The sequence below is a fragment of the Scomber scombrus genome, chromosome 11, assembly GCF_963691925.1.
Source record: "Scomber scombrus chromosome 11, fScoSco1.1, whole genome shotgun sequence".
NCBI lineage: Eukaryota > Metazoa > Chordata > Actinopteri > Scombriformes > Scombridae > Scomber > Scomber scombrus.
In genome coordinates this window covers 16,632,817-16,693,764 of record NC_084980.1, presented here as the reverse complement: position 1 = coordinate 16,693,764, position 60,948 = coordinate 16,632,817, and the positions used below count along the sequence as shown (strand labels likewise).

General features: G+C 38.2%; 2 protein-coding genes across 4 annotated transcripts; one reads left to right on the top strand and one right to left on the bottom strand.

The window, feature by feature from the left end:
• Positions 1-1,523: 1,523 nt before the first annotated feature.
• LOC133990653 (desmoglein-2-like protein) lies at positions 1,524-11,826 on the bottom strand. 2 transcript variants are annotated; one of them, XM_062429037.1, is made up of 15 exons: positions 11,700-11,826; positions 10,243-10,365; positions 8,600-8,755; positions 8,348-8,489; positions 8,091-8,254; positions 7,629-7,763; positions 7,330-7,515; positions 6,946-7,223; positions 6,650-6,792; positions 6,332-6,553; positions 5,672-5,902; positions 5,051-5,178; positions 4,580-4,921; positions 1,836-4,412; positions 1,524-1,805 (listed from the first exon to the last, which is right to left on the bottom strand). In XM_062429037.1, the coding sequence occupies exons 1-14, from the start codon at positions 11,751-11,753 to the stop codon at positions 3,321-3,323; spliced, it is 3,396 nt and encodes a 1,131-aa protein (XP_062285021.1). In that variant the 5' UTR covers positions 11,754-11,826; the 3' UTR covers positions 1,524-1,805; positions 1,836-3,320. The 2 variants fall into 2 exon arrangements, with proteins under 2 accessions (XP_062285021.1, XP_062285022.1); XM_062429038.1 differs by having other exon boundaries at positions 1,842-4,412.
• Positions 11,827-15,437: 3,611 nt separating this feature from the next.
• On the top strand, positions 15,438-23,075 carry dsc2l (desmocollin 2 like). Of its 2 annotated transcripts, none has more exons than XM_062429028.1 (16): positions 15,438-15,748; positions 15,935-16,025; positions 16,155-16,369; positions 16,474-16,578; positions 16,878-17,033; positions 17,334-17,478; positions 17,573-17,721; positions 17,869-18,003; positions 18,236-18,421; positions 18,524-18,771; positions 18,919-19,061; positions 19,677-19,898; positions 20,765-20,986; positions 21,276-21,391; positions 21,543-21,878; positions 22,408-23,075. In XM_062429028.1, the coding sequence occupies exons 1-16, from the start codon at positions 15,710-15,712 to the stop codon at positions 22,603-22,605; spliced, it is 2,706 nt and encodes a 901-aa protein (XP_062285012.1). In that variant the 5' UTR covers positions 15,438-15,709; the 3' UTR covers positions 22,606-23,075. The 2 variants fall into 2 exon arrangements, with proteins under 2 accessions (XP_062285012.1, XP_062285011.1); XM_062429027.1 differs by having other exon boundaries at positions 15,439-15,748; positions 17,567-17,721.
• Positions 23,076-60,948: the final 37,873 nt, after the last annotated feature.

Below are 60,948 nucleotides of genomic sequence, written 5' to 3'. Positions count from 1 at the left end.
ACCTAAGTACAGTGAGATCACAAACTACCGTCTTTAATAAATGTCTATGTATCGGGGCAGCCTCTGTGACAAAGATTTACTCTCAAGTATTCACACGTTCATTCCAACAATAGTAATTTTCTTAATGCAGACATTAAATGCATCAAATTCTTCACATCCAGAAGAATCTACTGAAAAAAACTTGAAGTGGACATACAAGTTCTAAAGGTTTTCTTTACATACAACACAAATGAACTGTGCAATGTTAAATCATCACCTTACCCTTATCTGTTCACTGCATGACCAGTTTTCTGTCATCTGAGAGAGCGGTTGAACATGTTTATGACTTCTGTGCCTCTATCTTCTGCAGCAAATCTCATAACTCTGTGCTCATGAGCTTGTATTCTTGAAAGCAGAAAATGTGTGCCGAAGAGCATCTGTAAGTCTCAGTTCTGAGTAGGTAGTTAACTAGACTTTTTTCCCAGCCACATTTCATTTACAATGATTCTTTGGCTCTTTTTTGGACTTTGTTTACTTTACATAGGGCCCATATACACCTCTGTGTGGGAAACCCAATTTTCTAGTTTCTCTCTTTTGTTTAAGAGAAGCAGTTGTATCCAGTCCACACTGGCATACCACTGTCTACTTGAAAAAGCTGAGAGTGAAATCCTTTTGACATTTTAACCTCACTGAATGGAGCATGCTTTAACTGACAAAGAAATATGCTGTAAATCTGTGGGTCAAGAATGGACGTCATGTTTTTAACCTGGCAAACTCCACAGTCAGTGTGTGTTTGAAACAGTTTAAGTACTGTTTATGCATTTGACAGGGCTTCACACAAAAGCAAACTTTAAAATTAAATAAATTAAAATGCTATCACTCAAAACAAAACAAAAAAACAACCACTGAGCAGTAATTCATATCAATAATAATTTAAAATAATATATAAGATTAATACTTGTATGCAAATACTTTACAGAATTTACATACCAGGATGTAATTACTGTTTTATTCAAGTCTGTAATTTCATTTAAAATAGCAAAGTTTACATTGCATTACTTCCAGCCATAGAATTTTAAAACACCATAATATTGTTCTTTGGACAGAGGAATAATGTAGGAATAATTTGCACCTGATTTGCAGTGCAAACAAATTCATGGTTTATTTGAATGATGCCCTTCCTGATGCAAGCTAGAGGACTGAAACATTGCATTAGTAAAACACTCTTTTTAAATTGACACTATGGAGTTAGTCATTTAATCACTGATGACTCTACCCATCCCACACACGTTGTGACGCAAGTGTGCACAGTAATTGTATATTATGTTTTTCATGAAGTGAAGTGAGTGAACTTAAATCTGGAGTACATCTAATGAATCTCAACAGTGAAATAACTGTTGAGGTCAAATGCATCTTCAGGAAGGTGTTAAGCATTTGATTTCAGAGACACAACATTTAACAGTATTTGTACTGTAGTATAGCATGTTTCTAATGTATTAAATAGCAAAGTAGTGCAAAACTAGAAAAAGGACAATACAACAGCCTGCTTTTAATTATTTTTATTATGAGAGATGTAAAACTTGAAAAATAAAAACATTAGCATTATTATGTCTGCTACTTTTGCTTATACTCTACTGTTCTTAAGCAACACATTCTATATACATACAAAATAATAGAAACTAAAGCTCGCAGATGAGATGAAAAATACACACACATCAATAGCAAGAGCAGCAATATTGTCAGTAAGTCACTTTATCAAATATTCTCAGTGCTTGGCAAGCCGATCCTTGATTAATCTGCCCATTAACATACCCAAATCATGATATCTTTACACACACACACACACACACACACACACACACACACACACACACACACACACACACACACACACACACACACACTAACACACAATGAAAACAACATATTAAAAGTTCATGGGAATTATGGCACAATATACATTTTTAAAAAGTAGTGTCATAATGCTGTTATGCTGGCACCAAAGGTCTTTTGGAATTAGTACTGGATTTACATAGAAACACACACATATTCCATAGAAATAATAAGAGGAGTGCAACAGTAAAACACAGAATTTGTGTAGAATTCTCTTTGGTTTTATAGTTTGTAACGGCATCATTTACTGAATAGACAGTTCATTTACTTGGTGCCCTAAATAGTTTAAACACTCATTGATTCTTCTGCAATTTTTTCGGTGCTTTCAACGGTTATACAGTGCAAGTTTCCAAGGAAGCAGTGGCCACCCATACAGCAGTTCCTCATTAGTTACAGTTTATCTAAGTTCAACAATCTAAATGTCAGCAGGAGAGCTTCTGGCATGGCAAAAGTTAAAACATTACAAATTGAAACCCAAGCATTAATAGAAAAACACAACACTGCTATAAGTCAGTTTTCAGCGTTGAATTTTGTGTGCAAAGCCAAAATGGATAAAGGCAAAATGATACTAACTACAGAAACTTTGTTCTACTTCTGCTCTAGTCACTCTCAAAATGATAGTGTGCTTCTCAAGAGGGTTGATTTACAGTATAATTACAGTAATTTTCAATGGGAACTTGGATGAGGGACAATCAGGATTATTTGAACTCAGATCATTTCATGAGAAAACTGGTTCTGAAAATAATCCTATACAGTTGTGTCCTGTGTTGTTCTCATCAGGAAGAGCACTGGGTAGGCTTTGTGAATTTACTTTGCTTTTCCTGTGTTGAGAGTTTCGGTTAAATGTTGGTAATTTTAGTTTGGTGGGTAAATATACACTATAGGTCAGACTGGTCGTGCTTTGTTAACTTTGGCTGTTCCCACCCTGAAGCCATACTACTTTTGTACCTGAAATACATAATTTTCTTAGAGAGGGAAGTCACATTTCATATTTTGCCAAGGGTTCCCTCAACTGGGGAAGTCATGTAATGCCTTTTAAATTGGTTGTTTACTTCCAATTTGCACCAATACTGTAAAATATATACTTTCAACTAATTTTGACAAAGCCACATTCTGGCAGGTAGCTTTCAAAAAGTGAATGCACTTTCAGGTATCAATATATGTCAAAGTAATTTGACTAAATAGTATTAGTATGCCTTTTATGGCCATGATAGACATGTAGTCAATACTGTACCATTTAGTTTGAGTAGTTTTATTACTAGATGAGGACATACAGTATTACGCTTTTCATCAAGCAAACAAAACTATCCTTTTAGAAGTTAACAATTTAACAAACTATCAATTGTATGAACAAATATCTATGATTATACTGCTGAATATTTTAGTAAACTGAAATATACTTCAGTATATATCAACGCAAGTGTGAAATTTTATGCAAATGAGATGCTTTATGCTCTGGAACTAGATTCAATATTTCTCTCAGTGACTGAAACCTTCTTATGTTGCACAACTACTCTCTGGCTCCCTTGCAGACTGGGTGTGGCTGTCAGGACAAAGTCTTCATCTGACCCTGTAAAACCATGTAACCCCGGTGTAAAACTCTGAGTTTTCATTTGCATGCCTTGACCTTTGACCGCCAAGCCCTGCTCTGTAGATCCCTGCCCTGTTTGAACAAATGTCTGCACTAAGTGTGCACCTTGCCCTCCACCTGAAGACCCGTTCTCCACCACCAACATTTGTGTGGGCCTGGAGAGGGTTCCTAAAGAGAGGCCTTGTGCATCCTGCCTGGAGAGGGTTCCTAAAGACAGGCCTTGTGCATCCTGCCTGGAGAGGGTTCCTAATGAGAGTCCTTGTGCAGCCTGCCCTGTCACTCCACCCATTCCTACTTGCCTTTCTACAAGTACTGCACCCTGAGTACCTTGCAGGCCTCCAACTTGCATTAGGCCTTGACTTAGCCCGACCTGAGCTACTTGACTCACTGCCTGCTGGGCACCCCCTGCCACAAGCATTACTTGGGGATTGGAGTCAACTACATACATGGGGGTGGCAGCGTAGTACATAGCTGGCTGTTGTATGAGCAGTGTCTGACTGGGAATCACAACATTGTCCTGGACATGTACCTTGGGAACAGTGGCTAAACCATGGGTTCTCTCAGTGAGTTGCTGCTCTTGAAAAATGGTGGACGATCCAGACGCTACATTGGAGGTGTTGAGGGTGTTGAGGTTGACACGGTCCCTGTCCCTGATTGTTTCTGTGTGTGTATGGATGTGTGTGTGGGTGGAGGGCCTGATGGGAGACACTGGTCTGGGTGGAGACATAGAAACCTCTGCACCCACAGACTCCATCACAAAGGTAGATCCCTTACAAATTTCAGCCAGGGTTTTGAATTTAGGCCCAAGATCATTCAGGAACGCAAGGCCATCATCATTCTCAAGAAGGCTGCAGCAGCCAACAGAACCTGCCAGTGACTCCTGACCCTCATAGTCATATATCAGAAGACTATCCTTCTGCTGGGATTGCTGTGTAGCATGGTCCGATTTCTGCAAAAAACCCAAAACAGAATCATAATGTAATGTAATTATATATTATTGACTCGTCACTGAGCCATTATAAAAACAAACCCACCATTGAAATTCTGAGATTGAGTTAAAAAAAAAATTGGACTTGGATTACACTAGGGTTTTCAATAATATTTCAAGATACTCACACTTAAATAATACTCTCCCAGGAAGTGATCAGATAGAGCCATCCCATCAAAGGCCCCAGCTCTGTATTGGGAGTAGTGGTGTTCTTGTCCTGTCATCATCCCAGCATCCACGTTCATGTGCCCAGTGGAGTGCTTATATTGGTTGTACAGGTGCATGTTCTCAGCTGTCAAGGTGGAAGTGTTAAAGGCACCACCTAAGGCTGCTCCGCCTGCTGCCCCGCCTGCTGCTCCTCCAAATTCAGTCAGTCCTCCTAGGTACCCCTGTCCATTATAGGTGTTGATGTTCTGGGCATTCATTACTCCACAATCGACTTCAACTGGGACATGTAGGAGAGGAATTTCCTGTGAGAGAAGACACCGTCAGAGATGCAGCATTTTAAGGAAGTGAAACTTCGATTAACACATTTTCAAAACTAAAAGTATCTAAGTATAGTACAATGTACATTCATAACACAACACCAAAGGAAGTACCTTGTCTTCTCCCTGTCCTTCAGTGTGATATGAGATAAGCTGTTGTTTAGTATCAAATGGAATGGCCTTGAAGTTTCCCATAGCTGCTGCACCTCCACACAAGCAGAACATCAGCAGAAGAGGCACCACTGAAAAATACACACATTTCACACTCCTTCAGAAAGCATTCTTAAAAACAGTATAGTGGTCAGGTCAAATCAAGTCAATTCAATTCAATTCAATTCAATTAATGGATTATTCAACTAAGGGATATACCTCAAAAGGGCAAAGTACCAAATATGTGTGTAATGCATGCTAGAGCCAAGATATGCAGACATCCCAACTCTCCCGGAAGTTCCGGGAGTCTCCCGCATATTGATAGCGGCTCCCTGACGGCCGCAAGTGAGACACAATCTCCCGGAATCTGGAGTGAGCGAGCAGAGCGCGCACTAGAGAGTGTCTAGGATGTCTAGACTGGGATGTATGGATATGCCTCTTCAAAAAAATGCCTATGACACACCCTTTTTTTAACAATAAATCTCGCAGGCACGTTACAACATGTCTGGTAATCTTGCCGGCGAAAGGGGTTTTCGTATCAAAATAACCAATATAAAAAGGAGAAAAGAGAACAACCCTACTCACGTAGAAGCAGCAGCAGTCCCAGCAGCAATAGTAGAACACCTGCAGCTCCAAAACCTGCAGTCACTGTTCTACGAGACATACAAGTTTTGGTGTTTTCATCGCAAGTGCACACAGTTATGTCCATCATCTGAACAGCAGCGCATGACTTTCCCTGCTGATCTTTGACCTCCACTGCCACTTTGTATATGCCTGGCCACAGGTTGGCTTGATCTCGCAGAATGGCGGTGGTTTCTGAAGAAAGATAAGACCCAAATTATAAAAACTGCTGTACAGATTATTAAACTTTGTTTTGTTTGTCATACAAGGAAAAGCACAGATGAAGTGGATGACATTAATAATGGTTCAGTTCCTTTTAAGACTTGCAGCCTATTATAAAGTGTTTTCTAAGAAATTTGAAAAAAAATTTGACAAGTGAAATTATTTTCTTAGGAAAATGTCTTTTTGCTAGGCTAAACTGTTTGGTTGCTAGATGTAGCTTCACATTTACTGTAATACCAATCTTTCTATCTACCTTTTGTCAAAAAAACAAAGTACTGCATTTTCCAAATGTCAAATTATTTCTTTAACATAAACTTAAAAGAACATGTAGGGTGAATGACCATCAAACACTGATTCATCAGAAATCTGCCAAATGTTAATTGTCCTCCTCACACAATTTACCATTAAGATGCTCCACTGTCCATTTCCCTTTGCTGCTCCCTGGAATCACAGTAAACTCAAATGGTGCTGAATTAGGGAACTCATCTTCATCTATGGCTGTTGCGTAGATCACATTATGCTCAATGCACATGGTATGACTTGTAGCAGTCAGTTTCGGACAGTGATCATTAAAGTCCTCGACCTGAATGGCTATGGTCCCTGTGGCAGTTTTTGAGGGAGTATCTGAAAGCCAATCAAAACAGAGATTAATATTAAATAGTTGCACACTATATGTGTGCACTGGAGACAAATGGTCAAACAGGTATGTACAGATCTCACCATTGGTGATACATATTATTTTGGCATAATATGTTCCATTGACCAAGTACTTGGACTCTCTGTCAGGCAGTTTATTCAGTCTGATATCTGCTGTTTTCTCATCAATAATCAACCAGTTGTCATCATCACGGATTTTAGCATACCTGAAAGAATGAACAACCATGCATGTGAGGACAAAACAATAAGCCATTCATATAAAGTGCATCAATTCAGCGAGACAAAGGGACACATCTATACAGCTGCTATTAAGTTTGGAAAGGCAGATGTATAAATGGACGTTAGAAATGCGGCCATACCTAACATTGGTGGCGGTCTTTAACGTGTCACTGTCAATAGCAGCATAGGTGGCAATGACTTTGTTTAAGGAAACGGAAGTATGGTCCTCAGAGATGGACACCACTTTGACAGTTGGTTGGAAACGGGGGCCTTCCTTCTGATTGATCACATTGATTTTAATGGGGTAGGATTTTGAGATTGTGGCGCCTGTCATGCTTCCACTGCCAAAATTATATACTGCTTTGTTGGAAACAGCCACTTCCAAGTGGAGCTCCTTCATTTCCTCATAGTCCAGAGCCTGCAGATTTAAGGAGAAAGCATAGAACATGCAGTTCAAATTAGGTTTTGTAGCGGAACCAAATTCTTCATCTATAGTCCATCAAAATGAGACCGCACTCCTTTACCTTGTGAATCATGATAATTCCCTCGTTGGTCTTAGAATCAGTAGTGATGCTGAAATAGCCAGCCTCATTCCCACTAACTATTTCGAAGACTGCCAGCCAGTTGTCAGTGTGAATCAAATCCATGTCAACAGCTTTGATCCTCGTCACTTCCACATTGATAGTATTCTCCTCCACACTCCCCTCATACTGCAAAACACACACCAACAGATGCTTTAGAACTATGGTTACTGTCACACATGATTAAAGAAGCCAATTAAATAAGAATAGAACGTGTTGTTGTTGGTAAATGACACACATACCGATTCCTTTTCCAGGGTGGGAATATTGTCATTTATGTCCAGAATTTTTATCTCAATTTCTCCGGTTCCTTTGTTTCCTCCCACTTGTCCATTTAGGTCAGAGGCTTCTATAGTCAACTTATATGTATCTTTTGTCTTAAAAACACAGCAGAGATACAATTTACTGATTAACACATGGTAGTTTCAGATTCAAGAAAAAAAAGATAACTGACATAAATATGATTCAATATTAATATTTGGTTAAATATTGCAATAAAAATTACAAAATGACTGCGGCTCAACAAGCAGTAAGAACTAATGATGAAGAGGAAAACATGTTTACATAATGTGGTGATGCTTATCTCATCATCCACAATAAAATAACAACATAACTGTGATGAGAAAAAAATGTTTACAATAAATAGAATGTGTTGTAATTACTGTATATGACAAGAAATGCAATGGCTCAATATAGTGTCTCACCTCTCTATCAAGATTGTTCCGCTTAACTATGACTTCTCCGGTCTGGGAGTTGATGCTGAACATCCCACCTACATTACTCTTTTCCACAATGCGGTAGTAGATCATGGAGTGGGGCGTGTTCTCTTGATCCGCGTCAGTAGCTATCACTTTCATGACAACAGTACCTAGAAATCACCAAGGAGAATGAAATAATATATCTGCTGATAGTGGTTAAGTAAAAGTGAAAACCACACTGTAGATGTCTTACTGTAAAATACCTGCTGCACTAGATTCATTGACAGATCCAACTTGCTGCACTTTAATGATTGGTAGACAGTCATTCTCATCCATAACAGTAATTCTAAGGTCAATATCATTTTCTGCAGGGGTCCCGTTCTGGTATCTTGCCATACCTTTTAGCTACAAAAAGAGAGATATCAGAACTGCTTTTAACATTTCTTACTGTACAACTTGCAGATGTGGCTCTAAATGCTTTTTATTTGAAGAACATGATTTTTATGTGCTCTTACATGATAGAAGGGGATCGCCTCACGGTCCAAAATGGAGAAGATTTTCACAAAACCATTTTGATGGTTGACACCAAATACACCAGTAGGGGGCTGGTCAACACCAGGCCCTGTTAGTGAATAGATTATCTGTGTATAATTCTCTTTATCTGAACGAATCTGAAACACAAATACACAAACACAAAATGAATTAAATGTTAGAGTATTCAATAACAAAGGAAGATGTAGTAATTTGTTGTTTTTTTTAAATCACAAAGTAATATATTGTATTGCATTTCAAAAGAAGACCATTCAGACCACATAAATACAAGAAGGTGACATAGTATGTGAAGTAATCAAAAGTCATTTATTTTATACTTAATGTTTGCTCTGATTAAAACAAACACAAAGTCAAGCTGCAACAGATTGTAACTCACTTAAGCAGCCAACAATTACAGCATGTAAAACCTTTCAAAAAATACCTGGCTGAAATGTGAATCTAGATAAGCTTTAGAGCAAACACTGTATGTGTGAGTCCAAACATCTGACAAAAGCTCTATTCATTGTCTTGTACTGAGTATGAATTGACTCAGTATCAATATGGAAGTTTGCCACTGTCTGGAGAGACATTCTCATGCATTCTCAGTCTAGTATAGGTGCTTTAAAAACAAAGGTGGCCTCAGGGCAGTGGTGGAAGAAGTTTAAAAAAAAAAAATTATATACTTAAGTTACAGTACCATTAAAACAATGTAAAAAATATTTCATTACAAATAAGTCCTCATGAAAAGTACAACTTAAGTAAAAAGTACATAAGTATTAGCAGAAATATGTAGTTAAAGTATTGCATCAAAATTAGTGGTTTGGTCCCTCTGACTGACATGTTATTAAATATGACATCATTAGATGATAAATACTAAAGCATCAGTGAGTACGCAGCATGTGGCTGTTGTAGCTACGGGGGTGGAACTAGTTTGAACTACTTTCTAGTTCAGTCATCTAGTTTAGTCCAGTGATTCCCAGCCTAGGGGCAGGCTCCTAAAAAGGTTCCCTAGATAAATCTGAGGTTTTGAGATGATTAATGGGAGAGGAAAGAAGAAAAAATGAACTTCTAATACATAAATCTGTATTCAGTTTTTGGACTTTTACTCTAATTTTGGATTTTTGGTGAAATATTGGATCATTTGAACATTAATTGATTGCTTTTTGGAAGATGTCAAAAGCCAAAAAGTTGGAAACCACTGGTTTCATCTTAAACAATGTGTTGTATTTTAAAAGCTTGTTATATTATCCATTGTGTCAATAACTAAAGCTGTCAAATGAATGTAGTGGGGTAGAAAGTACAATATTTCTCCCCATAAATGTCGGGGAGATGCGTTATAAAGTAGCATCAAATGAAAATACTCAAGTAAAGTACAAGTACCTCAAAATTGTACTTGTGTGCAGTACTTGAGTACATTACTTAATTACTTTCCACCATTAACTGAGGATTTAACCATTTTACTCATTTTACAATGATGTAATTATTTTAAGGAATGAACTGTTGCTATCCCAAATTAAATATCTGCATGACTGACTATATGTTTAGCTTAGTTTAGTTTAAAATAATTTTGCTCTATTCAGTTTTAATAGAACTTTTTAGAAAACAAATTGGAACAAAAACTACACACTCTAGCAATACTCTCCAAGCCGGTGTAATCGCGGTTCTCCTTAAGCTGTCTGGGAGCAATGATCCATTCTCTCTTCTGTCTCTGTAACACTGGCCCATTTCCTTTTGCCCCCACAGAAACAAGCTGCAGGTAAAGAAAGAGACGGGAAAAAGACAGTCATTGTTAACATTTAATAATCACAAAATTGTATGGTATTGGCATCTCTGACTAACACTCAAATGGCATTGGTTTACTCATAAAGTCTATATTTATGATCAAGTTAAGACTAGTTGGGAATTTCTTGGAGTTGTGTGTGTTCATAAATTTCAAACTTCCATTGCAAAACCAAACTCTGCTCTCAAAACCATGATACCTTACACCTAAACCAAACACAAAAGCCAGAAAATACACAAACACTACAAAACAGTCATTACCTACTGGTAAGATCATAACATTATTAGAAAAACCTGTTCCTGCAATGACTGATGGCATTTATGGTTTCCCCCTATTTTTACACCACATACTGTGGTAAATTAAACTAAAACAGAGTGAGAAAGTGAATGTATTGTAAACATATGCAACTGATAAAGAACACAGAATACAGTCATTTCCATATATTTGCAATTATGAAACAATGAAAAAAGTTTGTACATAAAGAAAGAAATCCCATTTATTCTACCTCAGGTATTGATGAGCTGACCTATACTCTTTGATCCATCTGTCTTGAGGTCCTGATTAGTGTGTTAACAATTTGATTCTTCATGTTTCCACCTGTAGAATTGTGTGTCAACTGGGTTTCAGTTGTGATGACTTGTCTTAATAATATGGAATGAAGAATAGTCTTTGTAGTTTTGAGAAATGCGTCTGTTTTTTGGTAGATGATGTCATGGTTTGAGATGTTAAGTTAATTGACCCAGTCATAGTGTGTAAGTGATCAAGAAAAACTGTAAAAGGAGGATTATTCAATACTGTTCTCTGTACTGTTGCCATCCTCCCTGTTAGGTGTGTGTGTGTGGGGGGGGGGGGGGGGAATCAATAATCAGTTGGCCTATATAACATACTTAATACAACTTAAAAACCGTCATTACTTAAAACTCTACATCTCAGTAGCCTTAAAGCCTTAAACAGTTTTTTTCTGGTGACATCAACATGTGTTAATGACATCCACACGATAGTTAGACTTGATCAAAAACTATGAACTCCTAAGGTTTTTTTGTTTTTTTTAACAGATTTAGTATCAAGGAAGGAAAAACCTGCAATATAGAGCCGATTCATGACCTTCAAACCCAATATGCGAGTGTAGTGTAAACATGGCGATTGCGCATTTACTTTTTCTTTCGTATCTTTTGCTACGTTTACTCGATCGTTTAACTTTTCCTAACATCCGTGTAAAACACCAGAGAAGAGCCACACCTGTTTAAAGACCCGTTGGTCTACCGAGAAACCCCCCACCAACACACATTGGATTGTTTACTTACCTCTAAGTTGAACGCAAACAGGATAAAAAGACTGCATTTCAGCAGTGGAGCCATCTTCTTGTATACTCGTTAATCCTGTTGCTGAAGTGAATTCGCGACTCTGTCTGAGTGTATTGTTGGCTTCGTACAAACTTTGACCCTTTCCAGGGGAGGAAGAACTTTTACTGCAACATAGGCGGTTCCTATCTGGGATTGCTCACAAGCTGCTCCTGATAACAGGCGGAGAGGGAGGAGGTGACTGTGTCTAGTGGAAGCATAGTTGTAATATTTGTGTGCAACCTATTGTCTTTGGAAGAGAGAGGAGGGGGGAAAGGCTGGACTTAGAGGAAACCAGTCCAGGATGAGATAAACCAAGTGCTAAACCAAACCAAATGTAAATGAATCTGGAGTGAAAGTGTCTGAAATAAATGTCTGTGTTTGAGAACATTGCTTGATAATAAGGTTAGATGGCCAGGTTTATCTGCAGTAATTTATAATTGCAATTTATTTACTATTTATCTAATATTATTTTGATATCCAGTTAAAAAGAAAACATATTGGACTCTCTTTAGACCAATGCTTTATCACTCATCTGTAAAACATTACATGTGCCTGTGAAATTCTCCAGAAGCACACCTCTGTTTATGGGTTCTCCACTCATACTGAGCTGCACACTGGATTTTGTGTGTGTGTGTGTGTGTGTGTGTGTGTGTGTGTGTGTGTGTGTGTGTGTGTGTGTGTGTGTGTGTCGTGAGGGCGGGGGGGGTGTTTGTTTTACAGAGAGAAAGATAAAAAAAAGAGATACAACAAAGGTGGACATTGGCTCAGAGTTTGCGTTGCTAAGATACAAATAACTTGTAGTCCTCATGGTCAAAGGTGTGTGTGAGAGAGGGAATACAGTATCAGCTTTATCTTGCCTGATTACAGCATTAGTTTGTTCAAAGGAATTATGGCATATTCCTCTGATAATATATATAACAATATATCACTGGAATACAGAACCCCCTGTGTTATCACAGTGAGAGTGATTGCTTTTTTTCTTTAGCAATTATTTATCTTTCATCAGCTTTCGTAGTCAGCGTCCAAAAGCAGTATGAGCACAAAGGGGGAAGGCTGGTACCAATTGATGCCTGACAGAAACTACCAACTCTGTGAGCAGTGGTGTCAGAGTCATTATATTACAGTGAAGACCACGAAAAAATCATGACCATCTGTGTGAGCACACACTACCTGAACATGCAGCAAGGTGAGACATTCTTGACATTATGTCATGACCTGGGCGTGTCAGACTGCATATATCTGTCCAGTTTTAGTGACCAAACCACTTTTGGAGAATGTATGTTGTGTCAGCATTTCAGTGGCCTTATAAACAAACATCATGGCCTCAGAATCCACCATACTACTGATGTGTATGTAACAGTTGCCAGACCAAATGTAGGATGTATGTGCACTATATTAGTGGGGCAGTTATTTTAAGCATTAATTGCATTAATGCAGTAAAGTATAACTACTTTAAGTATATTTTCTTGGGAGCTGATTTTGGCATATAAATGTATTTCTACATTATTTATTTTGCTCTCAGTTGCCAGTTTATTTTATACACATAGCAAAAACTAACAATAATCCTACCTTTATGAAGATAAGAATGTTAAGGTTTGTTTTAACAGTTTGAGAGATGGTTGATTTTACACTTGCAACTATTAGTCAATTGACAGAAAATGTATTGCCAACTATTTTGGTGATTGATTAATCATTCTTCAGTCTTTTTTATAAGAAAAGGTCAAAATTCTCTGGTTCCAGCTTCTTACATGAGGGTATTTTCTGGTTTCTTTAGTTTTCTGTCATAATCAAAAGATTCAACAATAATGAAAATAATCATTAGTTTGCAGCCCTAGTTGATGTAACTCTGTGGTTATTTTTAGGGCTGTAGATTGAAGAGTTGTTGAATTGTGTTTGTCTGCCCCATTTAACGATAGACTAAACATTAAACATTTCTCAGTATAACACAATAGAATTCAACTGCATAAATGACCACGAAGTTGAATTAACACCTGTCTAAAGCAGTTTCAACTAAAACTGAATATGATCACCTTCCTGAAGGAAGGATTCATTGAAGGCCTGTTGTATTACACAGCAGTAGATTCAGTGACATATAGCCTGTTTACAGAGTGATTATTGTCTACTGTTCGATTGCATTATAATGAGATAATTATTAGTCACAGTGTCTTCCATAAAACACTACCAAGCAACTTGTCTCACCCAAATACTAACCCCTAACCCATGACGTGAATGCTCCACCCTGCATTTTGTTGGCACTCACCCAAAGGGCGTAGAGAGAAGGGTGGAGTTATTGCCTAAGGCGCACTCTGAAAACCTCCTTACCTCAGGGATATATGCCAGTGTGATTAATTAAATTGGATTCATATTCACTTTTACACCTTTTAAATGTGTTATCTTAAACATCTGCTACTAGGTGTTTACCACAATTAGTCATTTGCCACAAGCTAGATTTCACGATATCACATCAAGACATTGGCACAGTGTTGTACTGTATTGTTACTTGGAAAGTGACAATACTAAACCAGAAGTTGTGGTATAATGATGTAAAGACATATTGTGTAAAACTTTTTTAAAATTTAAAAAGAATTATCCTGAGAAATGAATCACTTTTGGCTGACTTTAAACTGTACTACTCAGCAGAAAAGTAATGCTTTGGTTATTAAAAAAAGTGATTTATTTCAAAACATTTCCCAATGAGTGGACAGAGTGGGAGGGTGAGGTCAGACAGCGTCAACAAGAGAAGCAGAAACATAACAGATTTAACTGTCTAAGCATACTTTTACTGTCTACTCTGCACACATATTGAAGCCTGAATATGATGTAGTTTTCATTTAAGTTTGGGAGTGACCCAGGAGGATATTTTGCTGAGTCTGTTTTGAATTTTCAGTCAAGACTTCCCGCACTGAGCCCTTTCATTGTGTCCAAGCCAATGACTCACAGTCTTCCTGACATTTTTCTCACCTTTCCTGTACGTGCAGCCCCATGTAGTGTGATTTCCCCATGCACTTTTAAACAAGGCCTAGCTACTCTTTTATTTTATTTTACAGTGGATCCAAATACGACAGGTCAAATAACAAAGGCCCAGTGTTGCTGGCACTGAGCACTCAAACATTTATCAGCAGTTTATAGAGATAGTGAGAACCTTGCTGTGGGAGCGGAGCCTCTCCCCCCTCCATTCAGCTCACATTCCTGTGGTGTTAACCGAGGAGCCCAGTTCTGTTCTTCCTACCAGAATGCTTCAGTGGAGAGAGACAAGAGACATGCAGGGGTCAATCTCAATGGACCTGGGAGAGGTTTCTCAGACCTGATACTCTTGAAAAACAAGATGATTAATTATTGTCCAAAGGGTAAACATGCACAAAAAAGTGGATTTTTAAAACGTTGATACTGTGTTTGCCCTGTGTTCCACAATTGCAAGAGCACCCTATCAGCTTAAATAGAAATACATATCAAATTACTTCACAGTGCTTTATGATGTTTGTATCCCATATGGTGCAAACACTTCCATGAGAAATGATATATGGTCTCTAGCTTTATTTTGATGTTAAACTTCACTATTACTTTATCTGGCAGAAGATTTGGTAAATGTTTCCCCCTGCTGGCAGGAAGGAAGGAAGAAAAACATGTTTGCAAAGTGTAAGGGGGTTTACGTGTTCAGCACAACATCACACAACACTGCGCTCAGCTCAAAGGTGCTTCGCTTGCTGCTCTTGTAGGGAGGATTAGAGTTTGGGTGGGGCTGCTGAGGTGTGTCCGACTATTGACTCACTCACTGACTGACAGACAGACAGACACCTCCGCTCAGAGCAAAGTCTGCCTGGGGTTTCTGAGAGGACAAGTGTAGGAATAGACGGGTGTCTCGGTTTGAGTTTATAACTCACCGTCGCAAATCTATCAGGCTATTCGCCACTCTCCGGAAGATCGGAGGCGGAGAGCAGTTTTCTCCCACTGGACCTGGAAAAAGTTCAAAAATGGCGAATGTTTTAATTTTCGACATCTGTCTGATGTTGGTATGTACTTCCAGCTTTCTTGTTTTGTTTTTTGAATTTATTCCCACTAAACTAATGTTCTTTATATTTGTAAATGTAAGAACTATTGTAAATATTCAGCAGAGAGAAAGTTACAATGTATCAATCCAGCTAACTGTGTGGGAAACTGAACAAACGTATTGATTGAATTCCTGTTTTAAACTTCAGCTCCTGTCCCGCGTTGAGTCGTGTTTAATCCCTGGTTCTCTGTACGTAATTGTTCCACAAACGATTCCGGTTGGATACCAAATCACTAAAGGTCATTTTAACTTATTATCTGCTCATTAACTATTTATCTAACACCCTGAAATCTATTAGAGTCCGTAAACTGGCTTTTGGCGTTTGTTTTAAAGCCCCTTTCGCCCTTTCCTTTCTCTGTTTCTTACAGTTGCGGCGGCCAACTGCGACACCAAATCATTGCACTTTATTTCAAGAGACCCAAGTTTTACTGTCAGTGGTGATGGTGCAGTAGTAGCTGTGAGTCCAGTGTCAGTAGCTGCAAGAGGGCGGACATTTTCTGTGTGGGCTCAGGACAACAGTGGACCGGAAAGTGAGATGGAAGTCCACCTTGTTCACACTACAGTGCATGAGAGAGTGAGAGAGGTGAGGTTGTCTTGTGGTTGGTTTATGGTTGATGTATGTAAGTCAAAATGATGATGGGCCTTTAAAAAAAATAAAAACAATTCTGATCTGTTTGCATCTCACAGCAAACGGGCAAAGGCTTCCTGAAGAGATCCAAAAGGCGCTGGAGTCCTCCTCCCTTCAACATAGTAGAGAATGATAAGGGGCCTTATCCAAAAGACATTGAGAAGGTAATCTTATTATAATTGACAATACAAATCCATGCACTCTCTTACTTTCCCTCTTGGTGCACACACCTTTCTTTCCTCCTGTGTTCTTTTCCCCCGGATTATCTGATTAACACACCCAGACACACCTATTAATTACACGACTTTCTTCTGACTGATTCTTATGATGCTTTTATTCCTGCACATGATCATTTCAAAGTATTGTATGCGGAACGAGAGTTGCCTGCATGATAGATGACTTATGTATAACAGAATCATTGTTTGCGTTTTTTCACCTTTTATGTGTTTGCTGTCTGGTTCAGATTGTATCGGATTCAGAAGCCAAATACTCTGTGTACTACACTCTCAGTGGCCCTGGTTACGATCAGGAACCAGCGGGAGTGTTCAGTTTCAACAGTGAATCTGGGATGTTGTCTGTGCTCAAGGAGGTTGACCGTGAGGCGTACCCATTTTTTATTGTGAGTGTGAAATAAAGTTGCAACTAAGAATTATTTTTCTTATCAATGAATCTGCTTAAGCATCTTTGAGTATCTAGAGAATCACTCTATAAATAAAATGTCTCATTATTATTATTATTATTATTAAGCCACAAGTCACTAGAGATGGATCTTTATTATCACTGTTATAACAAAATTATGTTAAAACACAAGATGTACTACAAAGAAAATAGATGAAACCACATGATATGCTTTACACTTCATATAGTTTGAGTATTTCTGAGTGTGCTGCCCTTCTAAAATTGACTGTTTCCTTTGTAGTTAACTGCCAAAGTTTTCGACAAAAGCACTAGAGTGGAGACAGATTTACCTTTGGACATCCGAATAGATGTAGATGACGAGAATGACAATTATCCACAGTTCAAAAATCAACTGGAGTATACTGTTTTTGAGCAATGCAAACCAGGTGAGGAACATAAAATATGCATCATATTTGAAAGTCTGACTTTTTGTGTTGGTAATAATAAACTCAATGACTATGTTTTTCACCACAGGGACAGTGGTGGGGAAGGTGGACGCTACAGACAGAGACAAACCAGGAACTCTCCATGTCAAGATCAGGTATACTCTCTTGACTGGATTAGACCTGTTTGCCATCCACCCAACCACAGGTGTCATCAGCACAGTAACTAACACTCTGGACAGAGAGGTGAGCACCAGCATTATTGGGTTAATAATTTACTCACAATGGTGACATAGAGATTAAATGATACAAATGCTTTACCTGCCTCTAGTTCCTCCATCATGACATAATATTCACATTTTTCTTGCATTTTTTGTCACACTTCTTCTTTAGGTGAAAGACAAACATATGGTGGTAGTACAAATCAAAGATTGGGATGGTGCAGTAAAGGGTCTCGCCACCACTGGCACAGCAACCATAAGTCTGGCTGATATCAACGATAACCCACCAACCTTCAAAAAAACATCTGTAAGTGTTTAGCAGTTAGTAAAAAAAGGATATAAAATAAGATCTTGATTACAGGCACATTTAGACATTATGTGGTAATGTTTGGCATTGTTTTGTAACAATAACAGGTTTATTTTAAGCATTCCATAACATTTTCTTATCACTGTCTTACATGTTAAAGCAGTGTGTTTTGGACTTGTTTTGCCAAAAGATTGTTTGTTTGATGTTACCAACAATATTTTCTTTTCTTTAGTATGAAGTCAATGTCAAGGAAAATGAAAATGAAAAACTTGTCCTCCGAATTCCTGTTGATGATAAGGATCTAATAAACACACCAAACTGGATTGCCAAATTCCTCGTCACCAAAGGAAATGAAAATGGAAATTTCCGAATCGATACAGACCCCCAAACTAATGAGGGGCTTCTGTACATCTCAAAGGTGTGTAGAGTTTTATATTGCAGCTGTATGTTGTTACTATAATTATTTTTGTGGCAGTAATATTTAATATAACATAGGGACTTACATGTTCTGTTGTTCTAGCCCTTAGATCATGAGAAGGCCAAAAATGTAAAGCTTGAAATTATGGCACGTAATGAAGCTGACCTGAATGGCACCGTGGCCCAGTGGCTGTCCATCCCTGTGGATGTGACTGTTGGCGATATTGATGAAGGGCCAGAATTCACAGCACCTACTGTCCGCTTCACCGTCAAGGAGAACACACCGAATGGCACACTGATAGGAAGTTACACAGCTGTAGATCCTGAGACCAAGAGCAGCAACGGCATAAAGTAAGCAACATCACTTTATTTACTACTTAAATAAGGGCCCCATTATCACTTTATGTTACCTCTGTTGAACACTTGAGGGCAGACTTCCACTGCTGAACTAGAGAATGTACTCTTGACAAACAAGTCCTTTTCCCCGTTGTCTATCAGGTATTATAAGGTCACAGACCCAGGCTCCTGGATCAGTGTTGACAGAAATACCGGTGAACTGAGGGTTGCAAACACAATTGACAGAGAATCGGAGTTAGTCAACAATGGAATTTACAACATCACCATGAAGGCTGTGGATGCAAGTAGGTTGCTTTTAATGCTGTACACTTTATTACTCATGACTTCTGTGAACAATGGAAACCATACAGAATTGAGATATTAGCATAAGCTCAAGTTTATCTTCTGTTCCTCCATGCTTGTTTCTGCCTAAGCTTATCAGCACTAGATTACGTAGAAAGTAACTGTTGATCTGTTACTCATATTTTTATTTCCACCTTATCCAAAATGTGCTGCCTCCATTGGGTTTGGTGTCAAGCCACATCTTGCCACATATGACATGATGGTATCATCATGGCTTTGGTAGTATTGTAATACCAGCTGTAGGTTATTAGCATCCCCAGCTCCACCCTTTTCAGTATCTGTCTATAAAAAAATGCCTTGGCACTGTCTCACCTGAAAACACCTGCTGACATTGTTTGATGTGACTAGTCTTTAAAAATGACTCACAGTTTTCTGGTGTTACAGTAAAAACTGGGCTCCTCCTTCAGATGTTTGTCAAAATTAAAAATGTTCAGATTTTTTCACCCGGGTGATGTCAGAATCCAGCCAGTGATTTCCAGGTAGTTTGTATTTGTTACCGACATGCCCTTTTTTCCCCCGTCTAATATGAATACTGATGGAATACTCATGAATTTCAGGCGCCAAGACAGGCACAGGAACAGTCATCATTCAGGTGGAAGATGACAATGACAACAAGCCAATGCTCCCCACCAGTGAAATGGTGCTGTGTGAGAAGGAAGGAGAACTTAGGTCTTTGGTGGTTGTAGCTGAAGACTTAGACCAATCTCCATATTCCAGCCCTTTCACGTTTACTTTGCTAGACGATCCCGATGGCAAATGGTCTGTGAAAAAATATAATGGTAGGTATTCTTACCCATTTGATTTACGTCTGTCAGAGAGTGTCTTTTTTACAAAATATGAAAACTACAATACTTTATTTTTCAGATAAGCAGTCTAATCGGACAGTTAATAAATACAATAATAAATACTTTTGTTCTACATCAGTTACACAATGTAGCCTGGAATGTTGACTGGAGTCATGTTGAACAGCAAAACAATATCAAAACTTGTGTAAAAACTCAAAAAGCAGTTCCACGTAATATGACTCAAATATATGATTCACTCAAGTGTTCATTATCTTTGTATTAGTTCATTTTAGAGGTTGGCCAATACTGGATTTTTGGAACTGATACTGATTTCAATATTTAAAAGTTTTTGTAAACTCTGATAATATGTTGGCTGATGTCCATTGTTCCCTCCTTAAGTATGTTTTTTAGTCATTATCAAGATATGCACTTAGTGAGACATTTTACAGTTAAAAAATAGACTCGCTGATGCTCTCTGGTGGCTTAACTGTGTAATAGTGACAGTTTCCAAAATCTCCTAAATACTTATATTAATTGAGCTTTAGATTTACAGGTTGGGCTCTAGTATGTGTTCAGGACGTACAGGGTATAAAATGCTGTATGTTTTAATATTGTATTGCTGTTGTTTAAGTGCGTCTACAAAAAATGTAATACTATTAGTGATGGCAACTGCTTCCGTGAGCTCTGATGGACACTCAAGATTATGGAATAAGTTGATACATAAACATGTCATGGTATAAAAAAGCAAACATTTGAATTAACAGTATTGTGGTCTGTTATTAAGTTTTCTGCACAGCATTGTGACTATTTTTTTTTTTTTTTTTTTAGGCTGTTTAACATTTTACACATTTCCTCCTTAGACACAGCAGCTACGTTGCAGCAAATAAAAGAGCTTCCTACAGGAGTACACAAAGTTACCTTGGATGTTAAAGATCTGCAGGGCATTGGTGAAAAACAGACGGTGAGAGTGAGGATCTGCCAATGCAGGAATGGAGCCTGCTTGACCAAGCCAAGCTCTGTGTCATTAGGGCCACTGGCTTTATTGGCTATGCTGTTGCCTCTGGCCCTGCTCTTGCTGCTAGGTGAGTGAGTCCCCCACTCTTACTATTCTCTCACGAGCAGGATTGTGCAGGCTGTACGTGTAGATAATGAAACAGGACTTTTGTGCTCATGCATGTGTTAATGTGCAGGAAGAAAAAAATGTTCTGGTTCTGTCATTATATATTGGGAACCAAGCAATGATATGTGATGCAATTATACAGTCTATAATGCCGTTATTCTTGTGAGATCTGCCACATATGGCATGTTGTTTAATATAAAAAAAGCCCTTCTTGCGCACTTATTTCTAATATACTTTCTGTGTTTTTGCAGGCATATTACTCGCCCTTTTCTGTGTGACAAAGAAAGACAAGCTGGCTGTTGACGATACAGAAGGCAGTGGTGGAATCCTGCTCCCATCAAACACTGAAGCCCCAGGAGAAGAAGTGGTGAGGACAGAATAATGAAACCATTGTCAAGGCTTATGTTATTGTAAAGGAAGCTTATTTTTATCTTGAGCTTTTTCTTTTTTTTTTCTTTTAATTTTATTTTGCTTTGCTTCCTTGATGTAATTCTTCTTTTTGTTTTGTTGGTTTGCAGGATTCAAGTCTGATCATCGTCCCCAAAACTGGTTTTGAACAAGCAGTGAAGGGCTCAGCTAAGGGTACTTTGCTTAATGCGGGATGGATGGGGAACAAGAGCTCCAGCACAATTGGAGCCCAAAGCACACACGAGAATGGGCTGTATAAATCCGGTGCTGTTACGAGCGGTATGCAAGATTTCTATTCTTCTGGCCAGTATGATAGCCAGTATGCTACTCAACAGTTCAATGGAACTCACCTCGTTGGTAGTGGCGTGGGCTTTGACAACAGACACCTCATCCAGGACTCAGCATTTCTCCACACCTGGCAAACAAATGGCTGCTATATAGACCAGGTAATGTTGTTTTATAATTTTTGCACACACACACACACACACACACACACACACACACACACACACACACACACACACACACACACACACACACACACACACACACACATACATACATACATACATACATATGTATATAAATATAATTTCATAAAAAATATCCATAAAGCATGGAAGTTGGCACAAAGTAAAAGTGGCAAAATTAAATGTGTCTAGATGTGTTTGCCTTTCATTCCCTGAGGTTTAATAACTTCTTTTCTTATCTATAAGAGCTCAGGTAACCCTCATGTGTAATATATAATCTTGTTCTCTAAGCCTTGATAGTATTCTGTGTAAACTTTAATATTTCTCAACTTCTTGGTGAGAAATATTATTTCTCTAACTTGCTGGTGGGTTGTTTGTTTGCTGTGTAATATCTGGACTGCCAGTCATATCCTGAGCATGGTGTAGTATCTCCTCTCCCATCATCCAGGCTTAGTCCATATGAAGTTATAAAATGCTTCCTCTCCCTTCCACATTTGTCTTTTAGAAAATGGCCTATCTTGGAACAGAAGAGGACGGTCGGTACGCTGACGACATCATCCACTCCTACGGGTTTGAGGGGGTGGGCTCTGCGGCCGGCTCTGTGGGATGCTGCAGTGATGTCGGCGACAACGATAACCTTGACTTTCTAAACACACTCGGACCAAAGTTCAAAACTCTAGCGGGCATCTGCACAAAGACATGAGCAACGCAGCTGAAAATAATGGTGTTTACTCTTCATTGTACAGGATGTTGAGAGGCCTGGGATCTTAATGCTTGGTTTGCCCCTGATCATGAATGTAATGAGAAAAAAGAACAAAGTCAGTGTGAGCTGGGTGTTGCTTTTGTTGTTTTCTTTCCTTTGCTGCTTTTTTTTGGTAAAAGTCTTTTGCACTGAAAACTATGCAAATGCAGTCAGTTGTACATTAATTGCTTTGTGTGTTTGTGTTATTCAAACTGTTGCAGGTTAATATTAGTTGATGTGTTGATATATGCAGTAAAGGGCTGCAAGGGTTTTTATCAAGTAGTAACAACTTTGGGTGTTTTGGGTATTACTAAAAATCTGTGTTCACAGTGAATGATACAGTTTTGTATATGTCTACTTGTTTTAAAAATATTCCCCAAATTTGAATAGTTTTGATATTTTTTCTAAGAAATAAATGCTTAAATAATTAATTGCCTTGGTAATATTTTACTTCAAAATGCTCCATTTTGTGCTTGGAAGTATTTATATGTAAAAAAAGTATGTATACGTTATGACTTCCACTGGTTTCTCACAGCATACAGTAATAATCTGTACTCGCATGTTCCAGCACGGCTCTTGTCCATCAGTTGGGTGTCACTGAGGTTATTGCAACATTCTGACAGTAATCCTGTGAAAGTCAGCACAAGGGCGTGAACGCCAGGATTGAGGTGTTAACCGGCACCACCTGCAACTGTCTCAATACAAGACTGACCAGAGATTAGACATACCAAATGATTCAGAGAAGAAAAATATCACTGAAACCGCACAGAAATCTGACAATTCCCTTATCTTTTATAAAATTGTCTAGGTTGTACAGTAATTTTTTTTGCATGGTCATTAAAGAATATCAGTGAATTTGTGTTTTGTAGCAGAGGTAGTTTTATATAAGTGTCCGGCTCTATTGAATGCAAACAATTTAAAATTAGGTTTACAAAATAATACAGTTAACATGCTTTAAGCATTTTAAAGTTAACTGTAACTGTGCTTGCAGTTTGGATCTCATGTTACAGTATGTTTTTGTTGTTTTTAATAAAAATGAAAAGAAAGTCTTGTACTATTTTGATAGTTCTTTGGCTCTGAGACTGAACCGAATATTAGACCATAAACAGTTGCTCATTGTGCTCTCTCTGTTTACTCACTGGTGAATGATTAACTGGGTGTGGCAGTCTGAGCTTGCACAATTTGAAGGGTGCAATGAGTACCTTCTGCCAAACTCCCAACCCACTTGCTAATCTTTACCTCAGATTTACAGTTCAAGTTTAAGCACATATTGTACTGACTGTGAATTAGGATACAAAAAAGGTACATTCCGCTAAAGTTAAAAAAGACGTAATCTGATTACAGGTAAATTTAGTAAAAATGGGGATTATTTAGCAGGATTACAATTTTAAAAACACATTTTCTATAAATAACTTTATTAACATGCACTGTAAAAGTCCCAAACGTGAGCAGAGCAAAAGCGAGACGGGAAATTATCTCTGATCCACGATGGTCTGAGTAAAGGATGATACGGACTTTGGCAGTCCCAAAGACTACACAAAACAAATAAATTAAAAGGGAGATTGAATTGATAACAGTTTGATGACAGCTTGTAGCGCACATTACTGATCTCATACAGCCAGTGTGCCAGGTGGTGTTTCATCAGAAGCTTTACCTGAGAATGTTATAGCACCGTGAATTGCGCAGATCTGCACCGGCTATCTGCTCCGTTTTATGGGCCTACCCACAAAAGATTTTGAGCTAATCTGCAGCTGAGAGTATCACAACCGGCTGCAGCCCTTCACAGCAGCTGAAACGATAAGTGCGTCTCCAAACTGAGAAAAGGGCTGTGCGCATTTACGCACGCGGTACAGCAGCAGTAACTTCATTAACACCAGATCGATCCGGATCTGACGGCAATTAATGTTCTGTTGCACATTTACACGTCAGCTGTTACACATAGACTCAGGTGTATACATGCGATTGTTTGTAATAAAGCAGAATGTATGGATGAACCCCGAGCTCCATCTGAACTGTCAGGACATTTTCATTTTTAGGTATTATTTTAAGTAGCCCATTGTCTGACTGAAGATTTCGCCCTTAGTCTGAACACATTTGGGCTGGTCTTTGTCAATTAGATGGTTTTTATTTTTAACGGAAAGTAATTACATTACTTTAATATCGTGGTACTTATATTACATTAATGACTACATTTTTTAAGAGGGAATTAGTAACTGTATCGGAATACCATTTTAAAGTATAATAAATGTATTGAAATCAAAATAATTGAAATTATAATATATAGATAATATGACAAGAAGCAATGGCGCTTGTAAACAGTTCACCAACTTTTGTTTAGATGACATGCAGATCATGATGTGTCAATGTGATTAATTACAAATCTGAAGCTGGGAATGTAATTATAGGGTCCAGAAAGGGCCATCAGTCATGTGATTGTGGGGACGAGTATCAAAGATGACAGCAGAGATTAGGAAAAAGGGAGGGTGGGTATTAAATCTTGGAATGAAACTGGTCTCTTTCTATGATCAAACACTGTTAAAACACTGTTCTTGTTAAAAAATACAACAATATTATGTGCAGAGATTATACTGTCAGTCTGTCAGAATTGTGGGATGTAGGATGTGAACATCAAGGGGTTTTTGCTCAAAATCCCACAGGGGCCAATTAAGGGCATCTTGAAAAGTCACTTAACATGAAGTAATGATACTAAGCAGTTAACCTAAATATGAATATAAATAGGCACTTGGAGCACAAACAGCAGCTCTACTACCCATATTTTTTTTCTTAAATAATTACTACTCTCCACTGAAATACTGTAAATGCTTTGTTTGTGACTGGTAATCATCTGTTTTAGAGACACCCATACATTTCTGAAGAATTACATACATATTTACTGTGGGTCAGATATTTAACATGTGAGTGTTATGTAGTTAGGAATTTCTGACAAACAAACTGCTCACAGTGATGACCTAGAATTAAGACCTGGGAGTGAATGAATGATACTTGCTCAGCAAAAATCATTTGTGTCAAGGTTTATTTATAGGATCTTACCAAGTGTGAAATGTATCACCTAAGTTCAAACTAAAAATCGTGTAGGAGTTTGATGAAGATTGTAGCAGATCTTTTACAAGATGCCTCATTCATCCTCACTCTTCCACTACGCTGACATGCATTTTTACACAGTTTCATTCAAAAACACAGCTAGAGTATAAAAGGAACATTCCTGTAAAGGCTTACTGCAAGACACAACATGCTCAGCAGCATTAACATATGGCATACACCATGGGAGCTGCACGACCAAAATACCGTAGCAGCAATTAAAACGACAAGAAAGACACATTTTAGATCATTTCTTTAAGGATTATCAAGTGCGTCCCTATGTAAGGCAATGGTACTGATAAGCCACATAATTCAATAGACCACTTTGTGTGTCCACCCTTATCAGAGCGGCTTGAGCCATCACTTCCAGTCACTTCTGTAAAGATGCAATTAATTCTAAAGCAGTAGCGTGAAATTAATTTATTGCTTGTAATTAGTTTTCGGCATAATGTGAAAACATTCTCTTCAGATAGGGTGTTTTTACCCTCCACCACAGTCTGACAACACTTGGCTCCATCTGAGCTCAATGCAGAGTGGTGCCTTAAGCTGCCAAGAACGTTGAGCGGAGAAACTTCTTGACCCCCTGTTGACTTTGGCCCCAGGATTGATAGTTTTAAATGATGTGTGCAAGATATTTTAGTTGCCATCAATGCACATGACAAAGTAATTTCTCCATGGCGTGCCTTGGGAAATTACAAACCAGGTCATGTATATATGGAATTTAGGTTGGTTTGTGAATAATTTAATCACTGAATCTGCATGCAACAGGCCACATTCAAAATGAGTCTGATGTATTCATGAAAGAGAAATGCAATTATGCATTGTTTCAAATGATTTCAGATGATTCACCTGTCACTAATCATGTATGATTCATTTCCACTTTACTCATGCAAGGTCTGTCACAAATACAAGCTGTTATGACTAATAGTGCCACTAGGTGTCACACTTACCTCTCATCTGAGTTGAGTGCTGGCTGTGGAGGTTGGCTGGGGGGAACATTTATAGAAGGTGGCTGATTTCAATCAAGGCACTTTCTCTGTCTATCATATGTGTAACCAAACACCTGAAATCACTTCAATTAAGCTGCGAAGTGACGACAGCACAGTGAAAATGAAGTGATGTGACAAGTTGTGGCAGGAGCCTCGTCATGCTTTGATGTGGCATATGCCAGATTGTACAGTTATCACATGCTCTTTGTCCCTTCCAATGATATTCTGTGTCACTTATCTAACAAGATCAGGCTCCCCATTGCATGCATACTTCACCTGCTCACTCATTAGAGCTAAAGTGAGATTGGTGCTGACCACCAACTCCCTGTAGAATGGTGTGCCTACATTGGTTGAAACTGCCAAGAGCAATTAAACTTACACTTGTAATGATTCGAATATTTCTACGACATACGTTGCCCAACAATTTAGTTAAAACAAATGCGATGAGCGTTCAGTTAAGGATTATGTTATAGTTTTGTCATTTAAATGGAACAGTGTTTTATTTACAGTAACCAAGCACTATACATCGAATAGTAAAATCTAATTTCGAAGGTTTTAGAGGATTATATGGAATTTCTGGTAACTCTAGACGCTATTACAGTACTATAGATAGAGTTTAATTAAGAGGGGAAAACTCAGGCAAATTTAACAAATTCATACTGTCACTGTTATTATAACACTCACTGCTACAGTACCTTTTGACACCACATGATGTAAAGTATTCTCAAACTTCTTGTTCATTAATATGCATAAGACCTTCAATTACTTGTTCTTACATCGTTTGTTAGAGGGTTCTTCCTGGAGTTGCCGTCCATATAATTCACACTCAATTGAAATGTGCAGCTTATGTATTAATTAGATAAATCTGTTTAGCAGCGGAAAGCCTCTGTGAGACATATGGGTCTTAATTAGTCAAAAAGGATTCAGTCTAAAGGATATGGGTATAAATAACTAAATTGATTCATTAAATTCAACCCATGATTATTGACATTAGAATACCTATATGGTCTAAATGTGCATCTCATTTATATTCTTTGTATTTGATGTGCGAGATACAGTTCAAATTTTTATTATCACTGCTAATCCAATTAACTGCTTTCGAAAGTCACAAATCTACAGCTGTGCAGACATGGTTACTTTTTCTGAATGATCGTTATCTCATAGATCTCCAAAAAGACTAGTGAGTGGACTGACCCTGTCTGAACGGTTTATGTCTCTGGATTGATATGATTATTTCATGTAAATATTATGAAACAGAGGCCACACTTGTAGTAGTTTGGAGTAGGGCCTGACAAAATACTTCATTTTGGGGTTATTATTAGGGAGCAAAACATTTCTGATATTGATATAGCCTACTGTCTGATGATCTTTACAGAATATATACAGTACCAGTCGAAAGTTTGGACACCTTAAATCATTGAAGTGAATGGGAAAGTGTCTCCAAACTTTTGACTTTTGACTGGTACTGTACTCACATTTTTTGCAAAGATCCCTCAAATGTGGTCATTAAAAAATGACATCATAGACACCAATATCGATATCTGTGATATTTAGTTTGAGGCACATGATTCAAGCATTGACAGGAAAATAAGAGATAAACTTTCTGGTGAATTGTTTTGAAATTAATTTTATTATTTTTGTCTTGACCTCTTTTCTCTCCAATCACTTAATGGCAAAATACCCCAAACAAATATAGCAAGATGAAAGCTTGACTTTCATGTTTTTTCTCCTAATAAGAATGTAACATGGAGGACCAAGTCGCTACATTTATCTAATGTGTGCCTCACCATCAAGTGTATCTATCACAGTAACAGCTGAGTGAAGAAAAGGCCTCAGACTCATTACTGTATAGAATGAATGGCTGAGGTTGACCAGAACTGTGGCCATTCATCTCCAAAGTTACAACCCCGGAACCACATCAAAAGACTGTTGAGGTGTGTTGTCGAGATATCTGCTTGCATTTGTCTTTGGTGAACAGAACTATTGAAATGCAATAAACTACAGGTCGAGGTGCAGCAGGGGACATAGCACACAAAGAAATAAGAAAGTGCAGTTCCTGTTCATTATTGTTCAACCAGCTGAGGCTTATACTACAGATCACACGCTGGGTTTTGGGTGGTGAGGCTTTGAACAATGTTCTGGGAGATGTTCACAGCTTGTCTTGGCCTAGCATGGTGTGAGGTTGAAAGGTAGATCACTTTTGCAACTTCTGCGCATCAAAATACAGTACCACATAAGCTGTCTAATGAATAAACTGATCTAAAAAAAAGGGGGAAAAAAGAAACTGCTGCAAAAAAAAAGATTACAGACAGCAGCAAGCTCAGAAGTTGCCGGAAAGCCTTCAGAGAAGTTACGAGTAGCTGTGCAACTAAGAGCTTCAGTGTGACATTGTTGTTCATCAGAAGCACCACATATTAGCACAGTGACCCTGTTATATTCATCTGACAGAAATGGGATAAGGGACCTGACAACACGTTTTCTTCTATAGTCATCCTAATCAAAGTGAGCCCTCTGCAAAGTCTTACTGTCATGTTTCACCAATTGCTAGAATTTAACAGCCAAACTGCTAGGATTTAACAGCTCAACACGCAAGGATCAGCAGAGTGTGAGTTGCATGAATAGAAAATGTTTTTTTATAGAGGGTTAGACAGGCTGAAGAGGGGAGGGGGAGGGTAAACAGGTAGATTAAGAGTGTAAAGAAGAGAGGCACACAGCTTGACATACACACAGGAAGAGGTGAGACAATTTTCACTTACTTGTGAGTTGATTTTGGGGACTGATGTTGGGCATTAAGTCAGCGCAAAGACAGAGACTCACTGTGGATCTCTTAGTGTGTAACCCCTGCAGTGAAGATCTATAGGCGTGATTAGACCACCTTCTGTGCAAGCTGCTGATTTCACCTCACTGCCAGGCTCTTGGCAGGGAGTAGAGAGAGACTTCGGTAGACTACAAAACACAGTCTCATACAGGGGTTATGCCCTGATAACCACACAGTCTTAGTGTGAAATTTAATTGGCCCACTGCACATTTGACTTCAGGGAATGTTTTGACACTGTAGGTGTCAAAACAAGTAGAGCTAAAGGTTGAAACTGTAGATACACAGCATGTAACCAAATCTTGCCCCCCTTAGTCCTCTGAGCTTGATGGCCATATCAAAACCATTTGCATATTGATGTGGGTATTTGGTAAGTTTTTAAACCATAAATAACCATTGAAATAAAAAGGATGTAGGATTGTTGAACTAAATGTAAACATAATCACTTATAGGAAAACATGATTTTCTGCTTTCTTTTTGTACAAAGGTGTCCTTATTCCGTACATGCTGCAAAGACAGAAAAGCAGAGTTGTGTATCAGTCAGTGAGGATCTGTACCAGGAGGTCCCAGTGGGACACAGTATGTAAAAAAATGCACACATTGCATGTGTAGGAGTGCACATAAAAATATAACCTCATTATCTTTGAATAAATGTATCCACGGCAGTAGCAAAAATCCAATACTGCACAGCAGTAAATCTCTTACTAAGCCCTGTGACCACTTTGTTGTTTATTTAATACCAAAGTCTGGAGAAAGTTAAAGCACACCGACGCCCTTTACGTGTTGATCCCTTTCATGTTCTGAGACTGAGCTCAAAAGACATTTTTTATATCCACCAACACCGATTCTGGGGGAATACAATTTATTGATTTGCTGTCAGGCTCGGATCAACATAGTCCTATCAGGAGGCTCACTACATAACAACACAGCCAGTGGACACCAAGCAGAGCACAAATAGACCAGCAAATGATGATGTGTACTGTGGAAAACAGAGGAGTTGACTCTGTATCTTATGCAGCTGGCTCAAAGGAAGGAGAATCACACAAATCTGATGTGCTCCATTGAGTTCACTTGGATTGCATTTCCAAAATATTGGCAGCCAAGTGATAGATGTCAGCGAAGACTTGATTCAATTGCATTATTAAGTTGGATAATCAATACAAAAAATGAATCACAGCAGCACAAGGCACTCTTACAGATCTATCTTGTGTTCCATGTTGAAAGATGGAACAGGTGAGTATTTTATATCATTTCAAAATGGAGGAAAAAAAAGGATTTAGACTATGTTGACAGTGACCTGCATAAATCTGAAAACACTGTTTAGGCATGAAAAAGATTGGAGTCCATAATGACACTTTCAGGATGTGTTTGTTAAGACCTCCATTGATTTTTAAATAAAAGTACGGCAGAGAAATTGCTTAATCTAGGTTGGTGTTATAAGGATACGTAGTGTGGACACTAGTAATGGTAAAAGATAAAGTTGAATCCATGAGGTCTAAATAAGTAATTTTATCTGTTGCAACTGTTACATGAGTGTGTGCTTGAACATATTTAATTGGACAATGCAGGTCATTGCTGAAAGGATTTTTTGCACTGTGTTGTGGCAATGGTTGAGCCAGGTTTGACTTTTTTGCTGGTGACCCTGTGTTTTTTTTTTTGTCATAGCCCTCCATCTATTCTGTGGTTTTGATAGAAATGAATGAAAAGGCTCTACGTTTTGTTGCAGTGTTATTGTTAATCTGAACATAGGCCTTCTTACACCTGCTTAGAACACACACCTCATTCAGCAAACGGGCAACCTTGACCCATTTGCTTTACATGCAGGATCACCTGTTTCCCTTCTGTTTCCCCGGCTTGCTGTGTGCAATATTCAGAAAAAGGTAAGGTTCCACAGAGGTACCTCTTCCGCTTTTCTTATTGATTGCCACCCCAACACCCCAGAAATCACTCCATCTATTGTGAGTGGCAGGTAAAGGAATGACAGAGGAGCAGAAATCAATGCAAGTACATTTGGTAGTCATTCCTTTCCCCTGACCTTTCATCCTCTCCACCAAGAGGTCAAATCAAAGCCACATCATCACTGTGGAATACATTCTTGCATGTTTTTACAACCCTAGTCAATAGTATGAAATGTGTCTAGACAATATGCAAGACCTGTACATGTGACCTTGTGTAGAGTTTTTGTTTTAGGAGGCACTAACAGTATTTCCACTGATCTTTCAGCAGTGTGATGTGGAATAATTCCCGTCAGTAAATTGCTATTGTAAAATTATTTTTAAGGTACATTAAAACACATTTAAATTCAATCTCGGCAGTGACTCATTTATTATGTGCATAGTGATTAACTGGTATTGACTAGAGGACCATGCACCTTGCAAATACAGGTCTCCAAGAATGACCAACACTTGGGGAGTTTGACCTTTCAAGGGGCACTATCCTGCACGATGAATCCCTTTTAGATTAATGTATTACCGGATGCCTATGATTAATTACTATCAGGGCCTACAGCAAATTGCTGCCACAGATGACAGCTTGTGTGATAACATTTCTTATCAGTGACCTCCATCATACCCCTTCCATAACTCACACAGCCCCTATGCCCAAATGATTGAATCGATGAGAAAATTGCAATATTTATTTTCAATGCACAGTAAACAGTGTTATAGGATAGAGGCTGTGGATGGATGAATCTTAAAAATATAAACAAAACAAATGTAACAAATGTAAAATGTAAACATAGTATATGCTACATACTAGCTATTTGCTAGATACAGGGGTTTACAGAGTCCTGATTTTCTTCTTAAATAGTCCCTTAAGTCACACAAAAGAACATTTTATTTAAAATAATATAACATGCCTCGTTTTCATGGCTGCATCATTACATCAATTAAATAAAAGGTCTTCCTTATGACTGAGCAGTGAGGTTATTAGAGCATTTAAAACAACTCAACATTTTATTGATCTTAAGTATGATGAGGTTTAGAAAAAATATACTACTTGTTTAAGATTTAGAAAAGATTTTTGTCATTACTAAATATCATTATGGTAGAACTGAGGTAAACAGATTTATGTGAGTTTATAGAAATGTGAGTTTATTCAGCCTAAAGTGACTAATCTATATATTTTTTATCATTACAATGTATCCCAATAGCATTGAGTAATGTAACAGGCATCCCTCAATAGGTGTATTGATAAAAGCATAAACCTACAAGGTGCAATTGAACAAATTTAGCTAATAAATATATAAGTAGCATGTGACTTACATGTCCCTAAGCTCTCTTTCGTCTCTTGACCAGCATTTAATATGTGTGCAAATAACTGACATGGCTGTTATCAATACACTTCTGAAAGCAAGAAGCTGTGTTGTTAGCTGTTCTTTCTATTTCCACTACCCATAATGCTCTCCATCACCACGATCTGTATCATGCTTTCCATCACTTCAGCTTTGACTATCACTCTATTACGTCCTCACGTTGCACCACCTTCTACTTTTTGTGGTGTACTGCACTCTATAGGAGAATAAGTGCATCAACTGTTAAATTGAATCCACTCAACTATCAATATTGGCAATACAGTAGTGGATGGAAACACATTCATTCGCATTTGCTTTGATTGATTTTTTGAAATTTCAATTAAAATTTGCACTAGATTTGGATGGAGAGCTGACTATTGTGATGAACGTACAGGAAATTATCACCCAAATCTGCAGCTCCTCTCAGTTTAACGGAGCTTTATAGTGACTTTCAGCTAACTGTTTAGCTATCCCGCCTGTAACTGTTTTGGTTCACTCACTGTTCTCATTGTGTCATTTTCAGCCTTGGCAGCTGTTTTCAGAAAAAAAGCTCAGAAGATCCACTGTACACCACCTGCTCAGCATCAAACACCAAGAACACACACAGTTAGCAACTAACTGGTGAGCATAGTGGTGCATTTAGCAGCTAAATAGCTAGCTGTTTCCCTCTGGAGTTGACAGACAGCTGAAGGAGACTGGATATTGGACTTACAGTACATCATATTATATGTATATAAATATACATATTTTCCAATATGCACCAATTCAGTATGCCATTTTTTAAGTTATATGGGGTAGCATTTTATGTATATTTGATTTTTTCTTAATTCAAGTTTAATATACATGTTTTGTATGTTTAAAAAAACAAAAAAACAACTTATTTATAACTAAAAACTCCCAAAAGTTAGGCTGTTTCAGTTCACTGATGTCATTTTATACAATAAAGTTTATAGTTAAACTATAAAATATCCTGCCTCCATCACAAATATTTGATTACCAGTTTTGAGGGATCATTGCATGATTGCAAAAAAAGCATGTTTTTTGTATGTATATATTCCGTATATGTAAGATTATCGCCGGTTTATTAATATTGTCATTTTTTAAATCCCTGATAACCTTGTCAGCATCGGCATTGGCCCCAAACATCCAGTATGGTTTGGGCCGTACTTATAATATCTAAAAAAACATTTTGTTCGTCATCTTGATCACATTTTGGCTTACCACAGAGGTAAATCTTGTTTATCATCAACATTATAGTGGCAACTGTTTATATTACAACTCAAGAGTAACATGTGAAAAATATTACATGTACTCCTGTTTGCAAACAGAATGTGTATGGGGTAGAAGGTTTTCCATTAAGAACCGGAAAAATAATGACCAAGGTTGTTGCTAGCAGAAAATAAATAAAGCCTTGAAGAGCTCCACTGCTTTCAGCCCTCAGATACCATACCAAGAACACTTATATTGTATACCTGAATACAGTGTTTCAGTCAATTTAATTGGAAGCATACACAATGTACAAGCACAGTCTCTAGATGGACACAGTTGAAAATGTTTTTATCTAAAAAACACAAGTTGACCTTCATTATTCATTTGAATAATTATTTTATAACTTGCCATTACCAAACCAAGTGAAGAGGCCCTAATGTGATCTTATATACATAAATTCCATGAAATAGTAAATGGAACATAAAGGCAGCTTGCCGGCCTAAATATATGTCTTTGGAACTTTATAAATGGTATTTGTGTCTCTGTGGGATTATACAGCTAATGGTTGGAAATAATAGAGTCCCTGGGCGACAGCAGCATAGGCGCACAGTCCATAGGCAGCAAGTAGCCATAACAATAGACAATAGCGCAGATGAAGGTTGCATGTAATTACACCTACCCTCAGGCTTAATTAGGTCACCCTTAAGTGAGTATTGTGTGATAGTGCTTGCGTGTGTATGTCCATGTGTGAATGTGTGTGTGTGTGTGTGTGTGTGTGTGTGTGTGTGTGTGTGTGTGTGTGTGTGTGTGTGTGAATGCTATCTCCCAACAGACTAGAGGGTCACATCCATGAGTCACAAGATTGGGATGAATATACAGTAGGCTGCTGAAAAGTTCCTCTCCATGCAGCTAAGAGCACATTTTGCGAAACATACTTATGCAATGTTTTCATGCACACTTCTGAACATGAGTCAAATCCATTTTGTGTCTTTTTGAAGGATAGAGCAGCCTGGTTATGCTGTTTTTTTTTCATTGTTTGTTGTCTTCACAGGCCTATTGTATTTTATTGTATTCTAAACATCCCAGTCATTTTTTGTCATCTCTATTGGTCCTACTGATTACATTATCTCAACGGCTGAGCATGAAGCCACCTTAGTTTATGGCTGCCTACACACTGCCGCATTGTCATGCAGTGTTGTGAATTTGCCTTTTTAATCATATTGCCAATGATGGAAGATGAAAGTTTATCATCACATCATTTGTTTACTGACAATCTCCTGTATGACTTGTGTTGAACAGTCAGTGCAGATCAGATACCAAGATAAAAGTTGGCAAGCTTCAACATCCTGCTTTCTTGTGCAATAGCTACCGCTCACTAGTTTCTGCAAATACATCCAGATTTTGTTTAGGTTCTCTCACCCAAAATTTGTACAAATGGGCCTTTGCATGATTATTTTTGCAATAATGTCCAAATTTAGAGCAGTGGTAAAGAAATTGAACTTAAAAGTAGGCAGGAACTGGCATTATGCACTCTGGCAGCTTGGGTATATGATAGCTAGCTATTTGTTGTCCACTGATATGACTGCATGTGTAACATACCCAGAGCTGATAGTGTGTCACTGGTCACCAAACACGTTCAATACCGAATGTGTCAGAAAAAAACTGACTTCAGACTCAGACTTGCTCTTGTTTCGCGTCTGGCTTGCGTTTGTAAGCAGAGCAGTTTCCAGTGTTTCAGGCTTTTCTCCTCATTTCAGCATATAGATTGGTTCATAATGAAGAGTGAAGAGAGAAGAAAGCCTAAAATATTTAATGCACACTTAGAGCTCAATCACAAACCAACATTGATGTATTTTGCTTATTTTACGTTACTATAACATAAAAAAGTCAAAATAGACATTAATGTGACTCATCTAGGTCTGACATATTATAGATTAATGTCTGAATCTTACAGTAATGTTGATCAGGTGTCACTGAATGTTACACCGTTGTGTTCTGTGTTCTGCTGCACATAAAACAGCCCTTGTGGTTTATCCTGAGGTGCTGAGGACTTGCAATATTTGCCAATTTCTTGCCAACTTTCTTGTGCAATGCTACAGCAAAAAATCACATACATTTTTGAGAAAACCTGCAAAATTAAGAATTTTTGATCGCAGCAATCACACACACAAAAAAACCCTCGAAAAACGATAATGTGAGTCTGGTATGGTTGTTCCTCAGTTATCAAAATAAATAATTGTTGTAACTCTACTCCATACACTAATGCCACTAGTAGCACAGAGCATGCAGCATTTTTATTTGGAAAATGTATTCTGTAAAACCAATATCTATTCACTATAAGACTATAGGTTTAGTCATGTTTGAAGGCTAGACTTTATAGTCTTGTCTTACATGTTGAGTAAACCAAAACTTCACACCTACTTGGGATTCAGTTGTATTGACTGTTTTCAGATACTGTCATCACAGAGGAATGGCTTGAGCTACTCATTTAATCATTCTGAAATTATTCCAAGGTGACATTACTGCCTGCATTCCACATGTTATGCTGTTTTTTCTTCCACTGCTTCAATTTTTCATTGTCATTTTAAACCGCCAACCTTTTGTCCTGCACTTTCTCTCTCTCTCTCATTCTCTTGCTATGTCCTTGATATAAGTACCTGCTGCTTCTGTCTGAGAACACCATTATTACCATGCATGGCTGTTTGCTGGGGGGAAAAAAAGAGAAAAGAGAAAAGCTAATGATGTTGGCTTTTGCTCAGAGCTAATTAAAATTCTATAAATATGGTGGAGGTAGGTGGCATGATGGATGTAGTGTGTCAGAAGTCCGGTGAGCAGGGAGGTGCGTGAAGATGTCCGGACGATCAATACTAGCATACTGAATGCATGACACTGCATATGCATTTAATGAACCAACAGTTTTATCTGTTAATTACACGCCGGGACACACCTTAGTATTCCTCACACTGTGCTAAACCTTCCTGGCTGTCCAGATAATGGCTAGCCATTTCACACAATAAATCTGCAAACGGTGTGCACATTCCTCTATTTTCACCCACCGACTTTATCTCTCCGTCTCCTGCCTGTGCTTTCATTTATTGCAGGTAATTCTTTATGCAACAAACTCGGCACTATATCGGTAAATGTAATGCATTTCTTCTTTTGTCCCTTGACCGCCTAGTTTAGAGTAGCACCGGCATTCATTCTGCAAACATTGTATCTCTGTAAATGCCAGCAGTTTCTCAGTGTGCTGGGAAAATTGTGCAGGCATGCAAGAGGGGGTATGGGTTAATTGGTCTAACAGGCAATGTTGGTAAAACAAGAAATAAAACTCTCATGTTAAAGCCCACCTCGAAATCATCTCGAGCAGCTGATGCAAACCCTTTATCCAAGATGTAATTCGACTGCCCACTGTCTAAGCTCTGTTGAAAAAAACTGAAACAATATTTAAATGCCATTTATTTGCTCCATCTAAGCCGTGATCTCAATGAGATGATTGCTGGTATAGACAAGACGTTAAAAAAATCTATCTATCAACACTTATATTACACCATAGTAATTCTCCTATTCAGAGAACTTCGTGCCATTCCAGCTTATGGCTTTAAAAAATTCTGTAGAGTAAGCTGTGGTATAATCCCTTATTACAGGATGAATTCTTAGACGATGGTGAATTATTTAGAGGGTTAAGCTTTGAATATTATCTCACACAAGGTAGTTTGTTGTAGGATAAAGAGGCAATATTGAAAGTAGACAGTTATGCAATTTACTGTGAAGTATGAATAACAAATAGAGGTTAACAGTACCTAATACTGAACAGTCACCTATGCTCTGCTTTACTCATAAACTAGCACTCATGCATTTAACCCTAAGGTCTTATATAAACTTTTCAGTGGTGAAATCACCATTTATACCTTCAGCGACAGCACAGTTTTTTGTTGGGTCTGTTCTGCAGCATAGTGGATCTGAAATGAAACTGAGGTTTAAATACTTTATTTCTGCTTTGATTTGAGCCTGTTTACATTCACATCTCATTAGTTATATCGAAATGATATCCCCAATGTTTGAGATGTATCAGACATATTTGGATGGTCTATATTCATATCCTGGGGCTCTACTGGAATATCTTTGCATGCATATACATGATCGCCTCAAGCTTTGGAATTTAATAGTATACAAATAACTGCAAGCATAATATGTTTCCTTTAAAAAGCACTTTTGGGTTCTAAAATGTTCACCCAATAAGAATGTGAATACCTCCAAATGTTTTAAACTTGCTTAAAGTCAGCTAATTAACTTCAAAGTTATTGTTTCATCTGAAATCCAGTTTGGTAGAGTAGAGAACAAACAATGAACGACATAATACTGTCTTAATATTGGTAGACTGCGCTGTAAGTCCTTCATAGCATTCTGCAATTTACACACACACACACACACACACACACACACACACACACACACACACACACACACACACACACACACACACACACACACACACACACACACACACACACACACACACACACACACACACACACACACACACATTCACTACTATACAAATTCTGGATAAGTTCAGGTTTCTTAAGCTGGATGAGGTAAAGCAGAGAGCGCAGGGACAGTGACTCAGCCTTGGCTGCAGTCAAAAAGCAGGAGGCTGGTTTGGGTGATAAGTCACTATTCTTACAGCAATTCTTTCAACATACTGTATCTGCCTTGTCTCTCTGGCTTGCATTATCAGAGGAGTATCGTGACAGCTGCCAGAATTCCCTCATGTATGATATGAAAGCTTTTTTGGTTTACATCAGCACATACTGGGCTGCAGCAGAATCCTAATAAGACATTTTTCATTTATGATTGAATCTTAGTTGATATGCTGGGACTCATCCCCTGAAATCCTGAATAAGAATAAGCAGATCAAATAAATGAACGAATGCTGTTTTTACAAGAAGCTTCATATTTCTGCCTTCATTACTTTTCAAATACAGTATAATGAACATTGGATTAATGTAATGTGTTTAATTGTGGAGAGTGTGTATTTTAACAATGTCACACATTCCATGTCACATTTAATTTTTTTATTTTATTTGAGAAGCTTGTTCAGCATTTGTACATTTCTCTGACTTCACATCAGCTCTCAGTCTCTCTTCTCTCTCTCACCGTACTGTGACCTGTGGGCCATTAGGTTGGCCTCTTAAAGCAGCCTCTAAAGCTCCCGCACACTCTCTTCCCATAAGTACTCTGTTTCTGTTTATTTATAACTCCACCAGCTGTATCTTGTCTTGTCCTTTTGCTCTTTTTTGTAACTCAGACATGTGTGCAGATAGGCTCAGATGGAAGAGGCAAAGCAAACATGTCTCAACTTAGTCCACTTCTCCCCCAAACATACACTTGTGTGTGGTATTAATGGTGATGGTGCAGGGAAGTTATATAAAGTAAAAGGTAAAAAGGTGTAATAGAATATATGTGAATATATGACCAGTACTACATACACCAGCATCAAGCTGGTGTATGCTTGAAACAAACTACAGATGCAGGTAGACATTTATTACAGCTGTTCCAAATGTGTGAGACATGATAATCATTCCAACTGAGGTAACGCCACACCGTTTTGTACAGTCATGCCCTAAAGGCATTCATGGTGTTGCACTCATTTGTACACATGAAAAGTGACAGAAGTAGTTGAGAAACTTGAGACAAAAGTTCAAATCCTGTATCCAGTTTTCACCTCTACACAGGGGGCTTGCTTGTCAAATTGTTTGCTTCAAAAAATAACAAAAATGGTCTGACATAAACCCTCATTTCTGATGTTAGAGGGATGCCCTTTGTTAGAAGCATCCTGCCACCTTAACTCATGAGTCACACTCACATGAGCCACTGACGTATGCCTATCGTGGACTGAAACTAATCTGCCATGCATTGGGTGGATTCACATGTTGAGTTGAGATCAACCGAAAGGTCAGTACACAATACAATAAGTTAATTTAAAAAATGACTACAAGTCGAGACTTTTTTCTGTGTGGATGGCAGGTTATTTTGCAAAAGGCAGGGCTGAACTTGCAGAGAGATTCTATATGATTTATATTTATATTAGTGGATTTTGACCAGTTGCTGTGTGAGAAATATTTCAGGGCAACAGAACATGAAGGTTAATGCTTTCATGGTTCTAGTTCAAGTTCCTTTTGTAAAAAAGGTTTGGACTCAAGAAGTGCTTAAAGTTTGATGCTGACTGTGGCTGTCTTGACATTATGTTCCAGCCACACGAGAAATCTTGCTTAAAATGGCGGTCAGTGGAGTTGATAATGGATACAGCAGGCGACCTGCGGAAATAAGAAAGCCACAGGCAATTAGGAAAGGTGCCAAAGAAGGCTTAGTGCACTCCATTATGTGTGAGTGTGGTCCAAATTAAAATCTAATTTAAGGTGGCACCATGATAAAAAAAAAAAGTGTGTTTCATTTCTTCAATTTGCGCAACTATTCCATTCCATTAGACATGTAATTTCTGCTCATCAGACACTGGGTGAAATTGGTGCCCCAAAGGAGAGCTTTTTTCATTTAAAGTAATTAGTCCTGGAGAACAGGGATGAGCAAGCAAGCATGCATGTGTTCATTTCTATACATGAGGGCAAGTGGAGGAAAATAGGGGGAGAGAGCAAGCAGGGGAGATTGCAATACAGATATTTGAGATTTAAAGTACTGATTCCAGTATATAATCTCTGAAATTATTGATTTTAAGAAAATAATCTTGAGACAATTGATTCATTTTTCTTTTCAAATAATTTTCTCCACCTGGTTGGTTCCCTAAACAAAACAAACATATAGTTTCCTCCCTTTTCAGTTTTTTGCTCTCACATGAGTATATCCTGCCCCTGTCACCTGGCATTTATACTCTCTCACAGTTGACACTAACAGAGTGTTAAACCATGACACCGTGCTGTCAGTGGCACTATGGAGGCACATACATAAAAGCTACTGGAATGCAGAGCCAAAGAAATGAGACCTTCCGACTTTGCTGCATGTTTATTTGTGTCAAATCCTGCTGTGATGACCTGACTGCTGCCTACTCACTTGCAAAGCATATTAGACTGACTCACAATGTGGATGACCATGCTCATGCCCATTTACCAGTATCCAGAGGCTATCCAAGCAGGGTGACCATGGTGGGTGGTGGTGAGCTGATTTTCTCCTTTGTACTCAACCCACCAGCCCTGACTCTGATTGGGATGATTGGGCTCTACTCTGTATGGGGTTTCATTGATCAGGCCTTGTGACTCGTGATCTAAACTGGAGAAAACAAGTTACAACTATATTAAAGCTCAGAGCAGAACTAATAGGTCAGCCAAAGAAAACTGTTTATCAGAGACAACCAAACTGCACAACAGTAGGATGTGCTTAAAATATAAAGATGAGCAGAAGCTAATCTATAGAGCTCCAGAATAGCTACCAGTAAGATCCTAAAAAGGAGGGCACCTCTGTGGAGCAGCTGAAATGTGTAGCCGGCACAAAAATATCTATATTTGGCTGCAGCACATCCACATACAAAAAACATGAACAGATGATTGTTTTATGAGAAGCTATTTAAATAAATGATAATAATGATATTTTTTTCGTCCGTTGCCACAGTGAGGTGTTTTCAATGTACAACTATTAAACGGGGTAACAATCCAAACATATTTTACAGGTTTTTGGAAAAAAAGTATTCAGTCTTTATTTAATTTTTATTATGAAAGTGATAATTTCAAACATGATTTTATAGTGATTTGGACAGTATCTGTATATGTACCTCTAAATCTCCCAGCAAACCAGCATAGTTACACTGCACAGAACTATACAAGTCCAACCCAACTTCCTGGCCAGCTTACAATACAGGTAAGCTCTAGACTAAAAGCATTTGTCAGAGTAGATTCAAAGTGTCAGATGCATACCAAGACTTGGCAATGAAAAAGACCCGTACTGAAAAAAAGATTCATACATATAACACATTCCTGTGTTCAAAAGGCAAAAAGTAACAAAATGGCATTCTTTCACGCTCCAAGAGTTCCAAGATAACTTTCTTTTGAAGGTGTTATTTGTTGTTTCTCATGGTCAAACAGGAAGTTCTGCAATAAGTAAACTCATGAAAGACGACAGAATTTAATGAAACTGCAAGTGAAGAACATCATTTTAAAATTGTTCTCATTCCTAGGATTTTTCCAAGTCCTCTATGCACTGCAGCAGTTGTTACTGCCGTTGGCCTCGGCAGAGCTACAGACAGACATGTGCCTCCTCCATGACACGTGGTGTTGCCAGCCGTTTTCTTTTACCTGCGAGAGAAGAAATGCAGCAGGACTGCATAAAACATTAGAGGTTTACGCTGTCTCCCACTTTTCCACTCCCCGCTGTGCCGGCACCTGGACCAAGTACAGCGAGAAGGACACCCGTCCAGTGTGCTTTCGACTATGAGAGCGTAGGAGTAGTGCGCTAGCTGGCATTGATGCACCGGAAAAAAAGAAACATGGTCTGTTGTTGTAGTACTGACTCTCATGTTAAGGAAAGCAGAGTGGAGTGGGATTGCCAGCCACAGAGAGCAAAGTGTTCAAATCACACACACTGTAAGCCCAGGCTGCCCTGCCAGTTTGATTAAACTATGTACATCAGCAGGCCTGCACCCCAGAGGCCCTGGGTAACACAGGGGCATGGCGCAGTGGAGTGGGTCAATGGTGTAATGCTGCCTTTTGCCATCACTTTTCACTCCAGGTTTGTGTTAGAAAAACACAGACACAGGTAGACACAAGTGGTAAGATTTGGAGGCTAATTCGGTGAGAGTGCTCCAGCTGGTCTGTGAATGTTCCAGACCCACTGTGCTGCTGATGAATCTCTGCTCAGCTATCTTTCCAGGGAGTGTTTTATCTACCATGCCACACCTGCAGAACTAGATATTCTCAAAATCTGTCTCACTCTCACCCATGTTGATGTTAAAGAGTACTCCCTGTAGAATCTCACATGATTCACCTGAGTCAGGCTGGGAGGCCTGACCCAGATATGGCATCCTAGCGTCACACACAGCAGTCAGCAATATCAGTAAAGATGGACTTCTTCCTCACACTTGCACACAGCTCTTTCTTTTTCTTTCCCTTTAAAAAAAAGTATACAACCTCACAAAAAGCTCTCAAGGGGGAATGAGAAGTTTGCTAAGAGTATCAAGAAAAATGTGCAAGCATACACTAAACAGTGAAGAAGTAGAGATATTGCTCCAGTTGTTCAGCAAATGTGTTTTTTTACACTCTATAATTACAGTAATTATAGTAATGTTCTGGAAAACCTTTGGGAGAATAATAGTGTTCATTTACATCAATGGCATTGCTTTAAAGAAGTCTCTTAGGTAAAAATTAGCGCTTCTGTGTGTTCCTCTCTAAATGCAATAAACAGCTCCAGTATATTACCTAACACTTCAGAGGGTTTTCTACAGATCAGTACACACAGTTTACTTGAAATCGAATAAAAATAGGAATATGAAATGCACAAAATATCTCTAAATGTTTTCTTCTTTTGAATGTGAGTGAATGTGAGTGAATGTGAGTGAATGTGAGTGCCACCTTTGGGTTTGTGAACTCAGATAACAAGCTCTCTATTTATATTCCTATTGGGTTTATGTAGTCCAGGGTTGAATGGCCTCAGAGCATCAGAACCTTTGTGTCCTTGAGACCAATTCCATAAAGAAAGAAGGAGAAAGATACTGTGAAGCACCAGCAAATCCAGCTGGGCCACTCAGAATGAGAAATGCTGTGGGTAAGAACGGGCTCATTTATCAGCATTAAGTCAAGGAAGAGATAGAGAGAAGTGGTGGTACTGGAGGGTTGGGGTGAGTGGGGGGAGATAGTGTGGGCTGAGTACACATCAGTAGGACAGAAGCATTTAAAATAGACATCAGCAGATAATGATTTCATCTTCAAGTGTACAGCGTCTCGTGGTACCCCAACGGGCTCTTCTGATTCCTCAAAAGCAGACGACGGAAAAGACAAGACTCAAAACACTTAAAATCTGGTACATTGAAGTATAATAGGCTTATGTTGCAAACACGTGGTTCTTTGAGTCCCTCCCTACTCTTTTAATTTGATCAAATACCCTGTATTTAATCTCTATATTTTGAGAGATTAAACACCAGCAATCAAAATAGCAGAGGATTTATCATGTGCTAACACAGATTTATTGCTCTTTCTTTTGCAAACACACACACTCATACAAAGATAATAACAAACACATGCTTAATGCCTTTTTCACACATATCTGCTCTTCTGCTGTAGTGATGGGACCGTCACTGATGGCTGTGACAGATTCGTCAGTGGGTGGCAGGCGTGGGCGAGTTGATGTAGTGTGTGTGGGTGGACATGATTTACTACACACTGAAGCTTCAACGCAGTGAGACACGATGGCAGTGCTGTTTGCGTCTCGTTTAAGTCAGCCTAGCTCGTCCTAGCTCGTCCTCCTGAACCAGTCTTTATTCTTGACTTTGGAAAGCTGTTATTTAGTACCTTGCAGCTCTTCATGAGTCCTTTAAGAATCATTCTAAAATGTCTTTTAATGAAGTGGCATGGAGACTTCTGCTATTGTGCAAACTTTCGTTAGTCTGTTCTGATGGTTTCAGGGTTGAGGAAAAAATTTAGAGACAAAGAATTGTATTTTGATGATGTCTTTAATTGTTTTGTTTTTTTGTCTACAGATTCCTCAACAAAATGACTTTCAACAAAATGTCAACTTTTCTGTGACCAAGAAAAGAAAGTACTCCTGTATGGCTGCATATCAGTGCCAAAATCTGTGCAAATAAAATCCATGCACACACAACTCAAACACTTGCATACGCACATAATTTGTACGAACGCTTTTGCAGCACTCAAAATATCTCTGCTTGCATGAGCAATACTTTAGAGAAAACCATGCTTTGAACATGTGCAGATCCCAAAGGACAGCTAGTGTCATTGCCATCCTGTTCACAAAACTTTCACCTGCTCGCATGTGGTTTCTCTTTTTGGCAGTAAGTCACTGCAGTCACCATTGTATCCCTAAATATAATTGGTTACAGTCCTCATCTCTTATGATTGCCTGTTGTTTTAATATCGGCACAAGTAAACAGACGAGGATGAAGAAACACTGCACACTCTCTTACTATCTGAGTCAACTGTGGATTTGAGTCAAGCATGCGCAGGTGGGTCCACCATCTTGGAGAGTTAGGCATGGCAACGCCACTATTCCACTTCCACACATTGACCAGTTCTGTATAAAAAGTGCCCTGGGATAACTTCTGTTGTGATTTGGCGCTATATAAACAAAATTGACTTGACTGGAATGTATGCAAAGTTTTACACAGGGCAATGTACTTTTGTTTGTCTGAGTTTTGTCTTTTGTTTCTTCCATCACTGACATTAATTGTAAAAAGAAGAAAAAAGACCAAAAAGGAAAAACCACTTGGGAAGGAGCAGTTGAAAGTTTTGTGAGCAGGAGAGCAACCATAGTAGCTTTGTGCTCAGAATAACAGTCACGTGCTCTTTCGAATTCTGCGTGCACTGAAAGCATGTTTTTTTCATATAAGCAGAGATCCTTTGCATGAAAGTGCTTGCAAAAATAATGTTCTGCTCCTCTACATCTCATCTCATTTCATCAATATATCATTTTGTATTGTGAAATGTAAAAACAAGTGCAGCTTTTGTGGGACACTGGCACACTCGTTTTTGAATAATCTTTTCAATTATTCAGTTACTGTTAATTGGTCATATGGTTTTTAATTTCCACTGAAAATGTAGCATAATTTAAATTCATTATGCATTACCATTTTCTAATTGAATTTTATTTTATATAAACTCTTACCTTATCAATGTGTTCTTAAAGCCTATGTAAAGCAGGTGCTATTGTAAAACTCTCCGCAGGACACATAATAAAAAAAGTAAAGTCACAAAATGAAAAAAAAAGGTTCAAAATTGGAGTTACAAGGTTTTCATATGACAGTAGCAATATTATACCTTTTCTGTGATTAAAGGTCAACTTTCTCCTTTGTGCCTGTGATAGTTTGCTCCCGGCTCCAGCTGAGGTTCCTGACACCATCATGCCACAGTTTATTCCCCTGCTCGGGAGGACAATCATCTTCCAACCCTGCGGTGCTCCTTGTAGCGAGGGCGCGGAGAATAAATCACTGTCGCCCAGCCAAGAGACGTGGGAAAGCTGTTGACAAGTTCAAGAGGCGCCTGAGGTGCTGTCCAGAGAGGGAGTGAAGGGTCAAAGATTCACGCTGGGTGAGTAGGTCAACTCCTGACCAGGTAGAATGTACTGGTATGTATGTGTGCACTGACAAACTCAGTGTAGCACACAATCATGTCAAAGTACTGTCTCATCATCAGCAGTGGCAAGTTGGTATGGGATATAATTACAGCATCACATAGCCACGTCTGAACCAGTAATTGAATTAACACACAAATACACCTTTGCTGGGAAAAAACGTGTACCTCAGAAGTGGTTTCAGATACTAAAGGTCCGAAACATGCATTTAAAACAATGACATTTCTGAAAAACCCTAACCCTATAAATTCTTATGTTCCGAAATTGTTCAAACTTTGTATCTGAGAGATCACTTTCTATTCAGCATAACTGATTCAAAATGCAATGTCGATGAAGTTGTTAACACATAGTTGCTGATGTCACTAAAGAGTCCCAGAAATTAAAAGCAAACTGGTCCACAGTGCAGATTGTGAAATCAGTTGTCTCAACACCATAATCTTTAGCTACTATAAATACACAAAAACATATAAATAAATATTTAGATTTGTTCAATAGTAGAAAAGTGTAATAGTAGAAAAGTTGTAAATGAGGTGATAAAAAAACAGCATGGACAGGGAAATAAATAGGTTTGAGTGGAAATAGAATTACATTTCCCCATTGTGAGTGCTTGTGTGTACTTAAGGTTTGCCAGTGTTTTATTTCTTTGTTTGGAGAAACACTTTGCCTGCTTCATTCAGATTCTTCAAATTACTGTAACATTATGAATAGTGATAATACAGCACAAAAGAGGTTGTTGTTGGTTTTATTTAGGAAAATTAAAATCAGTGGATTAGTGCTTCCAGTTCCATTTTTACCATTTAATTCTGTCTTCAGACAAAAGCCTCAAAGCTCTCACAGAAAACAGCACATTTTCTCAGATATTCCAATGTTACCAACACCCAAGCCACACTTTCCATTTGCAGTCTGAACAATTCCATCCTCTATGCAGTTACAGTACAAACACTGCACGGTCATTTGTTATTAAAGCAAAGTGAAAGCCTGGCAAAACTTTTTCAAACACAGAAGTTCTTTCAATATCAGGGCTCTAATGAAAGTGTTTGAAAACCCATTCTGCACTGAGACATGAATCTTCCGTCTTGTCTAATACCCGGATTAATATTTTTGAGACACTGCATTTTTTTCTTTCTTATCAGCATAAGTCAGTAGGAGATAATTATAGCATCAACTACTTCAATCAACATCAGTTATTTTGAGATGGATAAACAATTTGCCTGTTCAGAAAATAGGGAGAGCTTCATGGGTTTCACGGCAGGTTGAAACATAATTCATTCCAAATATTTAATGAAAACACAGTGGTATGTCTTAATATCAATTTCAAAGGTTTTTTTTGAGGCACCCAGATGGACTATTACCCCAAAATACTACATCTAAAACTGAAATATATCAATATATGTAGATATAATGTATATAAATCTTTCTCAGAATAATTTATTTGAGTAAATAAAAATTTAAAAAGTCATTACTTGTATTGTCTGCACTCTTTCCTACTTGACCCTCTGTCTGATATTTGTTCCTATGAGCAGCCTTCTTGTGATTCTGAACACATGTATGATCCAGTTAATACATTCGGACAAGGATAGGACTTTGATTAATGATGACCTTATCAATTTGTTATCTTGGTGTCTGTCTGAACCTGCCAAGCCAACTCAATATCACCTTTGGTCGATACATGATAAAAGAAGGATGTAAATGTAGTAAAAAAAAATACTTCAAACCAATTTATATCACATTAACCTGAGCCTGTCGATGATGGGCAGTGCACTAATGCTAAGTAATGCAAAATATCCTTTTGTATTGTTTTTTTGTGGAACTGTGAATCATTTTAGCAACTTCTTTAGCAAAAAAAAAAAACATGTCTTGTGCTGACACACACACACACACACACACACACACACACACACACACACACACACACACACACACACACACAAACACACACACACACACACACACACACACACAGTCACCCCGTGACACACATGCACTTGGAATGACTGGGGGGAAATTCACAGATTTATATTAAATAACACTACATTTAATATATGTCTGTGTATTTCCTGTCGGTCACCCCAAAGGCACTTCCGGAAGTGTGCTTTTTCTGTATTGTGATGGTTGTATTATTCTAAATTAGTACTACCTTTTTCATGTCTTTGCAAGGTTTAAGTAACCTAAAAGCACACCCTTATTGATACACCGAGGACTTGGAGGGATGCCTCTCTTTCTTCCTTGACCTCATTAATTACTGTTGATGTGGAAATTACCAACCACTTTAGTGATTGTTTCATTCACTTCTGTTCAAAGATTCACAGTGACTGACTCTGCATTTCATTCCCTTTTTTCAAACCATGTCACTGTTCAAGTGGACTTCAGTCAGTGATCACATCACTGTGTAGGAGTAGTAATGAAAAATCATTGCCATGGTGCTGAAACTGTCATGATAAAGCACTTTATCCTAACATCTCCAGACCTTCCAACTTGTATGCACTTTGTGATCAAAGTATGCTGGTAAAAGTTGTTACTAGGTGGTACACAAAAAGGCAGTTGTTTTTAAATGATAGCTAATGGCATAGCTAACTTTTTCGCTAGCTTTGGGGCTATATAACCCTTTGCTGTCTTTTCAACTGATGAACTGCTGACACAGGCGTTTTCATTATTTTAACTTTACCAGTCTGCAATGTAGGGTGCACAAAAGCCAGCAGTAAATTTAGGGGAGGCTTCTACAGGCTGCCCCTGGTTACATGTAGGTCACACATAAGAACTGACCAGCTTTTCACTCAGGACACTTTGAAGTGAGGAGAGGAGGAAAAGAAAAGTCACCATGAGTGTGTGTGTGTGTGTGTGTGTGTGCGTGTGTGTGTGTGTGTGTGTGTGTGTGTGTGTGTGTGTGTGTGTGTGTGTGTGTGTGTGTGTGTGTGTGTGTGTGTGTGTGTGTATTGGCACAGAGTAGCCTACACCCATTGCAAATGAAATACAATATGTGTGATGTGATTGCTTCAACGGTTTCAAAAGCCATTTTCATATTCAACTTGTATTGTTATTAGGTCATCATACCTATAATGAGAACACTTATATTAAACAGCTGTAAAATATTTATTTCACCATAGCCACAAAATAGTCTGTTTAGGCTGGTGAGGATTTTACAGCTACATATTCATCATCTTTTAAAATGAGCTAAAAAATCACTTTTTCAGAAATCAAATTAGCTTAAAGTTTGATTATGTTAGATGTATAAACAATAGAAACTATATAAATGCAGAAGTAGTGGTAGATTAGTGTATGTCCTAAGTGGAATTGTGTTCCTTGATAAGCTATGTTTAGGCATGGACCAACGATAGGATAGGCATAAATGACCAACTAACAGTATTGGCATCAGCAGATATTTTTGTAAACAATCCCTTATTTGTATCAATAATTATCATACATCCATCCATCCATCACTTTTTTGTCTGTTTAATTCGCTGCATGTATGCAATGTATGTACTGTACTGTGCATCTATGCCAAGTATGTACAGTAAGTCATTATGTGAACAGCAGTGATTCACATCTGATGCATCTAGGTGACAGAGGTCATGCTCAAAAACTCGTCCAGGGTTGGTAGGTCTGCATATCCAGACCTGCCAACAGGTGGACTAAACCAGCTGTTTTCCATCTGACAAATCAGAACTTTTATTTGTAGGTATGGGATAAAGAATGGGGACATATACCGCTAGCTACCTACAGAAAACAAACAGGTGGATGAAATCCATGCTGCTGAACAGGTTGTAAATCAACTAACAAAAATAGCATATTTTAAACTGGCATTTTTGTTAGATTACCATAGCCATTACCATAGGATTTTCCATTGCAGTTTTTCTTTTGTGTGGATATGTCAGTGGCTACTGATTGGTCAGGGGGAAAAAAAGTCAGACTGAATACATAAAGTTAAACAAAATGGCAATTCAGTCAGCTTATCAGGCTACAACTGGTAGTGTAGAGAGTAATATGTGGTAAAGTGACATTCTGGCTTGTATTTTATCTTTAATGGTTCTTGCTGTCACCCCTCCATTAAAACAAAGCAGGGCTTCTACTGAATAGAAGTTTTTGGTTTAATATCTCTTCCTCCGTAAACTCTTGAAGCACTAATTTATTAAAATCCCAGGGGTGCTTGTGGTCACAGGGATCACATCTTTTCTATTTTAACATTTTTTAGAAAAGAGATTAATAAACTACACAAACTTGTCTGCATGCTTTATGCTGGTGCTTATTTATTTGACTGGAGGAATGAGCTGTTCGTATTGGGAAAGCCCCCAAAAAACAAGTAGTCATTTTTATTGCTTGAGACGTTAAATTACCTCCATTCAAAGCTCAGTAAACACAAACATGTTCAAATGTATAAATGGTGTATTGAATATGCCAAGAGAATGAATGTGAATATGAAATTGCAATCAATAAAAACCTTGCTGGGGACACACACAGAGAAAGAGAGAAAGCATCTTCATTCAAATGAGGTTTTATATTATTCAGTTTTCAGAGAATACTTAATAGGGGTAGGGCATCTGTTGGTATCAAACATAGAAAGAACACCATATCCCACCAAATTATCCATGTTTCATCAAGCAGTCCTCCATACAAGAAACCATCAAACCCTAGTGCCTCGTGAAATTCTCATTTATATTGTCCGATAACATTCAAATATTTCTCTTTGCAGGCAAATAAAAAGGTACAAGTGGGGCAAAAAAAATGTATCAAGACCTAATAACACATTGTTGCCATGGGTTTGTATGATTTGAAAATGAGTTTCTTTCGAAGCAGGCACCCAGCAAAATTACACTCAGTTTTACTGACAAATGCAGAACAAGACCTCTAAAACTCCAAACAGCACTGCAGCCATGACCACCAAGTGGAAAAGTGCAAACAGTCAGCTGAACCAGCTTTAGTCCACGAACACATGCAGCTTGGTATGTCAAAGCTATTAACATAAACATTGATAATGACTTCTCACTGAGAAACAGGGGCCCACAATGTGTTTTCCACAATAGCTACACCATCCAATTATCTACATATGTTAACTTCACAGAATGCTGGTTCACCACATCTGTTAGTTGGTGGGAGATCTCATTATAAAAAGCCTGTTTTAAGCCCCAACATCAAGCACCCCTTGGCACATTTTATTGCAGCGTGTTGAGCATTTACAACAAACATCCCTGACTGCTGTAAAAGTTTGCATGTTGGACTTGATGACTTCCAACAGTTTTGGATTACATTTGAGTTTCCAAGTCAACTTTTTCCCTTAGTTCTTCATGGCTCAATCTCAAATAGGATTATTTCTTGATTTGAACGTATAAAGCAGAATATTTTTGTGAGGGTATGAGGCTGTGTCCATTATGTGACACATTACATCTGCAAATAAACTAGGACTGATTATTATTTAATTTAAATTCAATGAAGTCCATAAACTGTCAGACAGAACAAGCAGAAAATCCTCTCATCATCAAAACTGGAAAGAGTGTGAAATGTTCCTCCAATAATGACTTAAATTATGGATCAGTGGTGAAAATCTTTGCAGTTCATGTGTTCAACTCATCAATAAATCTACTACTAAACTCCATTTCAGATAAATAATACTTTCTTAAGCACAACTAGCCTATTGCATTTGTGGACTTATTTTTAACTCTCTTACAATTAACAATTATAAATGTGTCAATTGAATTTATTTCACATGGAACAATGAAACAGAACAATAAGTTTGAAGCCGATAAAAGCTGACAAAAGCTGGAGTTAGTTGTTAAAGGATAATTGTGGTTTCCTTCAGATTGGCACTCTGGCCATTCATTTAATCAGTTATGATAATATTCTATTGAAGAACTAATTGCTGAGATCTGAGAGCATGGTGTCATTGCCACAGCTAAAAGGGGGCAAGAAACACGAGCAGTCAGACAATCACACAATCACACAGGTTGTAACTTAGCAAAATTACCTAAACCATTCTATTTAAGTGTAATAAACACATTTTATAAATCTGATGTAGTACATCAAACTGATAAATGTTCATAATAGAGTTGTAAAATTGCTGCTAACAATGTTGCTACATTCCCAGAGCTCAGAAAGTACAATATGATTATAACCGAGTGAATAAGTTTGGAAGGATGGTTAAAACTATGAAAATTAGACCCTTTTCATTCCATTTAGAATGAAAAAGGAATTATCCTAGTGGGATGGGCATCCCTCTCACATTAGTCTTTTAATTAAACATTAATATTAAGAGTGGCCTAATGGATGCTTTAACTGATATTTAGGGAAATCCAAAAGCATGTTTCACAATGTGGAATATCCCACTGGAACATTCGCTACTATCCATGAATACCCCTTGAAATGGAAGACAGGGTTGCCTATCCCCTGTGGAGAACACTCAACACCATGGTATCTTTGAAAATATACCTCTCACCCAAATTACAAAAATTGCAAAGTAGACATTTCAAGACGTCAAGGACACAGTGGGAGAATGTGTGTGAAACCTCTTTTATTTCATTATACCATCAGGACATGCGATGTCAAGCAGAGGTCCCATGCTGATAATATAATTGGCTCCTTGTATGGCAGAGGCAAAAGCATGACACTGTACTCCCCACGAGAAAGATGAGGATAGTGAATAGGAGTGGGAAAACCTTGTTGATGTGCACATGTGCATACATCAGACAAGATACACTGTTTGCAAGTAATTACTGTGTGTCTGCAACAAAAAGGAAGCAAGAATAAACAGTGAAAGAACAGCGTGGATTGTACTCAGTTACTCCAAAACTTGAGATATGTCATTTCTAAGAAGCTTCACAACTTCTCAGAGTGCAAATAGCAGACCCTAGAAGAGGCACGCTGTACTTTATTGTCCCATTTTGAGTTCACACTGAAGCTCCTCAGGTTCAGAACATAAATCCTTCTTGAGTTGGAGGTTTGTGATGAATTTACATACTCAGTTTGAAAAAAAGTGCCACTCCATAAGGATCTTGTAGGCATGGAGGCAGCAAAAACATGACCTTTAAAAGCTGCTTTGTTGAGCAATCCATTCTTGCACACACTGCAGTACCCAGCCTCCATGTCCCCAGTAGAATTAGGTTGATTAAGCATGACTTAAATTGGATCTACCATATCTTGCATGCTGGAGCCCAGGGTCCGTTAAATCGCCTGGACTACAAGGCAGCCAAATACTTGGCTGTTTAGTTGATGGGACAGTCTCCAATCCAATGCCTGGGAGAGTTATAAAACAATGGGTGTCTGTGACTGACTGCTGTCATGGCTTTTCTCATTTTAGGTTTGCCGTTTGCTTGCAGCTCACACCTGAGAAGGCTTAGACCTACACACGTCAAAGCTACACTCAGCCTACTGTCATTGTGACTGTCATCGAACTTGGTTTATCAAATTTACATGCCTATGTAAAGACATAACCGATGAGAATGAGAAACAGACTGCACTTAAATGCACGGGAAATATTAAAATCCTTTCTTGGTTACCTGTAGCACAGACTCTTCCTCAAATCAAGCTCGCCATACAACCAAAATTAGCCGCATTTTGTGTCTGTACATGCAATTTAAAAAATTACTCATCTCATTAGTATTGAATATCCACAAGGCAAGTGTAGATAGACAGTGGTGGTGCTCTCAGTCTAACCACCCTCAGGAGTCACATTACATGATAGAGGCAAATTTACAGTCGTTCTTGGTGCCACACTAACAACTGTCTGCACCAATAAAAAAAGACTCTTACCCTCCCTAAATGTAACCGCTGTAGAAGCTATTAGCATCAATCAGATCTCTGTGGAGGAGGCCATTTGAGAGAAAATGAAGCTCAAATCAGCTCAGCAAAATAAAATTAATGTGAAATATTAAGATTTATCACAGCTCTTCAATCCCCCCCACTCTTTCAATGCTTTCTCGTTCCTCTCTCCTCGCACTCCTTTCCCAAGTGTGCCCCTATACAGCATGCTAGGCCTGGGTTGAGCAGACAGTTGCACAGCTGGGTGCTAATGCTGAGAGGGATGGTTGATGATCCAGGCTGCAGATGGAGATGTGCCGTGGGAGATTAATCCTGAACACAGTCAGAGGGCTCCTGAGATTTTAATTATGCCCCAAAAAAAGGAGAGAAACAAGACAAAAGTGGGAAACGCTGTCACATTAATAATTCATACGCAACAACAGAGCAATGTTTTTTTACTTCAGCTGAGGGACTGTCATTTCCCAAGTGCATGGGACTTCAGTCAGACCCCGTCCTCTCTGTGAGGGTTGAGGGAATAATAGTGGCATTTGGTATATTAGTGGGGGAAAGGGAGGTGAGGACAGAATATCAGATGAGAAGGTGATTTGTATGAGGAGGTAATGGCTCCTAATGAGTGTCTGAGTTCATAAAAAACGACCCTTCCAATTTTATAACCTGCTGAGAGACAAACACTTACATAACATGTATTACTGAAGACTTCAAGAGATTTTGAAAAAGAATATTAATATTAACCATGTCTGACCCCACTGTTGTTTACATCTATTTGTATCGGCAGAAAACTACTGAGCCCCCAGGCAGGTGCACAGGCTACTTCCTTACTTCACTTGTGATTAACCGTGATAGAAAAAAAATATTCAGAAAAATGTAAAAACTTTTTGCCTTTGGCTGACCTTGATTACTATTCAAATCGTCAAGGTATTGATCGGAGGGTCACTCACATATCAAGGGAAGAGAGCACCAGAGTAGTACTAAGGATACCACCGGTTATTAGAGTAGAGTTTTGCTCAGAAAAAAATCAGATATGCAGTAATGATGTTTAGCAAATGGAAAAGATCTCTATGTAATGGTGCACAATTTGATTAGCATTGTAGAATTTCATATTGCAACTGTATATGGGTGCCTACAGTCATGATATGCACTCTAATTGTTTCCAGTATATGGTGTCTGATTACATTTTATTAAAATAATGCAATATCTTTAAATCATTAAACTATGCAGCAATGCTCTACCACTTATATGCTGTGTGGGAAAGGTTTGTTAAAGAATATGTTAAGTCCATGGGGGACAAATGAATGAACAAGTGCTATTTTTACTCAAGTAATTTGTAATATTGGAAAGAGGCTTTCAAGTACAAATGAGCTCATTTGTTTTCCAACTGAAAAGTCATTGAAACTGCTGCTCACAGGAATAATCTTAGCATGCCTCAGGTCTTTGTCAAGCAATTTGAACCTATTTAGTAGTATCTATTTGCTTAATTACCGATAACAATTACCTTTATTGTAATAATAAACCATCAAAATGTTGTCAATATGTATTGGAGACATGCCTCATTGTACAGTATGTGGATTGATTGCTTAACAGCCTTCTGCATGATTTATTCCAAAGGGCAATCATCGCAATTATGCGGTAACTGACTGAAGACAAATAGACAAATAATGCAACAAAGAAATCAATAAATAAAAAACAACCATGAAATGACAGACAATTACCGAGACTTGCAAACATGAGCTGGTTAAAGAAAATCAGGACTTTAGAATTGGGGTTGGCAGAATTCCCTATATCCTGTGTACAGCAGTGTGACGTGCAGACTGACAGAGACAGACAAAAAGGAAGCTGTTAGCATGCCTGACTCATACAATTACACATCTATGCCTAATGGGGGCCACCATTATTCAACATGAAAAGAAGGGTGAAACAGAACAGGCAGTGTTGGCATTTGAGATTCCATTCAAACAAGTCATTCCCACTGTCATCTTCCGGACAAATGATAAAAGGTTTGGTCATGTTCAGTCACTTTTATCAGAAAAACCTTGCAAAACACTTCTTTACCTTGAGAAAAAAAGAAAAAAAAGAAAAGAAAGAAAAAGAAGTATATTTTTCTCAAAGTTTGACACTGAAAAAGATCAAAACGTGTACCGTGAGGATTTGGATGGGTTACATTTATAAAATAATTTTTCTCTAGCAATTACAATTTCATTATTGTTATTTCAATCAGGAGAGACCAGAGAATGAAGTAAAATAATGTTTATTATGCAGATGATATTAATGATTAGGTATTGTCAAAGTCTTTGGCGCTTAGACTCTGCAGGGAGAATTTTTTAATCAAAGGACGTAAATCCTGAGCATCAGCATGATAGATCCCCCAATGGAGTACAGACACTGGTGGTGGTGGCTGATGACTTAGATCAATCAATCTCGGGCCAAATTACAACAAGTCATCTTAAGACTGAAACTGACTGGGTGATGATGGGGAGGTGATGGGGAGGTGATGGGGAGGTGGTGGGTCGCGCAAAACAGCATCAAGAAAGCACCTTAGCAGAGAGGGAGAACATTTAAAAAGACAGCTGCAATATGATAGGCTGACAATGAAGGTGTGTCACCGTGCTATTGGTTAGACTTGACCAGGTGATGTGAACAGCTGATGTGTCAATTGATGCTCCTGAAATAACAGCAAGGAAAATGATCAGTATGAGCTGTGAGAAGGATCAGGATGACTAAAGAATGAGAAATAAAACTATGACATGAGCATACAAAAAAGGTGGTCTTCCTGTCTGAACTTTCGCTAAGCTTCATTTGGTTACTTAGTTTCAAATCATCAAGTACATAATCTTACAGTGACAGGAGGTGTCAAAATCCAACCAATTTGTCCTTTTTTAAATCTAAAAATGCTCATTAGCATCCCGTGCTAACATTCTGTTGGGCAATGTTTTATATAATGAATGCTGATGTTTTTCTTAATGTGTCTGTGTATCCATGTGTAATTGTACTTTTATTGGGCCTTTTGTTTATTTTTTTATTTCATAGGTTTCATGTTTATTATAAGACTGTTGATTGAGTACATTATCTACCTATCTACCTATCTATCTATCTATCTATCTATCTATCTATCTATCTATCTATCTATCTATCTATCTATCTATCTATCTATCTATCTATCTATCTATCTATCTATCTATCTATCTATCTATCTATCTATCTATTTATCTATCTATCTATGTATATATCTATCTATCTATCTATCTATCTATCTATCTATCTATCTATCTATCTATCTATCTATCTATCTATCTATCTATCTATCTATCTATCTATCTATCTATCTATCTATCTATCTATCTATCTATCTATCTATCTATCTATCTATCTATCTATGTGGCACATAGCAACTGTGCATGTGTAAAAAAGAGAATGAAGTACCAATCCTTCTCTGTCAGATGTAGAGAAACTTGTCCATGCCTTTATCACCTCAAGACTGGACTACGCAATGCGCTCTTCACAGGGATCCCAGGCTGGAGCATCCAGAAGCTCCAGTACATTCACAACAGCACTGCCAGTATCCTGATGAAAGTGCAAAAACATATAACACCAATTCTGTTTTCATTTCACTGGCTCCCTGTCTTCTTTAGAATTGACTACAAAGTCCTGCTACTCCGATACAAATCCATCAATGGACATAAGCCTCCCTACCTGCAAGAACTGATCACACCACAAATATCCACCAGTACCCTCAGATCTGCCGGTAGCTCACTCTTCCAGGCCCCCATTACTAAGGTCTGCACCATGTGGGATCAAACATTCTGCTTTGCTGTTCATGGGACATCCTTCTTAACCATATGAGGGCAGCACAGGCCCTAGTCTCGTTTAAGAAAGGCCTAAAAACCTTTCTATTCTATGTTATTAATACTGTAGCACTATGAGTTTCACTATGAATGAAAAGCGTGGTACAAATTAAATGTATTATTATTGTTATAACAGTTTTAATTAACATAATCTACTGAGGGAAAAAATAATTGTTCACAATTTTGACACTGTAACAGGCACAAAGTCAAGTGGTCTAGCTAGTTTGCATAAGGGTATCAAAGCAAAGCAGCAGGAAGCCCATCTTTGTTCCTCTTGCCTTGCCAAATCCTCTGATGTTACATGTAAAGGTAGGGGCTATTAATTTGACTGGTTGGGATGATAAAAGGGCATAGGACTCTGACTGGTTAAAGTGAAGCTCCAGAATTTAAATTGGTTGCAGAGGATAGGATCAGGAGTAAACCGATTGGTCAGAGAGATAAGGTAAAGGACCACTAGATTGGATAGAATGAGGAATTTGCAGTTCAGGCTGACAGACATGATGGAGTGCTGTGCTGTGTATGATGGGGGATATATCACCTGCCCTGGCTTCACTCTCCACAGGGAAAAACCATTACTATGATCGATTCTTCCTTGGTATTAGTTCTCTTGTTTTCCTGTCTGTAGGAAAGGGTGCTGATAGGGTGGGAAGTGGTAATCAAAGAAGCAGTTGCTGCTCAAATGCATTATCAGCAGAGCGCAGCTGATTAGAACTCTGTTGTGTAAAATATACATTTGCCATAAGAATAGCAACAGGACTATTATAATGCCTCCATTCAATCTTCATCAACATCAGTGCTGTCAGGACTATCATTATTACCCTCTTTATCATTAACATCAAAGTCATCTTCAGCGCATGTTGAAATATCACCATCGAAATATATGTATTTTTTATGCTAATCTCTCTACTTTGTGCTGCATTTTTCTACAATTTAAAAATGTCACTTTTCTTCTTTAGCACAGCTGGACCTTGAATCCGTAAAAAGGATTTTAAAAAAAACTGCTGCAATTTACTGTTGGTATGTCTCACGTATATAAGAATACAGCATTGAATAGTGCCCAAGTAAGGGCCGTGTAAAAACACAGAAGGCGAGGTATTGTGAGGGAGTATTAGTGGAGGCCAGCACATTAGTCAGCTGAAAAGAAAAGGGAAACAAAGCATTCCTACAACTTGATTCAGGCAGACTCACCCCGCCAATGAAAATGAATCACCGTCAGAAGTGACAAAAGGAACAATTAGAAACATCTATTGAGACATGCACTAAAGTTGATGGCTCTGAGAATTAAGTTTAATAAGCCTGGTGGCTTGAACAGCATCACCTGGTTGTAGTTCTTTTATAAAAGAACCAAACATTATATTTCCCTTTTTATTTCTTGCTACTATTGTTCATTGTTGCCTCAATCAAAAGTAAAAGAATTGCTTTGCTTCTGTTTTAAAGCACTACCTCTCTTTATCATCTGCTAGGCATCAAATAGGGCTTGGCATGGTGACTCACTCCATCTTGGTGGGTTATGTGAATAGATAAATGCCTTATATCTTGGTTCTTACCCTCTGCTCATGATCCCCTCAGTGCAGGAGCTCTTTGGACTTCTAGCACCCAGTGGTCTGCCTCTGAGGAATGGCGAAAGAAATCTGTGCAGCCCAAAAGACCTGAGGATATCATTTTGAACAATGCTCCACTGCTTCTCACACCCAAAGCTCTTTGGTGAGACCAGGGGAGCTTTGGGTGTGGATGTGTGACTCTTTATATTATACAGCAGCCCAAAAGCAATTCCCTTGAACTTGTCAGAAAATTGAATGCACATCACTATATGTGTTTGTGTGTATCTGTTTTTTGCTTCCATGTAGCTTTTTGGTACCTTTACATGCATATTTGCAAGTAACTTATTCATCTAATTCATAAACAGGAAGATTTTGTGATTGTCATTGGGCCTCATGCAAGAACATGGCCACTTTCTTATCCTGAACCTCTTCATGACCCAAGTTAGATTCTCCAAATTCTCTTAATTGCACAAACTTGTTGAAAATTGCTCGTTTTGACTTGATTAATAACAAATTCAGCGATGTCTTTAGTCATATTAGTGGACCCAAAACAATTACAAAATAGCAATAACATAGCTGCCGGCGTCATGAGTCATCAAAGCAATGCAGAGGGAATGTTCAACAGGATATTAAATACTTAAAACATCTTTTTAAAGCTAAGTAATGCATGACTTACATGGGATGGAAGACCCTGAGGCAGCTGCTAGAGTGAGAAGATTTTCCTAACTATTGAACTGTTTAATTTTCTGTGCCAAAGTATACCAATAAGATTATTAAAACAGAAATCTCAAACCTTCCAGTAAATTGGCAAGCCATGATGATACTGATTTGGTGAACAGAATGTTTATTTTGGTTATATTCTTTTATTTTAGTTGATTTCAGTATCATATTCAAACTCCAAATTCATGTTAAAATACGCCAAATAAATAATTCTTTAAAGAACACTTAAACCTAGTACTATATTGGCAAGACATGATGATATTGATATGGTAACCATTAATTTTGTCTTATATTTATTTCAGTTATATATTTTATTTTAGTTGATTGTGGTATAGTTCAAACCCAAAATTAATTCAGTGATTCTTGAGTCAAACAATACTTTTTTTTCCACTGAGGGGAAAGGACGACTATCTGTTCAGGACTCCTACGACAGGCCTGGACGAATTTCATTCGTACCTAAGAGAATATGAGAAAATTGAATGCCATAAAATCACTTTTACATGACACTTTTTTCGTTTTTCCTTTTTTCTCTCTTTGGTGGGATATCTTTACAAACCCATGCAGGTTTTTAATCTTACCAGTACAATCCTTTCATTTATGCATTATATATCTTGTGTTTTCCACCTGTGCAAATAAATAAACTAAAACCAAGAACATATCTCTTCATATTCGTGGTTTTTGCATGAGGCCCATTGTCTCTCTCCTTGATGAGAGGTTTTCTCTGTGTGTACCACTGTTTTCACATTCTTTC

What these genes read in the sequence shown, in the direction of transcription:
- LOC133990653 (XM_062429037.1), bottom strand. Translation starts at nt 11,753, where the DNA reads ATGGCTCCACTGCTGAAATGCAGTCTTTTTATCCTGTTTGCGTTCAAC. An exon ending in AGGCGATCCCCTTCTATCAT is followed by an intron (nt 8,490 to 8,599) that starts GTAAGAGCACAT and finishes CTCTTTTTGTAG; the next exon opens with CTAAAAGGTATGGCAAGATA. An exon ending in TGGGAGAGTATTATTTAAGT is followed by an intron (nt 4,413 to 4,579) that starts GTGAGTATCTTG and finishes GGTTTTTTGCAG; the next exon opens with AAATCGGACCATGCTACACA.
- dsc2l (XM_062429027.1), top strand. Translation starts at nt 15,710, where the DNA reads ATGGCGAATGTTTTAATTTTCGACATCTGTCTGATGTTG. An exon ending in TCGACATCTGTCTGATGTTG is followed by an intron (nt 15,749 to 15,934) that starts GTATGTACTTCC and finishes TTTAAACTTCAG; the next exon opens with CTCCTGTCCCGCGTTGAGTC. An exon ending in AGGCGTACCCATTTTTTATT is followed by an intron (nt 17,034 to 17,333) that starts GTGAGTGTGAAA and finishes TTTCCTTTGTAG; the next exon opens with TTAACTGCCAAAGTTTTCGA.